The sequence below is a fragment of the Pyricularia pennisetigena genome, chromosome 3, assembly GCF_004337985.1.
Source record: "Pyricularia pennisetigena strain Br36 chromosome 3, whole genome shotgun sequence".
Classification (NCBI taxonomy): Eukaryota; Fungi; Ascomycota; class Sordariomycetes; order Magnaporthales; family Pyriculariaceae; genus Pyricularia; species Pyricularia pennisetigena.
Window position 1 is genome coordinate 3,176,771 of NC_043742.1, and position 71,537 is coordinate 3,248,307.

The 71,537-nt window shown below is 42.6% G+C and overlaps 13 protein-coding genes across 13 annotated transcripts; 8 read left to right on the plus strand and 5 right to left on the minus strand.

Moving 5' to 3' along the window:
• Positions 1-1,061: 1,061 nt before the first annotated feature.
• PpBr36_02658 (uncharacterized protein) lies at positions 1,062-1,748 on the minus strand (the record flags this gene model as incomplete). The annotated part of the gene is made up of 1 exon (XM_029889837.1): positions 1,062-1,748. The coding sequence occupies one exon, from the start codon at positions 1,746-1,748 to the stop codon at positions 1,062-1,064; it is 687 nt and encodes a 228-aa protein (XP_029752941.1).
• A 2,022-nt stretch (positions 1,749-3,770) lies between these two features.
• On the plus strand, positions 3,771-4,033 carry PpBr36_02659 (uncharacterized protein; the record flags this gene model as incomplete). Its single annotated transcript, XM_029889838.1, has 2 exons — positions 3,771-3,920; positions 3,959-4,033. 2 exons carry the CDS (start codon positions 3,771-3,773, stop codon positions 4,031-4,033), a joined length of 225 nt encoding a protein of 74 aa, XP_029752940.1.
• Positions 4,034-5,497: 1,464 nt separating this feature from the next.
• PpBr36_02660 (uncharacterized protein) lies at positions 5,498-6,228 on the plus strand (the record flags this gene model as incomplete). Its single annotated transcript, XM_029889839.1, has 2 exons — positions 5,498-5,818; positions 5,977-6,228. The coding sequence occupies 2 exons, from the start codon at positions 5,498-5,500 to the stop codon at positions 6,226-6,228; spliced, it is 573 nt and encodes a 190-aa protein (XP_029753696.1).
• Positions 6,229-7,881: 1,653 nt separating this feature from the next.
• PpBr36_02661 (uncharacterized protein) lies at positions 7,882-8,169 on the minus strand (the record flags this gene model as incomplete). The annotated part of the gene is made up of 1 exon (XM_029889840.1): positions 7,882-8,169. One exon carries the CDS (start codon positions 8,167-8,169, stop codon positions 7,882-7,884), a length of 288 nt encoding a protein of 95 aa, XP_029753697.1.
• Positions 8,170-9,812: 1,643 nt separating this feature from the next.
• Positions 9,813-14,229, plus strand: PpBr36_02662 (uncharacterized protein; the record flags this gene model as incomplete). The annotated part of the gene is made up of 10 exons (XM_029889841.1): positions 9,813-9,894; positions 10,094-10,883; positions 11,266-11,480; positions 11,578-11,691; positions 11,768-11,873; positions 11,950-12,082; positions 12,363-12,451; positions 12,664-13,227; positions 13,302-13,557; positions 13,678-14,229. The coding sequence occupies 10 exons, from the start codon at positions 9,813-9,815 to the stop codon at positions 14,227-14,229; spliced, it is 2,901 nt and encodes a 966-aa protein (XP_029753698.1).
• A 661-nt stretch (positions 14,230-14,890) lies between these two features.
• Positions 14,891-16,561, plus strand: PpBr36_02663 (uncharacterized protein; the record flags this gene model as incomplete). The annotated part of the gene is made up of 1 exon (XM_029889842.1): positions 14,891-16,561. The coding sequence occupies one exon, from the start codon at positions 14,891-14,893 to the stop codon at positions 16,559-16,561; it is 1,671 nt and encodes a 556-aa protein (XP_029753699.1).
• A 250-nt stretch (positions 16,562-16,811) lies between these two features.
• Positions 16,812-17,675, minus strand: PpBr36_02664 (uncharacterized protein; the record flags this gene model as incomplete). Its single annotated transcript, XM_029889843.1, has 1 exon — positions 16,812-17,675. The coding sequence occupies one exon, from the start codon at positions 17,673-17,675 to the stop codon at positions 16,812-16,814; it is 864 nt and encodes a 287-aa protein (XP_029753693.1).
• Positions 17,676-20,267: 2,592 nt separating this feature from the next.
• PpBr36_02665 (uncharacterized protein) lies at positions 20,268-20,855 on the minus strand (the record flags this gene model as incomplete). Its single annotated transcript, XM_029889844.1, has 1 exon — positions 20,268-20,855. One exon carries the CDS (start codon positions 20,853-20,855, stop codon positions 20,268-20,270), a length of 588 nt encoding a protein of 195 aa, XP_029753694.1.
• Positions 20,856-24,693: 3,838 nt separating this feature from the next.
• Positions 24,694-25,905, plus strand: PpBr36_02667 (uncharacterized protein; the record flags this gene model as incomplete). The annotated part of the gene is made up of 1 exon (XM_029889845.1): positions 24,694-25,905. The coding sequence occupies one exon, from the start codon at positions 24,694-24,696 to the stop codon at positions 25,903-25,905; it is 1,212 nt and encodes a 403-aa protein (XP_029753695.1).
• Positions 25,906-33,555: 7,650 nt separating this feature from the next.
• Positions 33,556-34,599, plus strand: PpBr36_02668 (uncharacterized protein; the record flags this gene model as incomplete). Its single annotated transcript, XM_029889846.1, has 2 exons — positions 33,556-33,652; positions 33,686-34,599. The coding sequence occupies 2 exons, from the start codon at positions 33,556-33,558 to the stop codon at positions 34,597-34,599; spliced, it is 1,011 nt and encodes a 336-aa protein (XP_029753691.1).
• Positions 34,600-36,228: 1,629 nt separating this feature from the next.
• PpBr36_02669 (uncharacterized protein) lies at positions 36,229-37,545 on the plus strand (the record flags this gene model as incomplete). The annotated part of the gene is made up of 3 exons (XM_029889847.1): positions 36,229-37,093; positions 37,179-37,268; positions 37,328-37,545. 3 exons carry the CDS (start codon positions 36,229-36,231, stop codon positions 37,543-37,545), a joined length of 1,173 nt encoding a protein of 390 aa, XP_029753692.1.
• A 2,012-nt stretch (positions 37,546-39,557) lies between these two features.
• Positions 39,558-39,989, plus strand: PpBr36_02670 (uncharacterized protein; the record flags this gene model as incomplete). Its single annotated transcript, XM_029889848.1, has 2 exons — positions 39,558-39,716; positions 39,786-39,989. The coding sequence occupies 2 exons, from the start codon at positions 39,558-39,560 to the stop codon at positions 39,987-39,989; spliced, it is 363 nt and encodes a 120-aa protein (XP_029752863.1).
• A 945-nt stretch (positions 39,990-40,934) lies between these two features.
• On the minus strand, positions 40,935-41,828 carry PpBr36_02671 (uncharacterized protein; the record flags this gene model as incomplete). The annotated part of the gene is made up of 2 exons (XM_029889849.1): positions 40,935-41,360; positions 41,454-41,828. Coding segments are annotated over 2 exons (801 nt in total), but the record flags the coding sequence as incomplete, so codon positions are not given.
• Between the last annotated feature and the right edge of the window lie 29,709 nt (positions 41,829-71,537).

Consider the following 71,537-nt stretch of genomic DNA (forward strand, 5'->3'; position numbering starts at 1 on the left):
AAACCACAACTTTAGGGTGCCCACTTCTGGGTTATGTCCACTAGTGGGTCAACCACTGTACAGCAATTCAGTGCGGCTCAGGGCAGATTCAGGGGCACATCCAAAAAAGGAAATTTTGCGTGTCGAGATTCGTCGCAGATTATATTCTGTATTATTGACAATGTTCATTCCTGGGATGAAGCTGCAATTGTCGCAAAATCTCCTGTCTTGCGCATATGTAACAGATGCCCTTCTAATCAAGGGAGTTCTTTGCGGAAGCAGTTGGCCTAGCAATTGGCCTGTGTAATCTAACTGTAGGAGTTTAACGTGGAAGCTAAAATACGGCAGCGCTGAAAGATTTGAAACTGGCATAAATTCCACCTTATGTGTCGATATCCGCCAACATGTTCTGGTGTCTTGCCACTTCTGCTTGCTTTGGTCAATTGCCTCACACCTTGAATGAGAGAAAACGAGAAAATCATCGGGAATCAGAATCTATCTCAATAAGCTCGGCCGGCGATATGAATGACCTTGCCGCTGTAACCCTGTCTCCATGTCTACAGTGACATATACTGCTTACATGCGCTTTCGTTAAGCAGCTATCTTTTTTGTCCTTTTGTCGCTATTTACTTTGCGCCAGGATCGCTGACGGCCCCGAGAATATGGTCGGACGGTATCGCGCCACAGCAGCTAGGCTCGGGCTGGGTGCTAAACAGGCCCGGACGAATTAAGCCTCACCTTGGTTGTGAACAAAGATCCAATTGTTCACATGTTGAACACCAAGTGGCAAGAAGTAAGCTTGTTTTATTTTTGTGTGATTTATCAATGGTAAAAAACTTTATCCGACAAGCAAGGCCTTATGATCATACAATATCTGGGTAGCGAATCTGGGGAGCAGTGGCTGCAAAATGCCCTCACTTTGACACCACTCTCTCCTTCTCCTGATCTTGAATTCGTGCTCCAGATCCTTTCGTTGGACGTAAACAATTCTAATGATTTTGCGTTAATAACCAGCTAGGTCACAAGGTAGTAAAAGTTTTTCAACATGACTAGGTCGCTGGGAGCAGTTCAAAAGGGCTTTGCTAGTCTAATTGATATCTTCTAGATGCAATGCTATCGAGCTCCTCCATGAGCTGCTTTTGGATGAAATTCTGACGCTTAGAGATACTCTCAGCTCTATAAAACGCAGTGAGCCACAACAAGCAGCTCAGCGAAGTTGCAAAGCATAGCAACATGACTGCAAAGCTGCCGTTGCGCATGAAAATAGGCCGCTGCTTCCTGCCACTCGGCTGTTGTTGCCAGTGGCAGCTTGCACCGCTAGACGCGGATTTCTCTGGCCGATCGGTCTGTGTCTGTCTCCTCCGTGAGGAGTGATTTCCGCCTGCCGTCCAGCCCACACCGTGCTCATCATACGCCTTCCGGCGGACGGGGTCCGAGAGGATCGCATTGGCGGCCAAGATGAGGCGATACCGTTCGACCCTCGTCTCTTTGGGGATGCCATGGTATGTGCCGTGGACCCAGCGATCGGGGTGGTAGACCATGACCAACTCGTAGAACCGCCGCTTGCTGTACGCGCCGTTCCTGGGTTGCTCGAGCACCTCGTACGGACTGCAGTCGGGACGGGAGGGCCATCGTGTGAGGATGTGATGTGCATGCGGCCAGCGATCATGCTTCTGACGGATGCCTCCCGGGGTGTCAATAGAAAGAGATATGTGTTTGTTTTTGACAATGGTACAGGCTCGGCTCCTCGTCTGGTTGAGTGGCGGCATGATGGCTTGGCAGTTAGCTGAAATAGGAGTGACCACTTTTACAGGCGTAACAATTTCACGATTTCTGAGGATGACAAGGGATAAGGCGGGGTTGCAAATCCAGAAAGCGACGAGAGAAGTGTGAACAAATATTCGTCAAATTCTGTCTCTGTTTGCTTGTGCAGTAAGTATGCTTTGAGCGCATTTACCCCGCCGCGGTCGATTAGACTTTAGGCTGGAGGAGGGTTTTTGAGCACCGTGCCCCATCATCATTGGTCAAATACTTGCTCGAACCACCGCAGGTCTGAGATCTACGATTGTTTGCCAGGAAAGTACATCCATATCTGGTTTGATTTTCCTTCACCCCAGGGAAAGTCTGCCATGCACGTCTTTGTCGCCGTTTCAATGTCGAAAAGATAAAAATTTCGCTGGCAGGGATCAAAGCTGCCGAATCAATCCATACATGATGAACCACTCAGCCTCACAACTTTGCAAACAATGTCCTTGACAGGCCAGCACACAACCTCATCGTCATTGTTGACCTTTTCCCTCCGTCTACCCCAGCGCTCGATGATACTCCTTCTTACCTACGACAAATGTTATATACAACTTTTGTCAAGTACCCGACGAGCCTAACAATTTTTCTAAGCGCATCAACCAGTCTTTTCAATGAGTAACTGTTCGGTGCCGCCCGGTTGGTTGCCCCGGTTTCCAGAGCTATGGAAGGTTAGCCGACTGTCGCGCATCAAATTGTGCTCAAATCAACTCACACAGGTTCGCCCAACGCCCCCTTCCCCGGTCCCCGCATCTGACATCCGAAACTTCTTAAATCCGAGTACAAGCAAAACTTTGTTTGCCTGACAGACCATCGCACTGTTGCATAGACGGATCATGGTATGTAAAAGAATTCCTATCGCGCCGACTTGACCGAAAAACGACCTCTTCAGTTTCAGTCTACCACAACATGACCAGGATGCAGTCAAGGTGCATGCATTTATTCACATAAGAAGTCCTGCATGTCAGTGGTCCATCGCTCACATTCCTTTTATATCTCGCCCGACAGTTGCCTCGATAGACTGGGCCACCCCACGGATCCGTAACGCCACGGCACGCGGCTGCAGTACTTGGACAAGAGCTGAGAGGTCGTTTCGGGTAGTGCAAAAGCCGTCATCAACGCGACAAAGGCGACTTGTTATGTTGGTGTGTGCTCAAAGGCTCAATTCATGTCTCGAGGTTTACTGATTATTTTTTGTTCCTGGTTTGTATATGTGTATCCTTTTCGAGTTTTCCGACAGCCTTTCTTCCCAAGAACGCCGTCGAGAATTCAACACTTTTCTGACTTTCCAGGCAACACAGTTCTCTAACTCGCTAAACTTTTTCTGTTATGACATGTGAATTGAAATTCATTGGAGAGCAATGACTACTGAATGACCGTTCCGGCAGCAGACGGGCAACTCTTGTGACAGCCTACCGAACAATCGACACCAGTGCTTTGCGATCGACTGAAAGGCTGTGACGATGTGGAGCCAACAGTCTTCTCGGTAGAGGAGGTTTGATGTCACGGGACAGACTCTCAACTTTGAAACTGGTTGCTCGGCACCGATGCCTTCTGAACCAGAGGTATTGGTTGGGATCAGGTTAAGATAGCATTTGAAGTACTTTCGCCTACAGTGGTATAAAACTCCAGGTTCTCTATGACTTGACGTGAAAGCTATGAGAGAGGTCCTCAGCGAGGTCAAAGGCAAACCCTGACGAGAAGTCAAAGACTGCCTGATCACCAAGCTGGGCACCTCCGGAGCCAGGGCGTTCACACGCCGCTCAACACCTCTTGCAAAGTCCCTGGTGGCCACAAGTCTGGACTATCCAAGAGGCGATCCTGATTTCGGTGACCACAGTCCAGTGCGGCAAGCATTCATTGCCCTGGCAGCCATCGCGCCAAATCATAGACGGGAAAGCATTGTTTGATCAAACCATACCTGCTTCGGGAGACGTTTTATTTACAGCCATTAGCTCTCAAACACGAGCATAAGCTCTGCCATCAGCATGTCGTGCGCTGCTATCCTTTCCTTGAGCAAAGCTACACCTTCCGCCGGAGGCAGGCGTCTCGCTGAGGATAAGATGTTCGGCTTGTACGGACTCCTGGAAGACCCCTCAGCCGAGATCAAGCCCGAATATGGTCTACGCCCGAGCATAGTAGAAAAATCTTTTCGCCGTCAGCTTTACTACCACAGGAAAAGAGCCTTGCAGTGATGACCGTCGCCAAACTTTCGAAGCCCGGAGACGAAGAGGGGCCACGCTGGGAATAGCATCCCCGCTGGAACCATGATGGAAGCATTAGTGCTAAGATGCCTTTTTAGACTGACTGAGTGACGAGACTGGAGGCCGGTTGTGGTCAGAACATGCGTTAGATGCTGTGCCTTCAGGACTTGGACGGTGGATCACGGGAGCCGGTTTCGGAGCAGTGGCGGATCATGGCATGTAGCCCAGATTATGCGACACACGGCTGCAATCTGCTTCCTCAAAAGCCAAGGTTTGTTTTACAAGACTATCACTTCGATGACGCCGTCTATTTCTCATGTCCTCTGGCCCTGCTATCTTGCCATAGAAATTCCGGACTGGCTCTCATTCCATGAGAAAGACTTGCTTTTGTGGCGGTGGGAGCATACTTCGCGATCCACTGCGTCGTTGGACTTCACGTGGATCATGTGGAAACAAAGGATACCGTCATCGTCGGACCCGGTGGTTGCAAAATACTACTTGTCGTCTTGGTCGTACTGCACGAGGTCCATCCTAGGTTTTGGTAGATCGATATCGCCAATGTCAGGGGCGTATTTAGCAGACATAGGAACTATCTCTTCTTGTGACTCGTAAGCATGGCTCGGCACTTGAAGTGGTCATCGGTCCCATGGATCCATGATCCGGGTATTCAAAACAGAAAGTATATTCATGTCACAGCCACGAACAAGTGTCACAGTAGGAATTGCCCATTGAGTACCAATTGTCTAGTCCAGAGAGTTGAATGACTTTGCTGAACAAATGGTTGGTATCTGCTTAGCTGGATGTGGTCTATAGAACCTGATGGTGGTCCAGGTGATAAAGGAGTAGACATGAAAGTTGAAAAGGTCAGGTTTTATCAGCTTGGGTTCACATCATCACAGGAACCAGCTTTGATATGACTACATGGACATAGTTTCTCTTGATACGCCCTTCCCTGACGGCTATCCCCCTTTCAATCAAACAAGCTCATCATTAGTAAAACCAGCAGTCTCTTACACCAGAGAGGCTGCAACACCTCCTGGGCCTGCTGACTAGGTCCTCTATCGACGTACACTAGCACCGTCCCAGAGTTGTTACAGGAGGGAAGGGCTGCCCTTTTATCGGAGCAGGAAGAAGAGACCTAAAGAATCAGAAGCACGGCTGATTCACCTCCCCCGCTCCAAGGGGCGCCCGAGACTGAACCAATCAAAAAAATGCGCTGGCCAGAGACGAGGGGCGTTCTTGATTGTAGACGTCACAGCCTTCATTTTCGTTGTTTGCTTCAACAAAGTGACCCACTTCCTGTGATCTGAAATCAGCTGGCAGAATCCCCTCTTTGCCTTGGATTATTTGAAGGGCGTTGCAGCTGTCTTCCTTTTCCACCAAAAAGTCTTTTCTCAACTCAAACCTCTTCCCAAACTCACCATCTCCAACAGTCCTCCGCATCCACGAACAACCTCCCCATAGACACAGACTCTCATCATCAACAAACCCTCTCAAGACTCTTTAACACAATGGCCTCTTTCAAGAACCTCCTAGTGCTCCTGACTGCCGCCACTCCGGCCATTGCTGGTTTGGGCAAGATTGGCACTACCGCCAACCTCAAGGGTAACCCCCTCGGCGCGGGCAAGGACCTCTGCGAGAACATTGGCTACACTGGCCCTGTCGGTGATGTCTACAAGCGTCCCCTGCTCGAGGACTGCAAGAAGCTTCTCAGCGACGCCGAGAACATGCACGACAACGAGGTCTTTCGCGTAGAGGGTGTCTGCGAGAACAACAAGAAGGACTGGGAGCTCCACTGGAGCTTCCAGACTTGCGGTCTCTTCCTCCGTCCTGTAAGTTTATGACTCTCTGCTCACCTCGTGTTGAATTACCGTCTTGGGTTTTCCCCCCCACCGTTGCCAAGATCTGCTTGCCTTTGACCGGCTTTGATTTCACATCCACCTCAGCTCAATGCCTTCCACTAACCACCACATACCCACTTCATCAACAGGACACCACTGTCGTGTACGAGGACAAGAACCGCATCTACTGGATGGGCAAGCAAGACGTGGTCGAGCTCCTTCGCATGGTCACCACCGGCAACAACATCCGCGAGGGTCGTGTTCAAGCCCAGGGCGATGCCTTCAACTGCCTCGTCACGGATCTCGAGGAGTACCCCGTCGCCAAGCAGTACATGGAGTTCCTCATCGACAACCCTGCCAACTTCGAGTTTCCATTCCGCACTCCTTGCCAAGACATCTAGCTCTGTCAGCAAGTCAAGATAATGAAGATCACTTGGCCGATGGATGGAGCTGGGCCAAGTCAAAGTTCTTTTTTTTTGATCTTCTGGTTTGCGCATGTTCCGGCGGTTATGGCTTCAGTACGAACCAATAACATGGATGGCGTTCAAGGTTTCTTTCATCAAGCTTTTCATCATTAGTTTTCTTTCTAGGGTTTCACTTCTTTATCTTCCGCCCAGCAAAGCACACCAAAGCCACAATAATTGATCGGGCTTCTGAGGTCTCACACCAGATCTTTTGTGTGCAGGCAGGGAATGTTGGGAGAGTTTTTTTTATTTTTTATTCATACGATTAGCATAGGGATCACACAGTAGATAACAATCCCACTTCATTCGAAATTCATTGCTGCCTTGTCACGAGACATACTAGATGCCATCATAAAACACGTGCCCTAACTAATTCTGCAACTGTGGGACTTTTTGGTAGAATGTTGTCGCTGTCATCTGGCTAATTCACAGAGGGACTTCACGCCTGCGATGGTGCCGGCCAGAGCGGGACATTGGTGTCCACGCGCTCGGTTTCAGCATGTGCCCGTGTTCTGGGACCCCTACAGCAATGACAGGCCGGTTTTAGAGGCCATGAATGAGAAAAAGGCCCAACATGCGCTGGATGATGGGGTACGCCGCACAACGCGCCGGACGGTAACATCATGGATAACGGCGACCATCAGCAGTTGCTTCCTGACGCGTACCGGCACCGAGCCAACAACAAGTTTCCCTTTTGCCGACAGGAGAGCCAAACTCGTGTTTGGCCTTTCATCTGCACGGTGTTCGTGCTACCTCTAGTATCTTGAATCATACCATCCAACACCAAAGAAGCAGTCTCTCGAAACAAACCGACTCGGGTAAAAGCATAATCCATGACGCTCCCACATGAAGAATTGTCGAGGATGAATCACAATATGCAAAATTCTGATTTCGGAATGCGACCTTGACGGGTTATTTTTCCAGCCTAAGCTGCCTTCAAATATCCACTGCATAATCCTTCCTCGCTCGCCTTCATGTCTCCTAGCACCCAGGCAGGCTGGTCGGAAAATATCTTGTGAATTTTCAGTATCAAGAATACTGTCTTAATCTGCATGTTGCTCTCAAAAGTCGCCAACACTGAAATCTTTTAAACAGTTTGGTTTGGACAGAACTCTGGTCAACTCTCAATGGCTCGTCGTTCACAGCACAGCGCTTCCATGTCTGTCATACCGCTCTTGCGTAGGCAGGTCAGGCTGAGTGACGTGGCAAAAAAATAACCCCAGCCGAGAGCTGTAGGTAAAAAGCAGTACATTTTCGCCGAGTGCCATTGGCCGCTTCTATCTGGGTGACCCCAGCTAGCAGGGGCTACCAGGTACCCTATGCACATAGTTCGGGCGAGAAACAAAAAAACAACAAAAAAAAAAAAAAAAAAAAAGCCAAATTACTAGAAACATGAACGTATTGACCAATGAATATGATGTATGCAACCCTGGCCGCTACCAGCTTTGCCAACTAGAAAGAAAGAAAAGAAAAGAGAAAACAAGAACAAGGCCCCAGCCCTTTCAAACTGAAACAAGTGGCGAGAAAAGGCTGCACGATTCGAACCGCAACCTTGCAATCGGGCAACCAAGCGGCGGCATACATGGCCGCTCATACCGAGTTGACATGTCCATTCCTGACCACCACCCACTTCGAGTCGTTGGTTATTTTGCAGTCGGCCGCAAATTTCACCATGGCGTGTACGATCCTTGTCTCGCTGTCCGCATCCGCTTCGCCTTCGCTAACTTTTTCCCACTTGCCATCCTTAGGCATGAAATAACTATACGGGCATTTCGCCTTGACGACAGCACCGGGCCCAGTGGCCGCCTCGGTTGCGTAGACGGTCGGGAGAAGGGCTGTAGCGGCGCTGATGGCCATGAAAATGTTTTTGATCTGCATGTTGAATCGATTATTTGTAGAGTGGGTGGGGGGAGCTATGAATTGAGCAAATTGGTGAACGATGGCGAGAACAAAAAAAAAAGTAAAAAAAAAAAAAAAAAAAAAAAAAAAAAATTTAAAAGTTGAAATAAAATAATAAAGAGCTAAAAGGACGAAGTGAAGATTTCGGATAGACAAGTCGCGGGATCTGTGGTGGCAGATGTGTTGCATCTCAACCAAATAACCGAGTGAAAGTCGAGCGCAATATTTATAAGAAAATTCTTTTTGAAGCTACCCGCACAGGCTGTGATAGACTGATAGTACGCATGAAATTAAGTAATCTGCTATTTTTGCAAGTTATCAAATATTAATAGAGTTTTCGTTTGCTTGGTGAAACGCAGATCTTCACATAGCCAACTTGCTATTTTAATTCCCTGTTCCAAATTGATTGTAAAGATGGGTATTTTACAGTTGCGGTAGTTTCTACTCATATTTACCCAAACTGTTCCTGCTTTCCCATTACGCCTCGTACACACGCGCATTGCCCATCGATTTGGCGCCGTCCTCGCGCTCAAATGCCTCAGGAATAATACTAGAGGTGTGAATAAAGCAGGCGGAATGAAGAATCATCTCCAAAAGAACCGCTCCGAGAAATGTTTTGATAGTAGCTATGATAGTGGCGACGACAAAATAATCGAGCCAGCTATGCAAGAGGCTGTATCGTGACAGTCTTGGAAGCTGGTTGAGTTGGGGGGCAATTTGCCTAAACAAAATCTTGTCATCTGATTGTTCACATGTCAAGGCATTTTCTTGGCGTGTCTGGTGTAATGCCTCCATGGGTCCAACTAGCGGTTTAACCTGCACAGAAGGCGGGGATCCCCTTCTGTCATGGGATGCGCAAAAGAGAAACAATAAACGGAATCTATGTTGTGATTGTGTTGATCACCGAACTGTCGAAACATGTTTGTGGGAGAGCAAGGGTCATCAGCATGCATAACAAGGCGGAATTAGGGCAAGATTTTGAGAATGGGGGGGCAGGTCAGAAAAAAAAAAAAAAAAAAAAAAAAAAAAGCGGGCGTGAACAACTGTCAGGCGGCAGTAATTACAAGGTACAGCCAGCTGAAGTGACTTTGCATCCCTGTGAGCCCGAACCGTAAATGGAATTCCTTGTACAATCTTAATTTTAATGGGAGCCAACGATCGCGCCGATCAAGCTGCCAAAGAAAGCGAGATTAAACCATCCTTTTCCCACGCGAGTCGCGGACCACACTGCTCGATGGCTTTTTATTTTCTGCATGCCAACAGAAACAAACACGAGCAGAGGACAACCCGAAATACCGAGTAGGCGAACCTCCAAACATTGGACGAGCCTGTCCCCCGCTCGCGTTAACTCGTTTTCTTTTTTTTTTTTTCTTTCTTTTTTTTTCCGTCCTCTGCTCGCGCCGTTGCGCCGCAAGAGTGCTCCGCGCCGCCGTGGGAGGGGCTGGAAAGTAAGAGAAAAAGCTTATCAAGAGAGTTTAGTTGTGGACAGGTAGCCTGGCGAGCCATAAAATAAGCCTTTGTCACAATCATTCCTAAAAATTGAGAAAACAAAGACGCCATCGTCAAAGAAATAGCTTTCACGGCCACCATCGTCAAGTTAACAAATTATGAGATTCATCACAATGTCGCCTATCAAGAATTACTACACACTGGGCGTAGTCTTGTTCGCAGCTACTGGGACCTTTTTGTTTGTGCGTGGCATTCGTAGGAGAAAAATGACCTTCTCTATATCGAGCCCAAAAAAAAAAAAATTGGTCAAACTTGGTTGACATTGGTAACCTGTTTAGGGATTCGACACAGGCATTGCTACCACCAGTCAGTCTCCACCCGGCACAACCTGATGCTAAGATATGCAACTGAATGAAACTGCCTTTGTTTTTTTTTTTAAAAAAAAAAACAACAGCAATCGCCCACGAAAGCTGGAAAGACTACATGAAACACCCCAACAATGGCCTCACGGGAGCCGTCGTTGGTGTCTACATCTCGGGAGAAGCGGTGGGTTCGCTGCTGCAGATCGCCCTGGGCGACCGTCTCGGGCGCCTCCGTTTCATGTCGCTGATGTGTGTCATGGTGACCATCGGAACCGTCATCCAAACCGCGTCGGTCAGCATAGCCATGTTCCTTGCGGGGCGAGCCGTGGCCGGCATGGCGGTGGGGTTAGTTTCCATGCGACGAACATCGTCACAACCCGACGTAACCTCGGAAATAAAGCTTGACCGAGCCAACCAGTCTAGAGGCCAATCACTGATCTCGCTCATAAACAGTGGCATGGTCTCGACGGTCCCGATATACCTCTCCGAAATCTCCCCGCCGCACCACCGCGGCCTCATCGGGGGCACCGCAGGCTGCGGCATCTCGGCGGGGACAATGGCCTCAAACTGGGTGGGGTTTGGCGGCTCGTATGCCCCATACGGCGAAATGCAGTGGCGGCTGCCGCTGGGGGTCCAGATCCCCTGGGGTCTAGTCATGATGTGCGGCCTCCACACCTTCATGCCCCAGTCGCCGAGGGAACTGATTCGAAAGGGTAGAGTCGACGAGGCGAGGGCCGAGTTTAGCAAGATCAGGCGGGATCTAGGCGAGGACGAGTTTATGCACGAGTTTGCGCTGATGCGGGGGCAGATCGAGTTCGAGATGGAGAGGGAGATCAAGAGCTATGGGGAGATCTTTCGCCTGTTCAGACATCGTGCGCTTGTGTGAGTTTTTGGTTCATGCTGGGCTTATGGTTGGTGATTAAGCATAGAGTGAGGCTCGGTGGGCTGACGCCATTGGCAGGTGTATCGCTGCCCAGACAATGACAAGCCTGACGGGGGTCAATGTCATTCAGGTAAGAGTCGGCTCTTTCATTGCGAGTCCTGTCTGTACTCTGTACATGCTGACTGATACTTGGTTGGGTCCTAGTACTTTCAAAGTCGGTTTTTACCCTTCACCTTTCTCCAATTACGCAGTTCTGACAGTCACAATCAGCCATATTATACCGTTCGTTGGGCATGGACCAGAAGATGATTCTTCTCTTGGCTGCCGTATACGGGTCGATTGCTTTCATCTCGAATTGCATCACCACCAAGTATCTGACAGACGCATGGGGTCGTCGCAAGTTAGTCAGCCTATAGTCCCTCCTCCGGCCAACGAGCAGACACTGATAAGGCACAGGATGATTCTCTGGGGTCTCTTTGGTGTCATGATCGTCGAGATCTATGCCGCCGTCATGCAGCGCCAGTTCCAGAACACGGATAACAAGGTCGGCAAGGGCTTCGCGGTGCTAGGAATCTACCTTTTTGTGGTGATATTCTGTGAGCAGTCCATCTCCGATTTATACTTGTGCTGGCAAAATGCATACCTTTTTTTTTTTCCAATCTGTCTACTGATATCTGCTTTGTCGCAACAAAGACGGCATGCTCAACAGCACTACATGGCTCTACGGCGCCGAAGTGCTGCCGATGGCCCTGAGAAACAAGGTGATGGGCCTGGCCGCCTTCTCCCACTTTGTAGTCAACGTTGCTGGTATGGTTCAGCAATCAAGTTGCCCTTTTGCTCGTCTAATCACTCACAAGTCTCTCTCTCCATTCCCTCCGAACAGTCACGCAAGCCGGCCCGACCGCGTTTGCCAACATCGGCGAAAACTACTATTACGTGTTTGTTGGGTGCACATTCTTCTTCCTCGTGGTTGGGTACTTTTATTTCCCGTAAGCTTTCTTTATTTTGTCGCACTGGAACTGTCGTTGGCTGTTGTCCGCGCTGACGAACTCGGCATCCCTGCAGCGAGACGAAACAAAAGTCCCTCGAGGAGATTGCGGCAGCCTTTGGAGACAAATTCATTGACTTGGCCGAGGTCGGTGTTCTCCAGCAGGAAAAGATGGCTTCTGTTCAGACTGGAAGTGGGCAAGATGTGGAAGTTGGATTAGACAGACCAGAAAGATGATTTTACAATGAGATGCTAAGAGGCACACAAGAAAAGACTGATGGAGATAGGGTAGGCACCGATGAAAAGGCGAGAAAAACTCTGATTCAAGCGCAAAGATAGAGGCAGAAATTTTTGGGGGATTGGCCCAGCGTAGTAAATACCACGCAAATAAAATGGATCATGTCCATGGACGCAAACATGCACACCCATTTGAGTGGATTTGGTGAGCTGAGTCTGACGCTAACGCCAAACGCTCACTCTCCATCAGCAGGGCCTGGTAATTTGGTGGTCGATTCAAGCATCTGGGCCGATGGACCCTTGGCGGGCGGCAAAACCACACTCGACCAGGAATATTGGCTGGTGCCTGGCAGGCAGCCAACAATTTCCCACTTGTCTCGGGCATTAGTGAGCACCCTGCATCTCGCGTACCGGCCAAGAACTCGGAGCAACCCAGCAGCCCCCGCTCGATCCGTTTTCAAGGACGCGAGGAAATGCTTATTTAAACATTCGATTTTCCCTCTGCCGGACTACCCTGCACATTGCATCACGGAACCATGCGCTAAACCGATCAGCATCCGCGCCAGGATCAGCACGCCCGCCATGATCTCGCACGTTGTCGCCACCCTTCTCGGCCTAGCCGTTACCGCGCAAGCATGGCTGCCCGCCGATCCCGCGCGCGCGCCGCTCGTCGCCCGCGACGGCACAACCCTCTTCAACAGCACCGCGGATGCAGCCGAGGCAAGACGACACCCCAGGCGCTGGCTGCCCGGCGGCAGCGACAAGATCCGCGGTGTCAACCTCGGGTCGCTGTTCGTCGCCGAGCCGTGGATGATGGCCGACACGTGGGAGCGCAAGCTCGGCTGCCCGCGGGATTCTTCCGAGTTCGACTGCGTGCTGCAGAGGGGCCAGGGCGCCGCAGACGAGAAGTTCCAGCAGCACTGGGTGGACTGGATCACGCAGTCCGACTTTGATGAAATGGTCTCATACGGGATCAACACGGTTCGCATACCCGTTGGCTACTGGATCATGGAAAGCATTGTGTACAAGGACTCGGAGTACTTTCCCAGGGGAGGGCTGGATCACCTCAAGCGCATCTGCGGGTACGCTAGCGATCGGGGGATGTACATCATCATTGAGTAAGCCATCCCCATCATTTGTCATGTTGAACCTAGACTATTTGTTTTGCTGAGAATCCACTGGCGTGATCAAGTATGCACGGCGCACCCGGAGCACAAAAGGCAAAGGACGCTTTTACGGGCCAGCTGGCGCCCACGCCAGGCTTCTATCAGGACTACCAGTTCAAGCGCGGCATTGATTTCCTGGCTTGGCTGCGCGAGACAATTTACAGAAACAACGAGTTCAGGAACGTTGGTATGCTCGAGGTCGTCAACGAACCACTGCGGCAGTTTGAGGATGGCGGAAAGACAGATTACATGCGGAGGGAGTTTTATCCCAAGGCGTATCAGGTTTGTCTTGTTCCCAGAATCCCCGCCATCTTGGATTGTTCCCAAGCCCACCAAAAAAAAAAAAAAAAAAAAAAAAAAAAAAAAAAACTGACAAGCTCTTTCTTTTTCTTCATAACACAGGCAATTCGCAACAAAGAATCCAGCCTCGGCATCACCCCCAACAACTACCTCCACATCCAATTTATGAACAAGCTCTGGGACAGCGGCGACCCGCAGCAGTACCTGACCGACAACTACTTTGCCGCCTACGACGACCACCGCTACCTCAAGTACGCCCTGGGCGCAAGCCAGCAGGACCACGACTCGTATCTCCGGGCGAGCTGCAGCGACGACCGGAGCGGCGACGCCGCGCACGGCTGGGACTGGCCCGTCGTGGTCGGCGAGTGGTCCCTCTCGGCGCCCTTCATCAGCGGCCAGGACAGCTACGCGCTCGAGTGGAGCGACGGCTGGCACCCGGACAAGCAAAAGGCCTTTTACTCGCGGTGGTTCCGCGCGCAGGTGCTAAGCTACGAGAAGCACACGATGGGATGGGTCTTTTGGAGCTGGAAGACGGAGCTGCAGAACGGCGGCGTCAAGGACTACAGGTGGGGCTACAAGGATGCCGTCGCTGCCGGTGTGATCCCGAGAGACTTGAACAGCATTGCAAACTCGGGGGCGTGCGACGGGTTCTGAGCTGTGTTTTTGTCATAAGAGGCAGCGATATGTTTATGACAGAAGTGTAGGTTCCACCGAGATTGGCGGCCGGTTCAGACTCCAGATTACCCTAGGCGCCAAGCTAAAGCCAAGGCCGATTCCAGAATCCTTGTGAGACGTGTACATGATTTCGTCTACTTGCGCAGATAATATAATGGCTTTTTAATCTACCCACAATCTTTGCGCAATACATTTATTTTTCCCAGATTTGCCTTTCCAGGCGAGTTTAGAGTTACTGTACCTCTTTCACGATACAGATCTCTTACGTCCTCTATTTTTCACGAACCGTTGAAAAAAAGAAAAAAAAAAAAGAAAAAGAAAAAGAAAACAAGGTTGATAGACAGACAAGCTACTTACGCCTGGCGCTGGAACGCTCGAGATCCAGAGCCATGGGCGTGTCGGAGGCCTAGCATTTCCCCATTTGCTCAATTCTAAAGGAATGAGCTGATATGCAGCTTACGACATGGGTGTTAAAGGATTCAGTGGCCCAGCCCTCTTCCAGCTTTCTGATGACGTCACGGCCCAGAGGCCGCCTGTTTGTTTTGTGACTGTCCCGCCTCTCTCATCACCGTTGTTTATATCTCTCTCCATCTCACACATCAGTCGCAATCAAAGCGCCCCTCCATGCCCCAACATCACCATGCCGCAAGCCCGACCGCCAACTATGCGCGAAAAATATCCAGCTCTCGCGTTCATCATGCGCCATATTGATGATGTTCCCGACATAACCTTCACTCGATACCTACAAGACGCCGTCCAGCAGGCCTCCGAAACAGCGCTCTGCCTCGCCGTCGCAGGGCAGGTGGGCGCCGCAACGGCCATTGTATCGGCTCTGCGGGAGCACTGCTCCGCCGACGTGCTCTTCTCCCCCGCGTTGGAAACGACGTACCCTTTCCTGAGTCCCTGCATGTTTTTCGCCTGGGAGGCCACGTCTTCCTGGCCCGAGTGGATCCCTGCTTCTGATCGGACCGAGGAAAAACTGGCAGAGATGGAACAGAAAGCCAAAAAGCACTGGCTGCAGTTTTTCACCGAGAGATGGAGCGCCGACGCCGAGACCGCCGACAAAGCCAGGACCATGGCCGCCACCACGATCAACCGGGCGTTTCCTCAGGATGCGACCGAGGAATCTGACAGGATCTTGCTGATTGCGCGCTGGGTCACCGAGGGGAGGTACGGGTATGCGGCGGACCCGAACGGACCGCTCGATGCCCGCTACATGGACGTGGCGATGCGCTGGAGGAGCGGAGTGCACCCGACGTCTTTTATGCAGCTGTACCGATCTGCCGGGCTGGCCATCGCGCTGGACGTATATCTTTCCACGGCAGGGACTGAGGAAAAGGCCGAAGAGGTGTTTCGAGAAATTGCGGAGAGGTTCACGTTTTTTGAGCAGGCCGAGATGCTCGCTTGCTCGAGGGCCGCCTGGAAAAGGCTGCTGGCGAAGGAAAATGGAGATCAACCCCTGCTCCGAGCACTAGAAATCGATAGCGGCGACTTGAGAAGCGCGGCAGACAGGGCTGTGCACATTGTGGAAAAGCGGCTGCGTGAAGGGGCGGTGAAGTCCTTTGACGGAACGACAAAGACGATGGAGGAGTTGGCAAAGCGGATAAGCAACAACACGATGAAAAACTGTCCATGGGATCAACTTTGCGTTTTTGATCCAGAGCAGAGAAAGCCCGACAACGAAGGGGGATTGCTCCGGCCACCGACCGCCAAGGCTTCTGAGTTGGAAACGAGGCTCGACACTGAGCTTCCCCAAGACTACAAGGAGCTGTTGGCCGCGACAAACGGCATGGAGCCTATCTGGAACGGTGGGCCCCTGTTGGACATTCTAGCCAGGGCCGAGGAGGTGGACTGGATGGACATCGAGCACCTATCCAACTTGCAAGCGTGCATGGTCCGGGATGATGATCCTCCCCCACACAGCGGGAATGAGCTGAAATGGCCAAGCTTACCGCCAAAGGCCATTTCCTTATCACCAGCCGGTAGTCCTGCGCACCTGCTGCTTCTGGACAGAAAGACAACCGCTGCGTGTAAGCAAGGTTTCTTTGAGCAGTTTGAGCAGCGCACCGCGGAGCAGAAGAAAGAGCTGGAGCGAGTCGTATGTGAGACGTACGGCTCCATGGAGGAGTTTCGGGCTGTCGAGAAAGGGCTGATCCTGTGGCGGGATTACGAGCTCGATATGGTGGCATACAACGGGGTGAGGGGTTTGTTGGAGGTCTTGGCTGTGGAGAGTATGAGAAAGTACCGGCCTTGGTTGAGGATATATGAGCCGCGAAGGCGAATGGTTTCGGATGGCGAGGGCTGGGATTAAATCGGCAGGGCAATGATTTCACAGGGATCGAAACATCTGTGTGTTTACTATTCGCTTTATAAACAACAAACGCTATTCTAGTGCCATCCTTTCCAAGCAATCGCTACTTTTGTAATCCTGTGTGCAGCCAATGTAAAGAAAGCCTCCAAAACTCCAATTGAAACAACTCCCATTCCCAACCATCCCAGAAGCTGAAGACTCGTGATAACTACCCTTTGCTTTACCTAGTCCCTTTTTTTTTATTTTTTTATTACGACGGCCTGTCCCGCAAATTATATTTAGTGTTGTCGCCTCGTTGCCCAGACTGACCGCCGGTCGCCAGGTTTCTCAGGTCGTCGCCAACCACGAGTCCTTCCTTCTCGTCGTTCAAGCCCATCTGCATCTTACCGCTGCCGCCAGGCCCAGTTGCCACTTTCTTTGCCTCTTTAATCGTCGGTGCTTGTTTCTGGGTCGATTCTGAGACTGGCGCATTCAGGACGGTGGACTTCTTAGTATCATCTTGTCTCATGGTGGCGGGTGGTTCCTCGTCGCGGTGCGTACCGGGCTGGGTGCTCGTCGAGGCCACCGTCGCTGCCCGCTGCTTGGCGGCTTGCGCCGGCGAGTTGATTGGCATGGGCTCTGTGTTCGATTTGGACTTTGCGGCCGCGTCAAGCACGTTCTTGGAGTGAACCGGGGCATCCTTGGTCCCCATGGCCGGGACGCCTGTGGTGCCTTGGCTTGTCTCAATCTTGGCGGTCACGGTCTTTCCCTTTGGGATTTGCTTTCCGTCGAGGGACTCGGGCTGGGGGTCACACCCTCCGCGGCGACGAATGCGAGCACCAGACCCGCCGCACGGATCCAAGGGCTTTCCTGATGGCTTATCGCCAAACGACTTTGTTCTTCGGAGTGGTTTCGGTTCGGCCGTGGTGGCTTTCGCCGCGCTGACCGTATTGGTTCGGAGCAGCTTTGGCGCTGGGGCGGAATTGGCGACCTGGGGAACCACAGGCTTGACGCTTAGGGTGTTTGAGGTCTTTTTGACGCTGGAGGTTGTCTTGGACTTGACTGGCACCGGGGATGACAGGACCCCTGCTTGTGCCAAAAGCACGAGCGAGGCGATGAGTTTGGTGAAAAGCATTCTAATTTTGAATAACAAGTGCTGCTCTGTAGGTTTTTTCTAGATGCAATGACGTGGGCGAAAGGCTTTAGATGATATGTGATGATGGTGATGATGGTGATGATGGTGATGATGGTGATGATGATGATGATGATGATACAGAATACTTGGCTCTCTTCCGGGCGTCTCTGCCATTTTTTATAACATTCGATCATGAGTTCTACAATGCGTATTGCGGACCAGATATCTTTACTACGCTTACTATGTTTTCTGTATTTACTGTATTAACCGACTATCACGACTTTCTTGTCCAGAAGGATGAAACGTTTACAAGTTATCCAGGCGTTGCATGGTTGGCTGAGCAGTCAGCTTACAATCTTGGAGGAACCACGCGCTGGGTTGGCAGGTAAAATGGCAATATTGCCCTGATTACCTGATCATTTATCCCTTGCCTTTGCTCCGCCAGTATTACTGGTCGCTGAGTTAGAGAAGCAAGTCAATCCGAACCTCGGTGGGATTTGACTGATCGGGCCTTGTTACCAGCGAGGGGGTGGGGCAGGGTGAGCAATAAAATGGGTGGATGTTGCTTTGCCTCTTTGCCGAGGGAGGGGTAGGCTAAATTAACCATGTTTGCCAGGGGCGGCGCAGTGAAACCCCTGGCCAACGCAACAGCCACAGTGTTGTTTGTATCCCGTCTTTTCTTGGGTGAATCTTGGGTGAATCTTGGGATGCAATATGCCCTCAGCAGCCGCGAATGCGCATGTATTCTTCACATGGATCTGTTTGGGATTCCGCTCGCAATTTCGCACGCAACGACTGCACTTGCCGAGTACGATATGTTGGCTGCGATCTTGTGTAAAAATTAGCCGCAGTCCCATCCATATTGATTGGATGATGTTAGATGAACCATTGTTTAGGGAAACATCCTGCTGGAACAAATAGTCAGACTCGATTTGATGCTCTGGATCCCTGGGGGGACGTTGTTAGGTGGAAGAAGGAAAATGCGCATTCCTATTTGCTTCTAGCGATGAGTTTTGGCAATCGCTTACTACGTACAGTAAACAAGAGCCACATGGCGAATGTCGATCTTTCGTGGCTCTAGTCTTTGTGCAGCGGAGATCAGACCACATAGCCACCTGCGGGGCATGATGGTGGTACGTTCATGGCAGTGGGGATGGGGATCTTCCTGTGTACAGCCCCCAGCTGCGGCGGGTTGACACGCTAGTTTCTTAGGGCCCTCCGAATGACGTACGGACCTTATTTTGCCAGTTTTCTGGACTAGTTAAGCAAGTGAGGGTTTCAGCCGCATTCATTCGCTGAGCAACTTTGACGCGGCAAGCGGAGATTTTGGTCCGGTATGAAGGACACCGACTAAAGCAGGGTACCAAGCAATATTTCTGATTTGCAGGCTGCGATAACAAAACAAGTAGCATGTTTGAATAACCATGAGCCCAAAACAGCAGCATTTGCTCCCGACGTAGTCTTGTTGTCTTGGCTGGCTTGGTACGTACTTCTAGAACTGCCGCGATCTCCACTTATCGACATGGTTGGTGGTTCCCTGCATGCCCAGGATCCGAAGTGCTCCACGCTGGCCTGTTCCACTTGCAACCCAATTTAGGGGACCGCTTTGTTGAGTCACTTGAGTGTTACGAGGGGCGCTTCTGTAGATATGTTTTGAAATCGATAGTGGCAGAAAAAAATTGAATCGGCGGAGACAGAAAGGTGAGTTTGAAAGCATATCATGGTCAATTAATAAATATGCTCAATTGCCGCGCGCGTGAGGTGTACGGGTCGAAGGGAAATGCTATTCAAGTCGCAAGCAAGCAAGGGCCAAAAGGGACATGATTCGCAAGTATGAGCGCATGGGGATGTGCAGCCAGCGTCATCATCTCGGGTGACTTGATCATATCGCTAGAAGAGGTCAACGGCCGTAATCCGCTAGGAGTTGCCAAAGGGCAATGGCCTATGCAGAGGCTCTCGAGAGGAGCGTCGATTCAGGACGCGGATCCTCGAATCAAAAAGCCCTTCCAGGGACCAGAAGAACGATAAATCGGCGGCCGGATTTACCTGGCACTACTTTATTCTTTCAGTCGCGACCTAGGCTTTGCACGTTTCCTTTCACTCTCAGAGTGCGAATTGAGATTTAGAAAACGAGTACACGTGTACTCCTGATATTTATTACGAAGACATATCCAGTCCATTCCGGGACAAGCCCCTTTCGAGACCAAACATGACTGTTTGTTCTCTCCTGCATCTTCCCCAGTCTCCCGAGCCAGTCTAGGGGCTACCAACGAGAAACAATTCCAACATGTTTGTGTAGGCGTTACATGACAGATACACAATTCATCATTCCAATCATTGTGATTCATCCGACTTCAAAGGGTCACCAACAACCACGCAATGTTCTCAGCATCTTCAGAGGTTCTCGATGAATCTGGACCGCCTGGCTGCAGTAGCAGCCATTGAACCATCTCGACTCGAAGTGTTTTCAACAGGAGCAAGAACACCATCTGACTTGCATTTCATATTGTAACAACAGGCTCCAATGTTCTCCCAACTAGCAAAATAGTCCCGTGCATCAAAACGCTCCGTCTTCTGCAGAGTGGCGCTGCACTAGAGCTTGTCCTCCTCTGGCACCTTGGCAGCAGTGGCACGTGCAGCGGCTTGGTCCTCCAATATCTTTTCTGCCGCCTGGAGTCTTTGAATCCAGAGCGAAACGTCCTTGGGCTTACGGCTATTGCCTTTGGGGACGGCCCTGGGGAACATCTGTGCAAGCTTCTCGCGCAGTTTCGTGTTGGCTCCGGTCGGGATTTGGGCTCGAGCGATCTCCGTCTCAGCTGTCGCATACGTACCGGTAGTTGGCTCGAAGTGGTTGAATTTGACCTCCAAGTGTCCGTAGGACTCCTTGTGGAATTCTGAGAACCACAGTTTCTGTCCGTTGGCGTCTTGAATCTCGGCCCTGACTTGATCTCGCAACTCCCACGAGAGAAGCGTCGCCGTCAAGATCAATCTGTAGATCGTGTCCTCGCTGCTGTACTTGCAAATCTTTGTGTTAATCAGGCGTGTGTATTGCTTCTTCTGGTCCTCGGTTGCGAGACGCAGATCGGTCTTGCTGGCATGAATCCTCAGTACAAGTCTGGCAAGGCGCAGCTCGGCGCGGGCGGCTTGGGAGGAGGGTCTGTAGGACAGTAAAAGGACCATGGTTAGGTGTTGGTAATGGTCATGTGGGCTTTGTTGGCGAGACTGTATGAATGAAGTGATGACTGTTTTTGCTAGAAACGAGTTCATCAAAAAGTATCCAGGTAAGCAAAGTAAGTCTGGAAAGTTTCGTGGCGCGCGCTCTTATCTCACCTTCGCGTCACATTACTTGAGGCCTGGTTCGTGTTGGTTTGGTTGAAATTTGTTATTTTTGTTTGACGCGACTTGGTTTACCACTGAGAGTAAATTGCTTTTCAGAACTGATGTAGGGCTTCATGACACCTCCCACTGAGCTTCTTTCTTTTTTTTTCTCCTTGTTTGGGGATTTTTTTTTCGGCAGTGGAAGTAGTGCAATGAACTGAACATACTTTACTCGGCGCAAGGTGAGATGCACCCAGGAACTTGATATAGCTGGACCGGAGTGCACTACTTATTCCAGTTCTGCTCCACACTACCCTTCGCTACGCTAAGCTCCACTTCCAAAGCTTAACCTGCCTACTTAGATTCGGCTCCAAGCGTACCCATCAGTTGGCTGTAATGCGGAGGAATCGCAATATCAGAGGCTGAAGCTGGAGATGATGGTCACCCACGATGCCGTCTTGCAATGTGAACTTTCCCTACGAGCCAAAAAAGGAATTGAGTTGTCGCCTGAACTCGTTCTATACGTCTTGGTACTTGTACCTGCACTGGCGGCAGACGGAAGGACTCAGCTGCTACAACAATCAACGAACCGTCGCCAAAAGCCCCACCCCTTGTCCCATCCTGATGCCATCGATAACATCAACCTCCAAACACACAAATACCCATTCATTTTGACAAGGTGTGAAGCAAAGCGGCCCCCGTCTTCCACTCGTGTTCCGTGGCGACCGTGCTGATCTTGAAGGACTGCCATGGAGAAACGGTGCTATACCGCACGAGACGTCACCAGGAGCAAAACCCCAACAGGTGGCCTCTGTTGATGCCTTTCCCACACTATATTGCACAAAACTTTACCGCCGCGCTCTACAAAAGCTATCCATCTGGACCAAGCCCTGTTGCAGCTCTGAAGCATGCGGTGCGTTCAATAACTGCAATTTCGGATGGTGTCTTCGTCGGCCGCGGCCAGAGGACGGCGTATCCGACGTTGCCTACAAGCATTATCCCAGATCGTGCAGGGCCAAAAGTCACTAGCAAGGCAGGCGTCGTGGCCTCGGTCCTGCCCGTCGTGTTCCGCGGGTCCAGCAGTATGACGGACCGGTGCGCAAATGGTCTCGACCCGACGACATCATGTTCAAGTATACTAGACTCCTCGAGCTCCTGATCTACAGAAAGAAAAATTCGATTTCCTGTCGATCGAGAACCTCACTGCCGGCATCTTCCAGACAGTCCTTCCCAGAAGCGGTGTCACCGGCAACATCGTGCGATATGCTTACGAGGCTAGGATCATTGTACACTCGTCACCGATCATCATGGTACTGTTTGAAGGTGGTGGACATCTATTTACGAAAAAAGATTTCACCGACAGAGTGGTCAAGGGTGGTAATGAAGGGGCTGTACGTAGTATGGCGTATTGGCGGAGTATCCCTTGAGCGCAGCAAGGACAGGCTTGCATTATCCCAGGGTAGAGTTAACAGACTTTGTATTGTTCTTTTTATTCAGGGCGATGGTGACGCTGCTTGATGTAGTCAATTTCTAATTGGTGTTTGGGGCTTTATATGTAGTCTTCATTCATCAATCTCTCGGTGATGCGCGCAGCTCGTGTACCGTAATAGTATTATTATCCACTTGCCTTGTGGCCATTTATAGACGCAATTATAGTTTTAGAAACCGACTCTAATTCCTGTCAGTCCCCACCGTGCTTCGTTATCCTGCCTGACAATTTATTAATAAATCGACGGTTGGAAGTTTATATAATAAGCACAGAATGCCAAGAGCACAGTTTTCTCACGTCCTACGTCCGCAGTTACTAGGAATGATCTGCTGCGCTAATACCGGTTGAATGCAGAATCTTTTTCCTCGGGGCGGCCCGGATCAACTTTCCTAAATATATCTAGGAAACTTAGTAGGGAGTTCAGCACCTCTGTGCGATACGATTCAGACAACAGTGGACTTTGCCTCCAAATGGCTGAAAATGACTCTCTCCGGCCCCGCCGACACTGTAGGCTGCATAAGGTCTCTTGGCATTGATTTGGCCCGGTTGCTAAGGTCAACACAAGTATGGATCATTTGGAACGAGCTGCGGTTCCAAGGGAACTGCATTTTATAAATCAAAAAGTGTGCCATCATTGATGTTCATGAGGACATATAATAGATCAAAGACCAAAACCTAGAAGCTAGGTCGAATAGTTCATGTTTGATTTTTGCGCAGTCTTTTTGTCCATTCTCTTCATGTTTTACAGCGATTTAATCCCGTACATTTCACAGCCCTGTTGAGTTCCCAATATGCATCTATCAACGATATTTATCTATGCTTATGTTATTGTTAATTCCGCCATGTCGTATTGGGTCCTCCCTCAAAGGACCAAGTTTGTTGAAAAGCGGCGAAATACTTTTACAGCTGAACAACAAAGAACTCTCAATAAAAATATCCTAAAAGCACTTCGCTGCGATGTAAGACGCCCTCAAGCCTGCGGAAATATACATAAACTAACGGCTTGGCAACAAAAATATGTTTAGTTGTTGACCGGGCCGCAATGTAGAGAGGCCGAACATTGCCTCCACCTAAGCCATGTTTGCTTCTCTTCATATGTCGAGTATGAAGGTAAGTTGTAAAATACGTAGTTGAATATTCCACAAGCTAATGGTTTGATAATTCTTTTTTTCATAGATTATAAGAAAGCAGTAGGGGGTGCAAAGTGGGTGGAACCAGCAGACGCACCGTCCGAAGACGAACCAAACCCAATTCATACGGATCCTTGGCGGTGTATAGACAGAAAAATGGGTCCCCAGAGGCCTGGATTAAATTAATTGAATATTTGTTACAGGTCATTCTTATCTTATATCGGGTGGAATAATAATTGGCAGAGGAGGTGAAGAGCTGCGCTCTGTACGTATCGTGTATGTCCTGGTATCTTTACTAGTAACAAAGTCCGTGTGGAGTAAGCCACACTTGAAATTAGATTGGAGTATGGATAAAGTAAATTAAGAGTCTCTTTTAGGGCGGTACGTTGCGTGCACAAAACACCCAACGCCACCGTCGGTGTAGCGCTTGGAACCATATTTTTTAAAATTATTATCTTAGCAATGCTTTAATGATTGGTCGCCGCAAGACGGAGCTCAGCCTAAACCATCCAAGGTCACAGCCAGGCCCAGATCCGCGGCGCAACTAGAGCGACTACAACTAGGCGGCTCAGTCCGAGGCATGTCTCGAGTTTGCTCCGGTGTGGCCCCAACCGTACCCTCAGACATGCAAAGCAATTTCGTATCTTGAGTCGGCTTAAATTCGCTATAAGCTGTTGTTTTATGTTCCTAAAGCATTTGTCCATTTCTCGACAAATTCGGTCCATCCCGACCAGCGCCTGCGGCGGTGCAAAGTTGCTTTTGACCCTGCCTTGATTGTTAGCGTGGACGCCTTGGACGCCCCGTCGGAGATTTCGTCCACTGGCAAATAGCAACGACGCAGATTAGTGTCACGCTAATACTAGGCTGATCATGATGCGACAGAAGTAGATAATGACGACAATTTCACTTGTATGATGCATGCATATTTAAGGATGTGGGTGGGCAGCGCGACGTTAAAAAAAAAAAAAAAAAGAAAAAAAAAAAAGAAAGGGAAGTCTCATGTCTTCTGTTTGCTGAGCTGACGGCACCACAGCGTCACCGACTGGGCTCCCCCCCCTTACTTGTGCCACTCATCAGCACTATGGCACCTCTTCTTCGGTCTCTCCTCCTGCTTGCCTCCATCACCAGACTGGCAGCTGGTGTCGCTATTCCCGACGACACCTACGACACCAGCTGCGCGTCCGATGAAGGGGATGACATCTCCTTCATAACACTCGAGGAGCACTGGCTCGCACCCTCGTTCCAGGAGCTCTACATGGAAAACATTGCCACCGAGCTGCAGGGGATCCGGAGCCGCATCCCCCGCCTGCTCGAGGTCGGCCCGGAACGCATCGCCGCCATGGACGAGGGCAACGTCGCGATCCAGGTCGTGTCACACGTGGCCACCTCGCAAAAGGCAATGCGCCTGGTCGACGACGTCCGCGCCGCCAACGACGCCCTGCATGCGCGCGTCGTCGACCCCAACAACGACGGCCGCTTCCGGGGTTTCTGCGCCCTGCCCATGGCCTTCCCCAACGAGGCGGCCGCGGAGCTGCGCCGCTGTGTCCGGGAGCTAGGCTTCGTCGGCGCGCTCGTCGACGCGCACTTTGTGGGCGACCGCGGGGCGCCCAACGGTGCAACCACCCGCACCGGGTCCGAGAACAGGACCGAGGCGGCAAACGGCGGGGACGGGTACTACTTCTACGACGCCCCCGCCTACGACGTCTTGTGGGCCGCGTTGGCGGAGCTTCAGGTGCCCATCTACCTCCACCCTTGCTACCCTCCGCAGGATGAGATGCTGCGCACGGGCGGCCTCTACGCATCCTCGCTGCCCGGCACGAACGAGTCTTCCATCCTTTCGGACTCGGACGCCGTCCGCCTCGGCACGTCGACCTGGGGCTGGCACTCCAATGCAGGCCTGAGCTTCCTCAAGCTCTTCGCCGCGGGCGTGTTTGACCGCCACCCGACGCTGCAGGTGGTGCTGGGCCACATGGGCGAGTTGGTGCCGTACTATCTGGGCCGGGTGGAATCGCGTCTGCGACGGTCCGGGGAGACATCTACGGGCAGGAACGTGACGGACGTGTACGCCAACAACGTGTACGTGACCTTTGGCGGCTACTTTAGCCTGGCTGCCATGTACACGCTGCTGGAGGTGACGAATGCGACCCGGGTGATGCACAGCGTAGACTATCCCTTTGGTAACAATACCCAGGGCAAAGAATTCATGGAAAGCCTGAGGGAGAGTGGCTTGGTTAATGAGGAGGAGTACAAGGATATTGCCTATCGCAATGCAAAGAGGCTGTTGAAAATCTAGCTACTTGAGCCTAGTTGGATGTATATAGATGAGTCTTGTACAATAAAGTTGGGGATTGGAGGAAGCTCGGTGGCATGTAACGAGCGCTGACAACCCCATGGGCAGGTCTGGGGCTTTGCTTCAAGAAAAATGAGTGCCGTTCTCACACTAACAATTAAAGCTTGGAAACTATTCACAGTGGTACCGTATTGAAAACTAAAAACAAAAGGTGACTTTTTACTATTGGTATTCAACTTTTAATTCCACACATATTGCCTGTTGCAGCTCCACACGACCAGGCTACTATTAAGCTACATACATAATCAAGCTGTGATCGATCGGGCTTGGCCTACTGTAGTTACTGTAGTGGAGAAAAAGTACTTGGCGAACCATAGTTCAACGGTGCTGTGTTGGGCTGCGAAATCCTTCAGTGACGCAATTTTTCGCCAGGCCGCTGTTACCCCAACATGGCCACGTATGGGATTCAGATGGGCTCGTTACCTCCGACCACAGAATTAATTAACCAAAGCACAAACCAAAACCTACGTTCACCTAAGTAATAAGGTTTCTGCACTTTGTAATAACCCTTCTCATATTTGCAATGTTCAACATTCTTCGGCTGTTGTTATGGCATTTTTGTAGATTCAGTTAATCGCTCATTTATACAGGAATCGAAAATGGCATAATCTCGTAATATTGAATTATTTAAATATAGCAAGATAAAACACCGTACACAACAAATACAATTTCAAATAGTTCATAAACAAGTCGCACTTGTGAACTTTATGCAATTACTTTTCTATTTTCGGAGTTTCGTTGTAAAGCAGATTATTTATTGACATAAGTTAATAACAACGAGTAATTTGCCCATGTTAGCCAAGTGACTTTTTCATACAACTCAATTTATTCTAGAACCCTAGGTCCACAAATGTCTACAGATTTCCACTTGATTTTTATATACGCGAATAGAATCATCTAAAAACAAATCACCGTACACTTCAGGAGGTTATCAAAATGTTTAATTTACTATAGGAGACTAATCAAAGATTTATATATAAAGGCTTAATCAATATCTCGTAAAATTGTAATTTTCCAGGAAAAGGAAAAAGCGAGAGAAACACAATAACAGGGGCCGCGGTGGGGCGGTGACAAAAAAAAAATAGGATAAAATAAACATAAGCACCAAAACCAGAAAATAGTAATTAATATTTACAACCCCACTTCTGCTAAAAAATCAAAAGTCAAATTACGCCGACAAAGCTGACTGGGCTATCAATAAATAACCTTGTCGATTTGTTATAAAACAAGCTACCTTTACAACCTTTACAACCTTTACATCTGAACTTTCGTCCACCTAGTCTTTCCTTTGCGATCCTACCTTTAAAAACCGACCTGCACAACCTTATTTTATTTTCAAACCCGTTTCACTTTATCTGAACTTGACAAAATGCGTCTCCAAACTGCGAATCTAGCCATCTTTGCGACCGCTCAGCTTGGCTTGGCCGCCGTGGCAAGTAGCCTCATCAACGGCTCCCCTCCTCGCCAGGTGGCTGGAGGGACATTTAACAACGGCTCCCCTCCTCGCCAGGTGGCTCCACTGACATTTGAAGAATGCTGGGATAAATGCAAACGCAATCTCTTGGCCGAAAATGACATTCATTTTGACGAAAATTTCGCGTTCCATTGTTACTTCGAATGCGAAAATCGGCCGGGCTGCCCTAAAGATTGGAATGATTTCGTAAACAATTTTAAGGACGGTGTACGAAAAACTAGTTGATGGTTTGGTCATCCTGACGCGCACCGTTCGCAAATCCGACTGTGGGGATAAGGTGCCTCATTTATGTTTTATGGCATATCTCAAAGGCGGCGGTGACCTTCTCTCAACCATCGAACGTTTCTGGTCGGCACATTCGTTTTTATTATTCTTTCTTTTCCTTGTTTCTCTCATTTCCATATGTTCTAATCAAGATTGGCGAATTGCCATGCGTGTCTATCGTGCATTCATCGGGTATCGCAAATCTTGCTTAGTTATAAACCGGGTCCATTATGTGCTTATGCATCGAGGATTTCGGATAACGGAGACGCCACTGCGTGGCTGGACTTTTTGTTGACTACAACTGTTTTTGATTCGAAACACGATAACTACATATGGTATTTTTATCACAATAAGCGTTGAACAGTTCATGTTGATTAGTCTGGCAATAGCAGCTTTGGGTGAAAGTCAAGGGGAAATCAAGTGGGCAATCCATGCATCGGACAATGACTCGCTTGTTGCCTAGGCGCTATACCGAAGGCGATGGAGACTTGATATTTACTGTTTTTCTTACGCGGCAGCAAGTGTTTGTCCAGGGAAACTAGAAAGGCGACTGGAATTTTGAACAATGAGACTTTGTCTTCCGATGTCAAAAGGCGACGTTACGAATCCATGAGTTCCCGGCTACTTCTCCGTCTTGAGCTCGCAGGGAGCGAATGCCTAACCTCGTGCATGTCCGTACGCACTTTTAAACAAAATGCTCTCGGGGCCTGTGCACCAATGACAGCTTTTTGAAAATTGACACATGGTTACTTTTTACCCAATGAAAAAGCCAGCACGCCCCGGCCTTTGTTGCTGGGATATCCTTGTCGGCCATTCTTCCCACTCTCACCTAGCCCGACAACGTCGAGGCTTGCAAATGCCATAAAACTCCCAGTTTAGGATGGTTGCTTCCGTCCCGAGAAAGCCCAAAGGAACACTTTCGCTAAAACAGAAGTTGCTGACTGACTACCAGTCGTGCCCCCTTTTGACCGTTGCCAGCCACTGCCTGGCTTGCCAGAAATTTCAGTTAGCTGAGTAAGTGATGTTGAGAGGTTTTTATTTTTTTTTTTTTTTTATTTTTTTTTTTTGGAGCTATAAATATCCATTTAATCATACGACCGGCAACTTATCGGGGATCTTGTTTTCAAAGCTTCCCCCGCTTCAATTTGTAAGCCTTCCTTTCTCCGATAACCGTGGGTGCTGCTAGTCTACCACTCAGCCGTCCGTTATCAATTGCAAGTTCCTGCGACAGTATCTAGTGAAGACTGAATACAGCATTCGTTGAATGCGGTTGACGCTTCAGCAGCCTGGCAACCAGGTTAGCTTTGATTCGGTTGTTCCACCACAGTGTTTAGATGTTTGGATTTACACCATGTACTTACAGATAAATTGGAAAAACCAGGGTTTGCTGTAAAGTCGCAAATTCCATCCTTGGAGATTCCGGTGATTTCACCAACATTACCAAATGTAGTTTTACTGCAGCAAGAATTTGTAACCTTAATGGCATTGCTTTGTGTTTGGCCGGTCGTCTTTGGCGTGCATTTGCAAGTCTGTGCCGGCATATATTCAGTTAGCAAAGTTAAATCCTACCACAAAAGTCTGATCATGGGAAAACAGCAACCTACGCTTGCAGCATAAACAATGGGGACGTTAGCGAATAACGCTAAAAGGGTGATAAGGAACCACTGCATCTTAACAATGAGATGAATTGAGTAGTGAGCAACGCAAATGTTTGTTAGGCGAAAATGTCCACCAGACGTAGAGCAGCGAGCAAATCGGTTTGTCAACGCTCTGGAAATTTGAGCAACTTGACAGTGGTGTTGCCAACCTTTTATAAAATCTCATCAGTATTGTTAAAGGTGTCAAACACAAAAGGGTGATTGTATTACAGGTATGAATATTGAAACACCACGCGTTTTAGCCAAGTGTTTAATACCCATTACTGACGTACTGGCAAGTTAATAATGGTTGACGTGGAGTATATCATGTCTCAAAAATAACTCAAGGGTGATTGTTAGACGACTGTTTGGCATTTCGTATAGTTGCATCACGTTTTATTTTATCCCGTTTAAACTTTGGGTCGGCAGGATAAATAACAGTTCGTGACTCGGTCCGATGCGACGGTCCTTCATATTATCCGGGCCAATTCCTTGTTCCTTTAACCTCTGCTCGGTGCGGCTAGGGCTGACCGCTGTTGCGGCTTATGTCACCCGCCGGACATATGCGTCCGACAAATTTACTAAACTTTGTCTCAAGCCGAAAATTACAAAACCCATTCGGCAATGATTCACGGTTTCTGAATTATATTTGTATGGAAATCATTCAAAGTTAGTATCCAAGAAGAGCAGCCCGTTTTTGCTCTGGGGAGGCTCTGAAACCGCGTACGTAGATCTGCGCATGTTGCAAAAAAGAAATATAATTAAATCCAAATGGGGGCAAAATCCTTGTTTTCCAAGCTAATAATAGCTCTGGAAAGTCCCACTGCAAAACTTTAAGCCTGGGACGTCTTTATTTGGGAAGCTCAGAAGGTCGATCACCACAGCCCAACTCAGTCGCAAGGTATAGCTTGCCTGCCACCTGGAACAGGTTGCACCGGACGAACCGACGGGAAGTAATAAATATTTAGCTCATCTTCACAATTTGCCTCTTTTTTTTTCTTTTTTTTTTTTGGACCGCTCTAGACTAACTGAAATGACCAGGATACAACTTCCTCTTTACACATCCCGCTACTTTTATTAAATTGGGCAGGGGAATCTTTTTGCTCAACCAATATCTGACACGCCTCTGAACAGTCGCCATGCAAATCTAGGGTCAGAAAGTAATTGATTAGCCCATTGGTAGGTGCACACTCACCTCATACTTGGATATGAGCTTGTTTAGAAGCCTACCAATTGTCCTACCAATTGACTGAGGAGGTACCTAGAGAGCCGTAGCATTGGGTCATGATCAAACTCAAACGTCTTGATAAAACAGGTTTATACCTAGATGCCTTGATACACGGCAGCATCCTCAAACAGACGCCCTCATTTCTCCACCTAATCATTCCATTTGAATAAGCAGCTTAGACTTGTCTCTGCTCGTTATCATAAAGATCTTTGCATCATTTGATCTTTGCTTTTGCCTGCCTTGACCCAAAATGTTGGGGCTCGTTTGCGCACATTCTTGACTTGATGTTGATCTTCCCCCTCCTCTTGCCTGGGTGGCATTGTTCGAAAAACGATGATGCTAATGATTTTATAAAATGTACTAATAATTGTGGTTTATGCAAAGTGGATGATGTAATAATTGGATTTATGCAAGGTTCATGATGAAGAAATCCAACTTTCACTTGCACCTCAGCCCAGGTAGCTGGCCTCATTTCAACGTCTGGCTTGAGAATTGCCTAGTCCTGGTCTTGCTAAGAAATCTGTTCCTGGTGCGTGAATATTAGCAGCATAGCGTTGGTCTATTGGAACAAAAATAGAAGCCCAGTAGGAGTTCAGGCTGACAACTATTTGAAATGAAGAAGGCGAAATAGATCAACGTTGACAGGACAAATCGTGACCACAGCCACTGCGAAGGAAGCGGAGGGAGGTTGTGCACATCACCAAAGTGGAAAAAATTACAAGCTTGGCGGGCCGTTGGCAGCTTTTTTTTTTTTTTTTTTTTTTTTTTTTTTTTTTGTTCTTTTGCTAGACCCTTGCCAAAGGGTACTCCGGCTATGGAAAAATAGTCTCCCACTTCCTGCAAACAACCCAGCAATGATTCTTAGTCAAAGACCTAGACATCTAACCAAAGGCAGGCAATTTGAGCTGGATTGCGTCGATGGACCCTGACTATCGTAGACATCTTCGGTTTCCATTTGGTTAACTCCTCCCCTGCATCCCCGCTAAACTCCTTAAAAGCGATATTTTCGGATGTGATGAGCCGTAGGTTCTGAATTTGATGCCGTCGCACTGATGGCTTTTTCTTTACACCACGTTGTAGGTCTCCGACAGCATCTCCAGTTACTGGGCGCAAGCCTGGAGACGAGAGATGCAAGAGCAGTATATTTACTTTGCAGGAAATAATACAGCATCCAAGGATCATACCTCCAGAGATGCTTCGGTGCTGTGCTGCGCCTAGAGAGAATAGATGGCTTGCATTTGAGACGCGCGTTGTTATTAATAGAGAACAGGGACTTGACAGTTCCACTCCGCGAGGTCAAGGAAGAAATATTATATTTTACCTTCCTGCCCACCAGCAGGATTGAAATTTACCAAAGCTAACCCAGGTAACTATCTTACTAAGGCATGCCGAGTCCCGGAAGCCCATGATTTGTCAACGGAACCGCCCAACTCCGTGATCAGACGGCCCCCGGTTTGACACGGCTCTCGTGCTGCAAGTTCAAAATTGGACTAGTTGATTTGCAAATAGTATGGTTCGGCATGGATATAATGATCAAGACTGCCTCCAAAACAGCGTTTATAATGAAGCTGTTGTCCTGTAGACGGCATCAAGGCTTTGCTTTTTGAGCAATACGGGAAACACCTCCTGGTCACGAAACTCCCACTCCGAGCCACGCAGCAAACAGGCAGCCCGAACTAACCCTACTCTCGCGTCAAGTCCCACATCCAGGTTACTGGCAGGTGAGGGTTAGACACAGGTACCACAACCGTTGCCGATTCCATCGGAGTTTACGGGCCCAGTGACCGCTGAAGTCGCCGAGAAAACACACAAGTAAATCTAAAGTTCCCCGACACCTGGTAAAAAGCAAAGGCGATTCTTGACTTGGAGTGGTAACAAAATAGAAGGCGTGATGCCAATCCGCACAGCTTGAAAAGTGCAGGATATGCTCCTCACAAGGAATAAAAATAAAAAATAAAAAAAGAGCAATTCCCTCAAGCAATATCTATACAGGCATAGAATAGTCGTCCCTTGCCCCCGGGGGCCGGGATTTACATTGCCTCGGTGAGGAAAGCTTGTACTAGCAAGTTGGGATTCGAATCATGCAAGATAGGTGACGATCGGGACGGAAATGAATGCGTGCCGAGCTTGTCGAACTTGTGTATTTATTGTTTTCTCGGTTTTCGAACCAGCGGCATGGTCTACTCCAATACAAACACCACTACAGGCTAAACAACGCAATACTGCAATGCCATTAACCTAAGCGCAGAAATAAGGTACAGCGCCTAAACATGTCAAGTTCCTCGTGAATGCACTATTTCACCGAAAGATCGCCGCTGTGATTTTCACGTCATGTTTCATAAGGCATCTAAGGTGGCACGTCTAGAAGTGGCATCTGATCTCGTACAAGGTTTCAAAGCTGGGTCATAACCTTGTTTGGTAACCAACCCCAGAAAATACGGGGGGCGAAAAAGCAAACGGGTGCCCAAAATGCGCTATTTTGGGCTATTCACCTGCCAAGGTACCGTCAACAGTCCAAATCAAGTCCATGGATCCACACTTGGTAGTAGCCTTTTGCACGACCCATTCAACGAACATGCAGCCAAAAAGGCCATGACAAACAATAGAAATATCCCTGTTTTTGCTGGGATGCTCCTGTCATTTAGGATCTTGGTCAAATTGCATTTTTATGTAGATTCGACGACATATAAGGATTCTCTCTTGTTTTTTATCCCGGATTTTCTGCCTGTCCCCCTTTTTTCTCCAGGCAACACAGGACGCTCGTTTCTAAACTCTAACCTTTCCTTTGTTTTTTTTTTCTTTGTTTCTTTCTTTCTCAGATTGCCGTTTTTTTATTTATTATACTTTTTATTTTTTGTTCATCTTTGAACCGAGGGATTACTGCCTTCCTCCATAATTCTACCTTAGTTTATTCATTCAGAAGACAAACCAGGGGCTCAAGGTTAGCCAGGACAAGTGATTACTAATGGAAAACAATTGAAAATCAAAAAATGCATTCCTCAACGTTCTTGTCCACCTTGGCTGTCAGCGCCGCCGGCGCCGCCTCACTATCATCAACACCGAACGGCGCCTGCCCCAAGTCCGGAGGTATTTATCGCCGAGCCGGTTGGTTACCATCAGGCTGGCTACCAAGCTGGTGTCAATTTGGATCCTCCCAGGCGCCTGCTCCCTCTCCCAAGGTCGTCCAGTCGAAAGTACAATACAGACCGCAAACGGCCCGCCCAAAGTGCCCCAGTTGGCACATCAGAGGGTTAGGGGGCCCAGTGGATAATGGCAACAACCACTGCTGCATCCCGGGAAAAGCCGAGAACGCCATCAACTGCTGCCACCGCCCCTGGATCGATAAGCTTCGTGGCACCCCCGAGCTGTCGTGCAGCTCATCCATGTGGGAGACGCCGAAGACGTACAGGGACTTTTACGAATGCAACACCAAACCTGGCAACGCCCAAATGTGCAGAGAAAACAGGATCATCGTTTTCAACAAGGCGGCTCGGAAGCAGAAGCCACAGAAACCCAGTTTTCTGAGACCGTCTCGCCAAGAGAAACAGTCCTCTCTTCCTCCAAAGGTTCCCAAACCGGCCGCTCTGCCCCCAAGAATTCCCAGGCCGTCCTCCCGGGTTATCCAAAGCAATGTCAAAAGGCACGAAGAATCAGGCAGGAACTCCAAGTCCCCGGGCCCGTCCTCTCCCGCTAGATATCAGAACGGCAATGCCCCTGCCGAAGAGGCTTACAGCATCCAAAAGCGAGGGAACCCAAAGGAGACGGATTCCGCGAACCCGCTGCTCGACATGTTCTCACAGCCTACAGAAGAAGACTCTTTTGTAATAAAGGGTCCCGCGAATTTCTACCGCCGGCTAGCGAAAGATCACAGGAAAAAACAAAAACCAAATCTCGACTACAAGCCTCCGGGAAAATCCCCACTGGGCAAGTATCCTTATGGCAACCCTGAGCCTGACGATCTTATTTCCGGAAACCGAGAGCAGGGTCGCAGGAGAGTCACTGGCTCCGCAAACCCGTTGCTCGACGACATGTGAGGAGGGTCGTTCAGGAAGCCGGACACGATAAGACTCATCCATACTTACATGATAAAACAGTGGTCTGTCAAGCCATGGAAGAACCACTAAAAGAAGCCTCGTCACAACCTTACGCCCCCGCCAAAAAAAATCGCTATTGGGTCAAACCCCATGGCAACAGTGGTTCGTGGAGCTGTTAATAGGGGAGGTTATGTCATTTTGGAGGAGATCAGTGTTGCGTAGAATGGTCGCCTTCTTGTTTGTTGCTTTCTCCTTTTGCTTCGGTTAATGCAGGAGGACTTTTGTTTTTGGCCCAAGCCTTTTATTTTTATTTTTTTTTCTTGTTTCTTTCCCCGCTTGCCTCGATCGTTTATTAGTTTTATTTGACCATGGAAACACTGGTATGTGCAGCAAATGAAATAATATTCCATCAACAGGTGAACACTCTTTTGTTCGATCAAATCCGCGCCATTGCGCCAAATGCTCATAAACAATATCCCCGAATCCTGGCAAAAAGGCTCAGAATAGGTATAACATTTCTAGTGACAGAAATAAAAACCAAGTCCCGTCAAGTTTACTGTTTGAAGGACAAATAAAACCAAACCTAGAAATTTAAGTCTTCTGCTTTGTTGCCAAATAGCGTAGGCTAGTAAGCGTTTTATATTATTTTCAGACCTGATCGACCAAATTGCCTCTAATTACCATGCAACTACTTGTCAAATATCGATGTTCAATTTAGTATGTTAACGTACCCTACCTTTTTCTCGGTAACGGGGTGTTCGAAATATACTTACAACGCCATTTTGGATAGTTGCTGCCAAGTCGCGGGGCAACAGAATTGTATCACTCTCCACTATTCGCAGTCAGAATCACCGAAGCCTGAAGCGCGTAATTAAAAACGATTCTGTCCACTACGATTTCCCGGACCTCGGCACGCGTGGGTGTGACGCGTAAAGTAAATAAATCCAGGGAAATTCCGCCGCCGGTTTAGCGGCATTACCTGTTTCGGTCAGGGGGGTTTGGTTGCATCGGCGGGCCGGAGAGATTGCCTTTAATGCTGTGCCTAATGAAGAGCACGTGCGGAGAATTGTCCATCATGCCGCATCCGCCGGGTTCGCGGCATCACCAATCCGATGGATTTCATATAGTTGCGCACGCCGCCCCACGACGCCGACAATGTCGACGACAGATACGATGATACGAAAGATGAACCAGTCACACGGGCTCTCAAGACACATGTTCTACGAGGCTAGCTACTTCTGGCAAGAAATATAACGCGATTGTAGAGATGTTTTGGTTTAAGAAAAGTGGCAGTTTAAACTTTCTTCGATTGATGTTTATCGAATCTCGCTTATCGGGCCCATCGCCACTGCACCGAGAGGTAAATCAAGGCAATTTCGGTAAAGTCGCCCCACATGCTGCGTACTGCGTACAGACAGGCACTGTAACCCTTCATTTTGCTCATAGCCGAGGTTACGGGGTGATAATGTAGTATTGAGGTGCTCACGATGAGCCCTTGGCCGGCTCCAGAATCCACCCATTAATCGCTAACTACCCCCCCGCCCCGGGGCGGCACCTCTTGTAGACCCGGGAGGTTCGCATCCCAGCATTCATCGCCAACTTTCGGGGACAAATCTCAGGTGAAGACGCATGATGAGGCTTTCCAATCTTTTGGCCGTCTTGCTTGCGGGCGCCGGGGCATCGGCACTGACTTTGCCCCAGGCCCGCAGCTCTGGCCCGGCCGCCGAGTCGCAGCAGCCGCAGCCGCGATCTGTCCCGGCTGGCTTCGCCACGACGAACGGCACCCGCTTCACGATCGACGGGGAAACGCAGTACCTGGTCGGCACCAACGCGTACTGGCTTCCGTTCCTCACCAACAGTGCCGACGTGGACCTCGCCCTGGATCAGATCGCAGCGTCGGGCATCAAGATCCTGCGCATCTGGGGCTTCAACGACGTGACGACCATCCCGACGGACCCCAACACGGTCTGGTTCCAGTACCTCTCGGCCTCGGGGTCCATCATCAACGACGGCCCCAACGGCCTGCAGCGGCTCGACTACATCGTCGCCGGCGCCGAGAAGCGCGGCCTCAAGCTCATCGTCCCCTTTGTCAACAACTGGAAGGACTACGGCGGCGTGCCCGCGTACGAGGCCGTCTTCGGCAGAGGATCCTCGACGTGGTTCAAGCACGAGCCGGCCCAGGCGCAGTACCAGGCCTACATCAAGGCCGTCGTGTCCCGCTACGCCTCGTCGCCCGCCATCTTTGCCTGGCAGCTGGCCAACGAGCCCCGGTGCTTCCTGTGCAGCACCGACGACATCTTCAACTGGGCCACCAAGACGTCGGAGCTGGTCAAGTCGCTTGATCCGAACCACCTCGTCTCTCTCGGCGACGAGGGCCAGGGGTTGACCGGGGACGTCTGGACGCCGTACTGGCTCGTCTGGGGCACCGACTTTTGGCGCAATCTACAGATCAAGACGATTGACTTTGGGACTTTTCACATGTATCCCACGACATGTAGGCGAAGCGCTCCTTGACACTTGGTCCGATTTACCTCGGTTTGAAAAAAAAAAAAAAAAAAAAAAAAACTAACTTGGAATAGGGAACGCCCCGTTGAGCTTTGCGTACAACTGGATCAAGTCGCACGGATCCAAGTGCGTCGACGCCGGAAAGCCCTGCTACATGGAAGAATGTAAGCCATCCGATATCCCACGTCCTCTCTACTCTGCACATTTGCTAACGAACTCACAGATGGAGTACCCTCTGACAAGGGGCATTGTTCCGTCGAGAGCCAGTGGCAAAAATGGGCGCTTGAGACCAAGGGCATTGCCGGCGACGGGTTTTGGCAGCTCGGCACCCGGCTCAGCACCGGCCTAACGCATGACGACAGCTTCACCATCTACCACGATACCGACGAGTGGACGTGCCTCGTCACTGATCATGTTGCTCGCGTGAAGAGTGCCGCTTAGGCGTGCACGACTGGAAGATGTAATTCTGAATGAATAATGCTTGCTTTTTTTTTTTTTTTTTTTTTTTTTTTTTTTTTTTTTTTTTTTCGAGGCTGAATGTTGGAATGTTGGTGAAAGAATAGCCACAACATCAGACGCCACTAATGCGAACCACGTGTATTTTCACGGACTGTAAGCCGACCATGTTGCATGAAGTATACGGTGTCAGTGTGCTGTCTCTGTCGACTGCGAATGTGGCGGCGTCGCTGATCATATTATAGCCCAAGCCTTAGTAGCATATGTGAGTTTTCAATCATCAGGCAATGGCCCACGCCAATGGCGTGCAGTTGCTAGAACCTATTACGCGTTCGCTCTTGTAGGCAATACACTAACAAACGCTGTAAGTTTCACAGCCTGTGCTTTTTTATATTGCATATTAGCATAGTGGGTCTGCTAGGTAAGGTGCTCTGTCCCCGCAGTCGAAGCTATGAAATTATGTTGGTGGGAAGCACAGTGACACATCACGCTCCGAAGTTGCAGCTTGGCCACAAGTCCAAATTTGGGGATCATGAGTCGTCAGTCCCCAAATCTCCTAATAGCCATACCCACAGATGGGATTAAGAGCAGGCCAAGCTCTGGTTGGATATCTATCTGGAGGCATTAATCAGGGAGCGCACCGAAGGGTGCCTGACCATTTCGCCGTTATATATGTTCAGTTTCAAGGTTTTACTCCATCATTGCAATACCAGACAAGACTTAACAAAGTGTAGTTGGTACAATTAGACGAAGAAAGGCAATGCAAGGCTTTTTTTTCTTTTTTTTTTTTTTTTTTTTTTTTTTTTTTTTGGGTGGACGAGACATGAACCGTGTGCGGAGGGGGCTGCAAGGTCAGAATGGCCTCGAAGTCTGAGTTGCCACCATTCATCAGAGAACTTTGTTTGCCAGACGGGTCAAGACGAGTAAATTGAAAAGTGTGGAGAATTGATTCGGGGGTTAAATACGAAAAGTCCAGCGCCTGGGTCTGTGAGGCAGCTTGGGGTACGAATGAAATTGATTAACGTTCAAGTCCAAACTTCACCCAAAAGTAGAAACAAAATAAAAGACGCCTCTGGGTACGCCGAACTCACATTCCTGGTTCCGGTCCTGCCCGGCATCTCTTATAGCCTCAGGCCCTCAACAGGCATGGATCTGCCCTAGCCTAGCATTGAACGGCACTGACTGGCAATTGACTGAGCGGAGTAATCTCAAATGTCTTGCCATAAATTGATGCTATTAATGGAAACAAAACTACTATTTCAAAAGCCGACATGTACACTTTTTTTCGCTTTAATTTAATAATTATGCCCCGGAATTTCAAATTAGATTAGAGATGTTTAAATTCAGTCTGTAGACAGCATTTTCAGCTAGCCCCTGAATAGCCCTGGGGCTATGCCTTGTGGGTATGTATAATGAAGGGTTCACACTTATAATGTTAATCTTTATTATAATTCCAACGCCTGAACCTTCCAGTCGGTTAGTCCTAGTATTGTTCATTCCAAAATAGCTCTTTTTTGGGGAATTTTGGGAACTTCCATTTGAGACTTTTGATTCAGTACACCATGATGTGCGTGGGTGTACCGCTGAGCAAGCCGGTTAACGGGGCTCCGACGAGACATTTCCCAAAGGCCGGCACTGCTGAATTCTTTGCTTTATCTGTGTATGGCTCGAGTCTTTGGGCATGAATATGACATGAATAATTGGTTCATAATAGATTTGCCACATTTAGGACGTTGATTAATCCTTGCCGTCCTGTGGCAAAATAAGATCACTCCAAAATGCAGGTCAGCCTGTCCTTGAATGAAATTTTATCAGAGATCTTGCATAAAATCAAAAGCGAATCATCTCCAAGTTCAAGGTATATAAGCTACTTTGACCCCCGGATTTATTATTCCGCCCCATTTCAAATTTCTTCACCTTTCGCAACAATCCAACTCATTACTCTCATTCTGCCTCTCGCACCCTTACTCTGCTTTCTTGCCCTGAAATTTAACAAAATGCACGCTTTCATTTTCTTCCTTTCAGCTCCAGTTGCTGTACTTGGCGCCGCCACTTTGAGTGCTGGCAAGGCGATGACCGGCCAGCTGTGCTGCACCAGCAGTGCAGTTCCAGACATGAGTAAAACATGCGACTCACTGAAGTTGAACACTTATGCGGTAAGTGACGCCCTCCTACCGTTTTCGTCGAGAACGGCATAGGGAACGAAGAACTGATGGCTTCTACAGTGTGAATCTATTTGGGGCAATGCGCAAAAGGCCAAGGACGGCGATCCCGACAAGAAGAATGGCTGCGATAACGGTATTTTGCAAGGACAGTTTCCCACCGGACGCTACGTCAAAGCGTTCGTTCCGTACTCTACAGACAAGTATCCTCTTGGGCCAGCTGCTTCTGGAGATTATCTTCTTGGATTTCTCGGTTGTGCAGAATAACTTTAAAAAAGTTGAGACAAACTGGGGGAAAGCGGGTTCGAATTGAAAGGTGTCGACAATGGTGTTTGCTAATCGGGATGAACGTATTGACCTAGTTGCGGTGTGGCCCAAAAATTAATGTACTGATGCGTCTCAAGACGATGCAAACACATCGCCAACTATAACGGGAGGGAGGAGGGCTGAGACCTGGCTGCAATAGAACCTAGCTTTTATTGAAGGACAACGATGGCTAGAGCCTAGTAATGATACTCTATATTCTCTTCATTGGTAATCCTAAATGGCGGCTTGTTGGGGACGAGGGCTGTCTACCATTGTGTGCTTGTTTAGGGGTTCAAGGAGTCGGATGCCGTATTCAAGTAGGCCAGGTCGGGCGGGGTAGGACCGTAGGAACCGTCGTCTCGAAATCCGAAGTACAAGATACTCTCCCGAGTCCCTTGTCCGCGATCGTGGGTCGGGCTTTCAAAGGCAAGGCTTGACTTTTCAAGCAGTCCCTGATGCAGCTCTCATTAGGGATGGTCCTGTGATATCAAGAGCATCTGGAAAAGACGAAAAATTGAGAAAAGGGAACATAGCAGAGTAGTTGCAGAGTTAGATAAGTTGAAGGAAACGTCAGATGGCCGATTAAATAAAGGCCTTGTGTGATTGACTATCGGTGCTCTTTTTCTTCAACATGTGGCCCAAAACTGATCCAAGGAATTTGCAGACCCTTAAAGGCTTGGTGCTCCATCTGCCCCCCCGCCTTAATGGGAGGTCCGGAAGAGCTTTACATGCGTCACGATGTCCCTCAATTTTGAAATAGCAGACGAGAGGGGGATTGTTTGGCATAGAACAGAATGTCAGCCAGCCAATCTTACACACGCAATGATCACTATACTGTTGTTACAATAGGGTAGGGAGATGATGTGGGTAGACACCAAAATACAAGAATCACAGCGCCTTCGTCCATTAGAGATCCTCAGATATCTCCTTTCCAGTCATAAAAGAAATGCTCCTCGCGAGTATTACCTTGAAGACCTCCATCTCCTCCTCATCCCTCGGGCCATAAATCATGAGGTAAGTGTCAGCGACGCCAAACATGTTTTTAAACCAGGATGTTTTGGGGACCGACAGCCTGTGGCGTTCCCCCCACTTCTTTTGGATAATCTGGCGTGCGTCGGCTGGGGATAGGTAAAGGTGGACGGAGAGGTCGGTGTGCATGTGCCCTATCTCGCCGTGGGCCAGCCGCGCGGTTGCCGGAACCGGCGAATCTGGGCTTTGCAGCAGGTTTGGGGACACAAAGAGCGCATCGTGGTGGCGTTCGTACAAGGACTTTTTCATCTCCAAAAGCTCCGGGTATTGATCAACAACGTTGTTGAACAGGTTTTGCATATGCTTGGCGGTGGATGTTAGTTTATTTACATTTGACAACAGGTAGGCTAATTTATCCTTTTTGATCGAAAAAAAATGAAGGCATTTTGCATTTACCACTCTCATATGCTCGGGAGCATACTGTGACAGCTGGCGATGAGGTGCTATACCCCCCAATGTAGCGCGCTCTCCGCGACGGACAGAGAGCTGTTTGACGATATCCGCGGCTCCACTTTCCGGGTAGTCGTCGACGGATGTTGCTTTGAACTTGCTCATAGCAAATGGCCTAATAAACAGTGTGACGATGGCCCAACCTTTCAAATTGTACGGGAGACCTCCCGGTCCCAGAGCGAGAAAGTTCTGGTAATCTCGATAACACCAGCCTAGGAGCGATGCTAGCAGACCGGCACCGATTGTGCCCGTAACGATCCGATTCGAAGGGGATTGTATGCTTGCAATCAGAGACATGGCGCGGCCTTCAGTGGATAGATGCTGTCAGTTTTGATGATGATTTTAGTTGTATAGCCCTATATGTGTCAAATGCGACAGCTTTCGCAGTCACAAAATTTTACAAGAGAGGTATGAGGGATGAAACTTGTAGAGTTGATGGATTGGGGATGATTAGCGGAGGGCGTGACAATCATCTAGGTTAAGGAGGAGTTTCCTATCTAGTTAGGGCGTTACGCAGTACGGTAGTGCATAACTTGGTGGAGATTGGTTGCCGAACAATGTACCGCCTTAGTCAGACTAGACCCCCCTACTTCGCAACGGGGACCGAGCGCTCCATATACCTTTTAGCCACATGCCTTTCCACCAAGTACATTGGCCGAAAAGATCGCGCTCGTTCTAGTCTGAGGATAATTTGTCGATTTTCGCCGCTCATGGCAGGTATTTATACTAAATTCACACTGTGCGTACGCTGCATACGCAAAAATAATAGTATAACAACTGTATGCAATTGAATATTCGAATAAATAAATAAATAGAAATGGTAAAAATATGGGGTAACTTGCGTTGTAATATGTGCATTTTTTACGGTTTTTTGACCTAAGACCTGCTATTATGGCTTTTTTGGTTGTATAAATATTTAAATTTTAAACGTATTTTTTAATTTTTGATATATGTTATGGATTCGTGCCTAAGGCACGTATTGTGAACATGGCTAGCGCAGGGCTAATTCTATTAGCTACCCTGCATCCTATAACCTCCAGCACAGGCTAATTTCATTTGTCACCCTGCATCGAATAAATAAATAAATAACAAATAAAACGTATACGCGTTTATGCACACAAAGCCTTATATATCACGTCTTTGTTCATAGTCTAAATAACAAAACAAATACGTTATATATAATCTGGCTAAGTGGTATAATGCTCGTACCATAATCTGTATTATGTATGCGTTGTTGAAGTGCGTGAGTTCGAATCCCGTTATAGTCGCAGATTTTCTATGCATGCATAAGCACAATAGGCCGTTAGGCTCAATGGGCCGTTAGCTAGTCTCAGGGCTCGTCCCTAAAGCCCAGAGCTCCGCAATTGATCCACTTCGTTCGCTTCGCTCCACTTCGTGGCTCAATTGCGGTTTTGCAATAAACCTGTGGGTTTATCCAAAGAACGCTCTGGTTCAGGTTTAAGGACAATTTGTCGATTTTCGCCGTTTATGGCGGTATTTTTGGCCTTTTTTCGACCGACACTCCTTTATTATTCCACAATTACGCAAAATATTAAAAAAAAATATCGTTAAAGATAGCGTTTAGTATTGCTATTAGCAGCGATTTGATTTATTCTTTTATCTTTTATTATGGCCGAATTCGATACCACCTGCCCTTAATCCGTTCATGGCGGTACTGTTTTTTCGATTTCTTTTTCGATTTTCGACTTTTTTTAATATTATTTTTAATTTTTTGACCAAATTTTATACTTTTTGCACGTGGAGGGTGGTATTTATGTATATATCGTTATTGGGAATTTTGGTGCATTTACCAGATTATATAAGCAGTTAACTAAGCGGATAGGCAAAATATATACTTTTTTATATATAATTTACAATCGAAACTCGTTTATATTTTTACCAATTTTAACGATAATAAAACCAAAACTTGAAAAATTCCACTACGTATATAAACAAACGTCCAGGTCTTATCCTACCTATAATATCGGCTTTCAAAAGCTTTTAATAAAAAAACATGTTAAATGTGTATTTTATGAATTCTTTTGTTTTATTTGATTAATTTTATATTATTTTTGTTTTGCAGCCAGATCCTGTGGTTTTTGCACTTGGGGGCTGACATATATATATTTAATATAATGCTACATTTTGGTACGTGTATTTAATTTTATAAACCGTTAAATATGCGGATAGGTAAAAAGTATCCAATTTTATATATATTTCACAATCGAAATGCTTGTACATTTTTACCAATTTTGATAGAAATAAAACCAAAGTTTGAAGAAGTGGATAATGTATATAAATAAACGTTAACGTAAAACCCGATTTACGATACCGGCCTTTTTTATTTTTTTACATAAAAAAATGCTAAATTTATAATATTCTAATATTTATTGCTTTATTTAATTTAATAAAATTTATAAAAAAAAGTAAAATAAAATTCTTCAATAAATTAATAAAACCATGCCTAAATCAAACTTTCTTTTAATTTTACCAACATTTGCGTAAATTATTCAAGTTTTTAACAAAATGTTAGTTAATATACAAATATTAATAATACTTTTGTTTGAATCGATAATTGCATGCACTTTGCAGTATTAGGTGTGCTAGGATATAAATACTGTAACTGAAATCAAAATTAATATTTCATACTATTAATCAAAATAGAAATTAAATATAATGAAAAATTACACATTTTACTTAATATTTTAATATCTTTTCAAATACAGTGGTTATAAAAACGCGACCGGCATTTATGTAATCAGCAAACTCCAATAAGTCTAACGCAAATTACTATATATTCTTATAGTTTTTATTTATTTTTCTATACGAATATTATTTGCATATTATGGGTACACTATTTTCTTTTACCATTATAATGCGAATATATTGTATATACCCGCTACAAACGGCAGAATACCACAAATTATCCTTATATTAATAAAATAATCATAATTGATATCGTAATATTAAATATATTATTAATAATACCGTTATAAACGGCGAAATGCGACAAGATATCCTCAGACTAGAACGAGCGCGATTTTTTCGGCCAATGTAATTGGTCGAAAAGCCATGTGGCTGAAAGGTACATGGAGCGCTCGGTCCCCACTGCGAAGCAGGGGGGTCTAGTCTGAGCACTGAGACTAGCTTATAGCGGTATTTTCGGCATTTTTGCGACCGACACTCCGCTATAAAAAAATAAATAAAAATCGTAAAAATAAATGGTTTGCACGTTGAGGATAGCATGTAATACCGTTATGAATTACGATTTAGTTTATATTTTTATATATACAATTGGGCGAATTTGCTAGGCCCTGCCTTAATCCGCTTATGGCGTTACTATTTTTTCGATTTTATTTGGATTTTCTATTTTTTAATATTATTTTTATTTTTTAACCAAATGTTAGACTTTTTTCACGTGGGGGATGATAAACGTACAAATAACGATAAAAGGAATTTTGGCGTATATACCTGATTATGCAAGCCGTTAAATAAACGAATAGGTAAGGTATATATAGTTTTGTGTATAATTTACAATCGAAACGCTTTCATATTTTTACCAATTTATACGATAATAACAGCAAAGGCTGGAAGATCAGATAACGTAGTTATATTAACGCCCACGTGCAATCGGCTTTCCAATATCAGCTTTTACAGTATTTTTATTAAAAGAAATGGTAAAATTGTACAGTTTTTATATTTTTTGTTTTATTTAATAAAATAGAACTGGTACAAACACGTTCTTTAATATTTATATAAAACATTTTAATATAAATATCATATTGCAGTTTTTTTCTTTTTTACGTATAATTGGGCGAATAATTAAATTCTTCATTGAATTATTTGTTAAAATAAAAATATTAATAAAATATTTATTCCAACCGATAATCGCGAATATTTTCCACCGCCACGTTAACAAAAAAGCCCTTCTTATAATTGTATAATTTACTTTTATAAAGTATTACTGCTTAAAATAATAAATTTAATAAAAAAACATATATTTAAAATTAGAAAATATTATTAATATTTAAATATTTATATAACTAGAAAAGCTATACTAACGGTTTATGCGTCAACAAAGCGTATAAAGATCATTTATTACAACGCAGGTTACCCCATATTTTTACGATATTTATTTATTTATTTATTTAAATATTTAATTATATATAATGGTTATACTATTCTTATTGCGTATACTGTGCATGCACAATGCGAATATAGTATAACTACCCGCCATAAACGGGGAACATCGACAGATTGTCCTTAGACTAGAACGAGCGCGATCTTTTCGGCCAATGCAATTGGTCGAAAAACCATATGGTTAAAAGGTATATGGAACGTTCGGTCCCTATTGCGAAGCAGGGGGGTCTAATCTAAGCACTGAAACTAGCTAACGGCTAGTTTTAGGGCTTATCCCTAAAGCCCAAAGCTCCACAATTGATCCACTCCGTTCGTTTCGCTCCATTTCGTGGCTTGATTGCGGTTTTGCAATGTACCTGTGGGTCCATCCAAAAACCGCTTTGGTTTAGGTTTAAGGACAATTTATCGATTTTCGCCGTTTATAGCGGTATTTTTAGCATTTTTGCGACCGACATTCCCGCATTATTCCACAACCACGCAAAATATTAGTCTCAATGCTTAAACTAAACCCCCCTACTTCGTAATGGGGACCGAACGCTCCATATACCTTTTAGCTATATGGTTTTTCGACCAATTACATTTGCCGAAAAAATCGCGTTCGTTTTAGTTTGAAAACATTTTATCGCATTTCGCCGTTTATAATTGTACCACCAACAAAACACCCAATACTGCGATATCGCCAACCATTATTCCCCCCGATATATAAAGAAATAAAAAAATTCCATTATTATATTATATATTTACGTATATTAACCTTTATTTAATATACTATTAAATTAGTTAGAACCCGGATCCAATAATAGAAAATATATTTCCAATAATATTAATACATATACCCGAAAAAATATTTTTATCCGTTTAATTTGCAACCTAATATTTGACGTCCGATTTAACCCTATTATTTCCATCGATATCGCAATTATTTTCGTTTTTATCGTTATTTTAATTATTATCGCCCAATCCTATATTCGAAAATAAATGGGAATTTAAACCTTTTTTAATTAATTTAAAACAATTACCGAAGGAATCCGCATCCGAAGCGGAAATAAACCCCGAAACCAAATTTATTCGCGATATTACCAGATTGTGGCGTAACCGTTACCGATACATTAATTTTACACAATTTATCCACGTTTAAATAATAATCGTAAATTTTTACGAAATTACCCGACCTATTTTATCGCGAATATTTTTTTTTAAGAAAACATTACGAAATTTTTCAATCTGAAAACGTTTACGCGTTAATAGGGTCGAATACCGTTTTAATAATAAATTTCCTGCGTTTATTAAAACCGATTTTTTGCGTAAGGAATTGCAGTAATTAATATAATATTTACGTTTTTTTAACCGGTTCAAATTTACAAATTTCCAATTTTCGGGAATGAAAGATTATTCCGCCAAAAACGTGAATGATATAAATTGGTTTAAATAATCATTCGATACGTCCACCCAGGAAATCCCGTCCAAAACGCCAACATTATATAAATTTATACTTTTGTTATTATTATATTCCCGGGGCCACCGCCCGATTTATTTATCGTTACAAATTTCGGACGTGGTATATTTGGAATTAAATATTTTTTTAAAAATTCCAAACCCCCAAACGTTGAAGGATTAACGCGTTATATTAATATTAGCGATTTTAACCCACGGATATTCCCCCCAAAAAACCAATTTTTTGCTCCGCGTATTCGCATTATATTTCATAAATAATGGAATTTTATAACGTATTATAAATACGTTATCCGGGTTTGGAATATATTTATTTTATAAAACTATTTAACGGTAAACCCAATAATTTGTCGCCGTTACCCGAATACGTTATTAGCAATATTTGTATTTATATTTAACTTTTACCGCGAACAGTAACAATAATTTTTATATTTATATATTTATATATATATATATATATATATATATATATATATATATATATATATATATATATATATATATACATATATAATAATATATAAATAAATTTAAAAAAAATTATTCGTAACCTAATATAATTTTTTGTATATAATAATTTTAATTTTTTGGATAAAGTATAGGATTTTGAATATGGAAAACGTAACCGAACGCAAAATTCAACATCGTATTTCCTTATATTAACGCCAAGATTTAAACGATATACGCAATCCCAATAGTACGCCACCGTACCTTTCCGCCAAAAATGGTTACAAACGCCCGCTTTTTTACGATATCCGGACACCTATTGCGAAAGCGCCAAATATTATATAATGCACCAAATCTGTGGTTTTTATTCCCCAACCGCCTATATACGCCGGGAATCATCCCATAATACCCTATTTTCGCACGAATTATACTAATTTCCTACTTCATCCAACCCCCGCTATTACCGAAAACGAAAGGGAATACGCAGGAATTATCCAAATCCACGAAATCTCTTTTAAACGTTTTTTAAACCTATTACCCGATTATTTCGACTATTTTTCCGTCCTGTTCCTCGTTTATAGGGATGAAAAACAACGTTATATATCCGTGCTATTTAGGGAATTTATATCGAATTATCCCACTTTTTTGACAAAAAAAATAAATATTACCCGTACCAACGTTTTTCCATATCGAATTTAAATTCTTAAACCAATTATGACAGTATTACGCTTTTATTATATTTGTACACATAATAGGGTTGGGGAAATATAACCAATTTTAAAAAAATAAAAAGGAGTTTTACCACGTTTTACGGCTTTTATAAAATGCATTCCGGTCCCGCATTTTATATATTATAATTCCTGTTTTAATTTAAAACAAATTATTGGATAAGGGTTAAATTTTTAAAAACGCTTTGGAAGAGGTTTTTACCGATATATTATATAATATATATATTTCCATAATAAGCCGTATTTACGATAATTGTCGCTGGCTACATCAACGGTTTACTAGGTATTGGATTATGGGATATAAAACCCAAAATTAGTATCGTTTTCCGCACGTAACGCCGTTATTTGCAAATAATTAATTTTTGATTAATAATAATAAACGCGTTCTATTAGAGAGATTACGACGTATTAAAAACTATAATACCGCAATTGGTCCTATTTTTTTACGGTTGCAAAATAAAAAATTATAATTTTAAAATATTATATTTAGCCTGGTTATTACAACTAAAAATTAGAAATTAACCGTTGCGGACCGGGGTGTTAAAATTAACGTTCGTAAAATTTACCACGGCCGTGAGTGGATTTAAATCGGTAAGCCTAACAATTAAATATATTAATAAAAGTTTCGTTATAAATATTAAAAACAACCGCAATTCCACGCACAATTTGCGAAAAATATTCCTTAATTGTGCAACGATAGGGCTAATCGCAATTACGGTGCGCAAAATATTGGAAAACATCGCCCGTATACGCATCATTAGCAAATATTATATAATATTAACCAATTAAAATATAATTTATTATACGTGTTTGTTATTCCCAAATGGTTGGGGAAGCGAAAAGGCCGAAGTATTACCCAATTTCGATTTCGACGGCCCTTATTTATTATATTTGGGTTTAAGAGAGTTAATGGGCGATAAATTGGAGGTATTTAATTAAAAAATCGTACGCCCCAATAACGTGCTATTTTAGGCGAATATTGAAAAAACAGGGGCAAATCCAAAAAAAGTATATAACCGGATAAACGGTTTAAATATTAATGGTGTAATTAATACCGAAAAAGATTTGCTGGACGGAGTATACGAAAAGTCCGACGAAAAAAGCGTATAAAATTTAAAGTGATAAAAGGTAAATTACGCAAATTTAAGCGGGTAAAACCGAAAGTCATTCCATTAGAAAAAGGAGTTAATGAACGAATAACGGTAGCCTTACCCGCGAAAATCGGAGGTAAAATAACGTCCGCAAAACTAGTAAATATAAATAAATAAATACCAATCGTAAATTTGGCCTAAAATAAAAAACGAAATATAATTTCCACCAAAATCCTCCGTATAAATAACCCATTTCCTATCCATTTCCTTTACCCAAATAAACCATATCTTTTCTTTACCGCCAATTATAAATCCAATCAAAAGGTTCCTAGTAATAACCGTTGTAATAATACCTCATTAATTATAAATAATAAATCCATTAAACCGGATCCTAATAGTGATAATTATTACAATATTATATATGTAAAACCCCCAATTTCCTTACACTAAGCCCCAAAAAAAGTAAAACAAAAAAACCCAAACCAATTAAAAAAGACGAAAACGTTTAACAGCGTTAAACGTTTTTTTTAAAAATGGGTTTGTCAGCGCCACGCCTTTTTTTCCGAACTAGGGTCGCGGTAAACAATCCAAAACCGAATCCTCTTTTTTTAATTTTTTTCTGAAGTGGGTATATAGGGTTTTTTTAACGAATGGAATGTAAATTTCTCGTAATGAAGGCTAAAATCGATGAATGAAAAAAACGGAATAACCACCGTTAAAGGGTCGGCGTTATTATTACCAAAAATGCCTTTTTTAAACGGTTTATTAATTTCCCGGCTTTTAATAACCCAGCAGCCAAAATCCCTTATTAAGGCCCCGATAACCCGCGCGGTCGCGGTTTAGTCGTAAAATCCATCGCTGTTTTTAATCCATTTGATCAATTTAACCATAAACCCCTGATCCATAATACTAAAATCGAAATAAGGTAAATATATACGATTAATATAATTAGTCAACGTATTACGGCCACCATTTTGCTCCTAATATTAGTAATTAATATAAACTGGATTTAACGTTAACATAAAAATTAACGTTTTTTCGACCAAATCCTATTGGTTAAATTGTTTAAGAATATTGAATATAAGCATTAAAACCACGCGAAAATAGAATTTCCCCATGCGGCGCGTCCTGTTAAAATAAAAAACATTAAAATGCTGGGGGGCTTTTGCTATCCAAACGAAGCAGTTAAAAAACCAGGAAAGTATAATTGCTATTACTTTATACGCCAGGAATTATTTAACAATTGGAAATTGGATATTTTTGGGGAAATGTATACGTGTAATATATTTAAATAATATTTACTATATATTAGCAGCGGCCGGAACAGTAGAAAAAGGGGCATTAACCTTCCGGAATATACGAAATATTACCCAATCGAGAAAGGTACCTCGCATTTCGAAACTGCGCCAAATAACAGGTTTTTTATAACCCAATCCAATTAAACGAGCATAAGTTTGCAATTATATATTGGCGTTCTATATTAATAAAATAATAATACCAGTGCAATAATTGGGGTGCAAATTAAGGCCAGCTGTTAAAGGGTAAGCCAACGGCCTAGGGACCGTTAAATATCATTATTAGTATTATTATTAACATTGGGGGGGGGGGGGGGGAAAGGGAAGGAAAAAATGTATGTCCGGGTCGTGGTAATATCCTTCCCTTTATATATTATCCCTAACCCGCTTTTATATCTTATTACGTAATACCTGCTTTAAGTACGAATCCATAATATAACCCGTCTTCGCCCGTCCTTTATCAGGTGTGGTCCCCATTTGGAGGTATAGGGATAATATAATGGGCGCGTACCTTTTTCCTGGTTTTTATCCCGTTGTCGTCGCGGTTCCGATGTAATATATTTTGGGCGTCGGTACTTATTATAACCCACCCGTCCATTATCTTGGACGGTATAAATCCGTGGTCGGGTTTTACCCGTTTATTTTTAACCGCGGTTATATCGCGGGTTTTTTATTCTGTTTTCCGTTTACGGGCGGTTATCGCGGTTTATTTTCCTTTTATTTTGGGCGGTATAAGTCCGTGGTCGGGTTTTACTTTCCTGCTTTTAATTATAATTATATTACAGTTTTTTTATCGTCTTCAACGTCTACGGGAGGTTATCGTGGTTTATTTTCCTTCCGTTTTGGGCGGTATAGGTCCGTGGTCGGGTTTTACCCTCCTCTTTTTAGTTATAGTTATATCGCGGTTTTTTTTTTCGTACTTACCGTTCGCGCGTAATTATTGTAATTTATTTTCCTTTTATTTTGGGCGGTATAGGTCCGTAATCTGGTTTTACCCTCCTGTTTTTAATTATAATTATGTCGCGGCTTTTGTATTGTATTTACCGTTTACGGGTAATTGTCGCGCTTTACCTTCCTTGTATTTTGGGCGCTATAAATTTATTTGTTTATTAGTACAATTCATTTCCCGTAATAGTTGCGGTTTTTATTTTTCGTATTTTTCCCGCGTTATCGTCCTGGTCCTTTTCATTTTCCAATTTCTTTTCGACCAAAATTATTTTTATATTTTTATTTTTTTTCGTCCCTGTTTCTTTTGTTTCTTACCATTTTATCGATTTTTTCCCGTGTTTTTATCGCCCCGTCTTCCGTTCGTATTACCTTTATTTCGTCCATCCTTTTTTTGGTTCGTTCCTATTTATCGCTCGTATTATTATTTATCGCTACCAGCCCGCCGTTATTATATCCCGGGCTTTTATTTTTTTAATCGCGTCGCAAATGGCGCCTGGACAAACTAATACCGGTGGTGGAAATGGCCGGCCTCCCCACCGCGGTGGATAATTGTTTTCGTCGTATAACGACGATAATCGCCCATTTATAAATCGTATCAATTAAATGCCGATTAGGTAATATTATTAATTTATATTTGCAACGTCCTCGTCGCGTTGTCGGTACCGCAAAATTCCAGGGTAATTTAAATAACGACGAATATACCGTTCCGGAAAATGTATTTATTTTTTACGTTTTTAGCGTAAAGGCGTCCAAAATTAATGGGGTTTGGAAATATGGTCCTACCCCCGACGGTATTGGTTACCAGCGATATTACGACATCAAAAAATCGTATTATTATTATAACGAGGCCGCCTACGCCTTTAACCCCGTTTTTCGCCGCCGTTTACGAAAATTAAAAACCACGACCTATAATAATTATTATATTTTTTACCCTTTAATTAAGGGCATTATCGTAAATGGTCAAAAAATCTTTGGTAAAAATGCTATTTTATTTCGAATTTTTTTTACCGCGCATATTATTTGGGTCCGCGCCTATTAGGACGTATAAACAAAAAAACCAATTGCGCGGCCGCGACGACCTTTACTAAAACTATTGTTTTTATTATTATATCAAATATTCCCTCCCGTAACGGTGGTAATTGTAACCGTTAATTGGTATAAATTTTCGCACGCGGTTTTATTTATTTGGAGGTGCGTTTCGTTCCTTTAATATATAATTATTTCGATAATGTTATTAATTTTCAAAGTTTTTAGGAACGTGGTACGTCACGTTATAAAAACAATTTGCAAAAAACGCGCCGAAATAATAATATCTTTGCTATTTTAATTACCGTCCTAACCCCGTCCCCCGTTGTTTTTACATACCAATGTCGTCCCGCGTATTCCCCGCGTTTTTTCGCTTTTATTACTATTACGTTTCGTCGTCGTTTCGAAGCTTTTTTTTGGCGTTACCCAATCGTCCCCCGTTCCGTTCGTGTTTCGACCCGGTATATATTTGGTTTTTTGCGTCCTCGCGCCCTTATTTCGTCGCGTTTTCGTGTTTTTGGCCGCAATGTACGCCAAAACCCGTTTTTTTGGAAAATCCCGTCGTAAACCTTTTTTAATTAAAAATATCATACGTCGTCGTACCGCCCTATTGCGGGAAATTAACCAATTTATGAAATAAAAAAAGTTTTTAATTTCCGAAAACGACGCGGAAAATGATAAAATAAAGGAGTGTGAACATGGCTAGCGCAGGGCTAATTGTATTAGCTACCCTGCATTATTTTATAACGGCTAGCACGGGCTAATTTTATTAGTCACCCTGCATCAAATAAATAAATAAATAACAAATAAAACGTATACGCGTTCATACACACAAAGCTTTATATATCACGTCTTTGTTCATAGTTTCAACAACAAAACAAATACGTCATATTTAATCTAGCTTAGTGGTGTAATGCACGTACCATAATCTATATCATATATACGTTGTTGAAGTGCGTGGGTTCGAATCCCGTTGTGGTCGCAGATTTTCTGTGCATGCATAAGCACAATAGGCCGTTAGGCTCAATAGGTCGGCAGGTCAGTCACATGAATAAGGCCAAATCATGTGACGTGACCCCGCATTCCGGACATCCGGATCAAAGATCTGCACCTACGGATTCGAACACGTAATTCACAACTTAGCCTTAGATTCATCACCTTTATACCTTCATCGATTCAACGATTCAACGAATCGATTGTGCAACAACAATATATCATCTCTATTACCCGCTAGCAGACGGTTATCTGCCATGTCAACGTTCCATTAGCCTTATACGTGATCCACTTTTCCCCGCGTTCAAGATTAAGCTTATTCTATCTCGTAACCTCCTCACAAGGAGGAGGACGTTAAAATAAAAAAAGGAAATAAAAAAGGAGGAAACCTGGATAATAAATCGGAAACGTATAATTCGGCTTTTAATTAATATTTCATCGTCGCATAAAATTATCTTTTCATAGTATATACGTTAATTTAATTTAGGGATTAATTGGGTGGGATATAGCCACGTTATTTTAAAAACGGGCGCGGTTTACGTAATCGTCGGTTTATTTTCACTGTTTTTCACCCCGGGAAAAAGTTCAATTCTGCGTAGTTTTTTTACCGTATAATTGGCTAAATTAATATTTATTCTGGGTATACCGCGTTGTTTTTTTACCGGGGAATCATCGGTTTTTTTTATTAATTATAATTAGTCTTTAATGCGGTTAAATATTTAATTGCTGGCGTCTTTTCAATATTAGCTTGTTATTCGTTTGGGCTGGCCCCTATTTTATTTCGAATTTATCCAATACCCGTATATTTTCCACCGTTACCAGGTCCTCCCACGTGGGTTCGTTGTATTTTTTCCATTTTACCAAAATTTGCGTTTGCGCCTTTTTACCACTGCGTTTTTCGCGGCCAGAATTTCCTTTATTGCCCGTTTTTCCGCGGTTTCGTTATCCAAACTTAATAGGATTAATAACGGGCCGGGTTTAATGTCGGTACGTATTTGGGACGGTAATAAATTGTCCGCGGCTTTTTCGATTTATTCCACGTAAAAAATGGGGTGGATCCTTTTCGGGACGTTTAACATAACCGTTTATAGTGTAAAGATCGCTATAATTATATATTCATTCGTTATAAAGTTAAACTTTTTATTCGGGCGGTTAATTTTAACGTTTCGTAGGTTGAAAAGAATTCTGTCCCCTATTTCAAAACGTTCCGCCGGTTTCCGTATTTTATTCGCGTTGTTTTTTGGCGTTATTATATACAAATTATAGCGGCGTGGGCCACGTTTATACCGTTTTTAAAATATTGTAAAAACAAATTTGCGCGGTTTTGGGGCGTGGAACCCGGTTTCCCATGTATTTATATTACCGGGACCGCGTTTATTTCGTAATTTAATAATAATTTGTTAAAATTAATTCCCGTGGTTAACGAAGTTTTATTATTTAGCGTTAATTTAGCGGCGGGTAAATATCCGGGTTAGTTTATTTGGTTAAATACCACGAAAAATTTCCAATAATATTGCATTTCCTAATTAATACGTTCCGTACCCCCATCCGTTTTTGGGTGGTAGGACGTCGATAATAATTGTAAAGCTTTTATTTATCGGTATAATTCCGACCAAAAACCTTTGATTTAATTTAGCCCCCGGTCTGATATAATTGCGTTAAAAAAGCTTCTAAACCGCCACCAAATAAAAACGAATTTCGCGGCGCAAGTTTCGGTTTTTATCGAATCCACCGCTTTTAATTAAATATGTTTGGAAAATTTATTAATCATAACCATTATATAACGCGGCGCATCCGCATCGTTATTTGGGAATTCCGTTATAAAATCGATGGAAATTTATTTCCAAAACTTATCCGGTATTAGTAGGGGTTATAATAATTTTTATTTGCGTCGTTTCGATGGTTTTATCCTGCGGTAAATGTTATAATTGCGTACAAATCGTCGGATGTATTCGGTTATCCCGCCCCAATAACAATTTCGGGCCAGGATCGTAAATCTCTTATTTCTACCGCAATAACCAATTATTTAGGATTCGTAAATCCGTAATAAAATTGCCGTGGTTAGGGGTTCCCAATTGGGTAATTAAAAACGGTTTTTATATAATAGCGTACCGGAGGCGTTTATTAAGTAATCCGTTATTTATACTATTGTTTCGGTTTCGGGTAAGGACTGTTTTATATTTTATTAAACCGCGTTACGTTTATAGGCGTATACCGGGTTTTTTTCCATTACCTTACTTTATAATCCTGTTATATAAGGTTATTGGAAAATAAATTTTTTTCCGGGACCGCCGGCAATATATTTTGTGGTAATGTTTAAAAAATACCGATTATAATTATACCGGGTATTAGGCGTAATATTATCGTTCTCCTTTTTTTTAATTTCGTCCCACTTTCGTTTCGATAGCGCGTCGGGGACTATGGCGTATTTTTTTAATCGGTATTTTAAAATATAATTAAATTTGGATAAAATTTTAACCCACCGCATTTATCGTTCCGATATTACCGTCGGTTTTATAAAAAATTCGAATACTTTATAATCCGTAAAAATAGTAAAAGGAAAACGGATATTGCGTAATTTCGTTTCCCATATTTGCAAATAATGGACGACCGCGAGTAACTCCGTATTGTAAATAATATAATTGCGTTAGGCCGTTGTTAGTTTAACGGAGTAAAATATTACCGGTTTTTATAACCCGTTTTTCCTTTTTTATATTAATACCCCCCCAATAATTGCGCCGGAATAATCCGTTTTTATTTTCGTTTCCGCTTTATTATTTTATTGGGCCAATACCGGCGTTTGTAAAATATTTATTTAAATATGTTAAAAACGGCGTTTTTTTGGTATCCATTTGAAAGGTATTTTCTCCCTAATAAACCGAAATAGGGGTGCCGTTAAACCCGAATATCCGTTTATAAAAGGACGGTAAAAATTGGCGAATTTTAGGAAACCGCGCAGTTTTCGTAATTTTATCGGGGTTTCCTATTCCCGTATCGCGCGTAATTTTTCCGGATCGGTTTTTACGCTTATATTAGCGTATTCATTAAAGCCAAAATATTTAACGGAAATAATTGCGAACGCGTTTTTGTCGAAATCCAAATCTAAGCCCATTTTTTTTAAGTTTCCCAAAATATGGGTAATTTTCCGTTCATAATCCGTTTTAATACCGGACGTATAGATTAAAATATCGTCCAAATATATTAATGTATAATCGCCTAATATATTCCCGAAAACGCCGTTAATATATCCTTGGAACGTAGCCAGGGCGCCCGTTAATTCGAACGGGTATACTATTTATCTAAATAATCCGAATTTTGTGCGAAAAACTGCAAAATATTTATCCTTTCCGGCCACGGTTAATTTATAAAAAATTGCGCGCACGCTTATTTTAATAAATTATTTCGCCCCGGATAAAAAACGGAATACATTTTTAATTAATAGTAAAAAATACCAGTCCTATTTTATAATAACGTTCAATATTTTATAATCGAAGTATAAACGCCATCCTCCAAAAATTTTTCATTTTATTAGGACCGGGGCCGCGGCTAACGACGTGTTTATTCGGATCCATCCTTTATCCATTATATCAATTATTTATCGCCGTAATTCCAGCAGTTAATCGCACGGTATATAATATAACCGGCCCTATAATAATGGCAGGGATTTACCGTTATTCTTTTTTTGGATCCGGATATAATAGTCTAATTTGCCTTTATACGGGGGTAAAACCGAAATTTTACCGTTGTTAAATAAATTTTCGAAATTTTTTAATTCTTCGGGTAACGTCGCCGGGGGTTTTATATCGCTTTTTTTTTACCGCCGATAGGGTTAGGACGCGTGTTACATATCGTAACGAAATAAAAGCGAATTCCATTTATTGGTTCGTATTCTTTTTAATTTTTCGGGCCGCTACTAGGAATACGTTGGTTATAACCACCGTAAATTTCCTCTTTTTCGGGCGTAAAAACAGTTTTTGCACGAATAACCTTTTAACGGACCTTATTTTTAACCCTTTTTAATTTGGGTTAAATACCATTTTTCGGTGGGTTATCCAAAAAAATCCCAGGAATAGGTTTTGCGTTAATCCCGGGATTATATAAAAAAATATCGGCGCAAAACAACCGTCGATATCCACGTCGCAATTACACATTTCCCGTATATCGGTTCGTATTCGTCCCGTTACCGTACCCAACCGGCGGGCTTATAATAAAAGGATTTTTATTATTCCTAATTTTTCGGTATAATTTTTATTTATTACCGCGTAATCCTCGCACCCCGAATCCATTTATATAATAATAAATTTCGTTAAATTGGTGAAAACCGGGATAAAAAATGGTCGCCCATTTATTACAATTGATATTTTTTAACTGTTTTTTCCGATTAATATTTATTAGCGTGTTATGGGGAGTTCGGGGCCCGTCGCGTCGGCCTTTTTTTGGGTTAAAATTATAGCCTAAAATTTATTTTTTCCTTTTTCGGGGTCGTTCGGCGTTGGGCATATAACCGGCGCGAATTGGCAATTTTGGGCGTAGTAAAAGGCGGATCCGTAATGAAAACAGGCCCCTGTTTTACGGCATCGTTGGAACTTTTAAACGGATATTTATAAAACCCGATTTTCTTTTTATTTCCATTTGATCGGCGCCTTTTTCGTCTTTTACCAACGTTATAACGGTTTCGGTCAATTTTTATCGTGAATACGCTTATTATTATTAAATTTTTTGGACCTGTCTATAAAGAATTTGGAAGGGGGGCGTTCCGTTTTTAATTAAAACGTTTATTTAAATCGATAATTTCCAAATCCTGGGCGATATAACGGTGTATTACGATAAATCCGTGGTAAAAGTCGGAAACGATACCCTTTCCTACCGACGCCTTTTCTATCCGATTGGCCACCCGGAAACGCAAATAATTGGCCCGTATTTCGTTTAACTATTTAAAACCCCCGGCCATAATAAAAAAACGTTCGAATTTGGTAAGGAAATGTGCGAATACTTCGCCGTATCGTATTTGGAATTGTGAACATGGCTAGCGCAGGGCTAATTATATTAGCTACCCTGCATTATTTTATAACGGCTAGCACGTGCTAATTTTATTAGTCACCCTGCATCGAACAACTCAACAAATAACAAATAAAACGTATATGCGTTTATACACACAAAGCTTTATATATTACGTCTTTGTTCATAGTTTCAACAACAAAACAAATACGTCATATATAATTTAGCTTAGTGGTATAATGCACGTACCATAATCTGTATTATATATACGTTGTTAAAGTGCGTGGGTTCGAATCCCGTTGTGGTCGCAGATTTTCTGTGCATGCATAAGCACAATAGGCCGTTGGGCTCAATAGGTCGGCAGGTCAGTCACATGAATAAGGCCAAATCATGTGACGTGACCCCGCATTCCGGACATCGGGATCGAAAATCTGCACCTACGGATTCGAACACGTAATTTATAACTTAGCCTTAGATTTATCACCTTTATAACCTTTATCGATTCAACGATTCAACGAATCGATTGTGCAACAACAATATATCATCTCTATTACCCGCTAGCAGACGGTTATCTGCCATTTTAACTTTCCATTAACCTTATACGTGATCCACCTTTCCCCGCGTTTAAGATTAAGCTTATTCTATCTCGTAACCTCCTCACACCTTTTTCAAAACACCTTACCTATCGACAGTTTAAATACCGATAACAAAATGGGTTTCAAATATAAAAAAATCAAGGGCAAATATTTTTGGTCTAACGGGGATATGCCTAATGCTCCTTCTGGTCGCCATTAGCTACCCAATTAACAGGCTGGTAAATTATATATACGTTATCCCTATTTTTGTCATTATTATTTTAATCCTACCCTTATTTTTGTAACTATTATTATAATCCTGTCCTAATTTTCATAAGTGCTATTACACTTTTTTACTTTTTATTAAACTAACTTCTTTTTCGGTTTAAATACCCACATTCCACTAAAACTGGAGCAATCAGCTTTTAAAAATTGGCTATTAACCAATAAAATGGGCATAGGAAAAACGATTATCTATTTTACGGCAGTTTATATATAGTACATCCGTTTCCAACACGACCAATTTATCCAAAATACCGACGGATATTTTCCTACTTTAATCTTCGTCCCGGCCAACCTTATTTCTCAAACATTTTAAAAAAATAATAACCAATTTCCCAACCCTCGACGTTAAATATTATTAAAACTTAACCGAAATACAGGCTACTAATACCCCGCGAACGGTTGCTATTTTTACCCAGGCGCAATTTTAAAATACCTTAACCAAATTCGCCGCCCGCAAATTTAATCCAAAATCTGCGGGTGCGGTTACTTTTACCTTTTTTCGATATTTTTAATCCGAAAAATTAAGCAATTAAACGAAATCCATAACGCGGAAAGAATATTTAACCTATAATATTTAAATACAATTATCGATTCCAATTTCTAATAACGCCCCCTCGACGTCGATAATTTCGACAATAATTGCAACATTAAAAATAATACCCAATAAATATTTTTTGTAACAATTATTAAAATTTCGTTATATTGACATATTTATTTGAATTAAATTATTTTATAAGGAACCGTTAACGCAAAAACGGTCGCAAAACCGATTTTTTCACGGGCGAAAACACCAAAAATATCGTCCGTTTGGTTATATATTTATTATTTGGTACCTTTTTTCAACGTAAAATTTGAAACGAAATTTAATTTTTCCGTTACCGCGAATCGATAATATACCGCGCATTTCCCCTTATTTTTTGCTTTAATCTTGGTATAACCACTACCATGCCGATTATTAACAAAATTAGGGACATTATTTTCTTAATACCCTGGTTTAGGACAAAAGTGCAATCCTTTTCGCCCGATTCAAAAATTTATTTTAGGAGAATATATTCACGGCCGATTATATTTGGGAAAATACTGGTTATTTCGTCATTTTCAATATCGATAAAAGCACCAAAACCTCCCTTCAAAAATTCGAATCGATAGGTTGGAAATAATAGCTATTTTACCCTCGAGTATCAAATTTTATAAGTCCTACCACTATACTATACGAACAATCGTCAATAATTTTTAAATATACGGGCGTATTTACGGTACGCAGGGGTATAAATACCGGGCTCACTTTACCTAACGGTACAGTTATTTATCCCCGTAAACGTGTTCCGCCCTATAATATTATTATTAAAAAATTCCAATTTGGCCATCGTTTCGAAAACGTTACAACGAATATATTACGACCAGACAAGATGGGTCGGTACCAATAAGGCCAGGCGGGGTCACAACCCTCCTAACGACACTCGACCAAAGAAAATACCGACTGACAGGAAACAGAATTCCATAAAAAATCACGTAACCCCACGTAACCGCCAAAAAAACGATATAATTGATATATCATATATTAATTATAGCAAAACAAATAATATGCGGGCTATAGGATATATTACACATATTATACCCAGGACAACGGACTATTTAAAAACACGTTTATAATTATATAAATAAAACTTAGCTTAAGATTATTTAGCAGTAATCAATTTACTACCTACCCATTAATCCATCATAATTTTACCCCAATTATTAAAAACCCCCGTTACCCAATTAAAACGCTCAATTGCTTTAACCTACTGTACTCTACCCTAAAAACAGGTTATTCGATACTTTAATCGTAATATTTTAATTACTTTTATTCAATATTTTGCTGTAAAATATATCGAATAATATCGCCGAAACAATATTTTCCAACAAAACCACCCCTTAAACCCCTTTTACCATTAACGCTCCGGCCAACATTAACGCATTGCGCCAAATGGTCGCGACGCTCCAAACAAAAAATCGATAATTCCAGGAACGAATAACCGAATAAATTAATCGAACGAATAGGAATTATATTAAATATTTTTTACTATTATTTTATAATGGTACCCCAGGTACCCTGTAAGGATTTTTTACGGGAACCCGGGCCTATTCTCACTTTAACGAAAGCAATTTCGATAATAACGCAAAAAAGGTTATTTACGCAACTTCGCTATTAAAAGGCGATACGTTTACCTAATTCGAACCAATCCTAGGAAATTATTTGGACCACGATAAAAAAAGAACCGTACAATTGAAATTAACCGCATTTTCGACGATTACGAACATTTCGAAAAATGTTTTAGGGGAATATTCGGTAACCCAAACGAGGAACGGACGGTTAAACGTAAATTGGTACGCCTTACCCAAACCAAATCGGTATTTAAATATACCAATAAATTTCGACAAATTACCGTTAAATTATTATAGGGCCCCGAAACCCGAATGGCACGTTTCTATACGGGATTTGAAAAAAAATTAAAAACGAATTTGTTAAAAAAAAGCGACCTGACACTTTAACCGAATACGTAAAGCTAACAGTTAAAATCGATAACCGATTTTATAAACGAAAACTGGAACGACGCGAAAAACGCAGCGTATAGGGACCAATTTTGCAATAAATTAATACGGGACGCAAATACCAATACCCCAAACCGTTTCGCCAATATAATATTTCCTACGCAATATATAACGGACCCATGGACCTTAACGCGACCCAATATACAAAACCTCGTAAAAATCCCAAAAATGGTACATATTTTAAATACGATAAACCAGGATATATAACCAAATTTAGTCCCCAAAACATTCCGGATTTACACCCCGACTCCAAAAAACCACGAAAATTAAATACCACCACCCACTAACAAATATAACCGGATTAACACAGTTTAATAAATTGGACCGCATATTATAACGATAATTATATAATCCACAATAGCGCAAAAATGGACGCAGGATAATACCCATAAAAATTTAAAAGCATTCGGACCTTAATAATAGGAAACCACGTACCTATTAAAACCAAACCACCGGTACAATTACGCAAACAAAGCGCCAAATTACCCGAATTTACGGAATTAAACATTTTAAAAAAATTAAAACCAAAACCATTGGGATAAACCCACCATATCCGGATGATTTAACAAGCCCCCACGGACGAATCCAATAACGAATTAAAAAACGAATTTAGCGAAAAAAACCTATATTTTCAAACGTATATAATATAACAAAGGAAAATAACCCCTATATATATGAAGAGAAATTTATCGACTTATACCAAAACGACCAATTAGTGCAATTTCCCGGAATATTATTTCGAATACAAATACAAAACCCCATAGGATTAATTAATCCAACCTTTGGAAACCACCCAATTTTGGGTACCAAATATCCCAAATATATAAAAGTTTTTTAAGCAAAATATTTTCGAAATAATTACGGATTATATTTTAGCAGGAAAATAATCCACGATTTTTTTCCACGACGACGCAAAACAATAAATATCCATGAAATATGTACCACCATTAAATTACCCAATTGGGAAATAAAAAAAAATTTAATACCGAACCAGCGGTAATTGTTACCCTTTATAACGATTATTTTATAATATGTTATAACCATTAACGATTCCTATAATACGAATGCACCCGAAACATTTGCAAAATACATATATTAACCAAAATATAAATATAATACGAAATCAAATTACGATAACTAGGACCCGTACCCATAATTAAAATCGTGTGGAACCCCAACGTTAAAAACAACGAAATACCTAGAAACGCACGAAAAACGCCTGCACCAACAGGGTACCGATTTAATTACTTTAAAATTAAAAACAATTATACGCCCCGAAATAAAAAAAATAAGGACCCACGACGCGAGTCCAGCAAACCAAAAAACTAAAATAACCAAACGGTACAGGGCACCAAACGGTAGCAACAAAAACGGAATAAAAAACTTTAAACGCCACGTAAACCACGAAAATAATACACAAATATATATTCCTAAATATACGATTTAATAGAAAGCCCATACGAACGCTTTTTAATAACGGAATATAAAGCGATTACATTTTTCCAAAAATTGTAAAAAAACGATAAATATTTTAGCAATAAAAAAAAACCATATCGACTGCAAACCGTAAAAGGAAAAGCAGTTTTATACGGGAACGGTACCATCGAAATAAAAACCGTACATTTTTGGATGGAAAACTATAAACGAAAAAACAAATCACTTTGGATATTACGGAAATAGGGAATAAAAATATGATTTTAGGATTTCCCTGGTTTAAAAGGAGCAAACCCCGGATAACTTGGATTATAGGCCAACTTTAATGGGAAAAGCACCTAATTATTAAACGACTTTGAACATAATAAGGTTTATGCAAAAAATATAGGGCACGGAAGGATTAAATAAAACAAATGGCGTATTTATAGGAAGGACGACCAACCCCGGAACCAATATCGGAAAGAAAACGATTATTCACAGGCTAAAACCGATTAAATTATATAATATAAATTACGAAAGAACAAAACAAAAACGGCAAAGTTCCAAAAAAATGCCAAAATTATGTACAACTATTTAGTTAAAAACTCGAAACAGGATTACCCGAACACAGTCCGTTCAACCACGAAATATTATTAAAAAAGGGAACCCAACCAAAATTTTATAAAATATACGGTTTAAATCCGACATAAATGGAAATTTTAAACGAATATTTCGCAAAACTCTTTAAAAAAAGCTATATTAAACCATCGACATTACCAGCAGGATACCCAATCCTTTTCGTACCAAAAAAAAACGGAAAATTATAATTATACGTGGATTACAAACAATTAAACGAGATTATAATAAAAAATTGCTACCCGTTCCCATTAATAGGAGAATTTCGAAATATATTTTACCAAATACAATGGTTTACGATATTAAATTTTAAAAAAATATATAATTTAATCCGTATAAAGGAAAACGAAAAATGGAAAACATCATTTCGCACCAAACGAAAATATTACGAATACCTGGTAATACCTTTCGGTTTCACTAACGCCCCCGTAATTTTTTGAATTATAATTAACCACGTTTTGAGGGAATATTTAAACATTTTTATGGTTGTTTACCTGGACGATATCCTTATTTTTTCCAAAACGTTGGAAAAACACAAAAAATACGTTTACACAATTTTACAAAAGCTATAAAACGCTAAATTTTTAATTAAACCCAAAAAATGCATTTTTTACAGCAAACGAATTAATTTCCTAAAATACATTATCGCCCTTGGAAAAATTAGGATGGAAAAATCAAAAATCCAAACAATAAACAAATGGCCCTAACCACAAAACGTAAAAAACGTTGGGGTATTTTTTGGATTCGTGAACCTTTACGAATAATTTATTAAAAGTTACGGCGCGATCGCCACCCCATTAACAAATATAAGTAAAAAAAGCCGTAAAGTTCCAATAAACGGAACGAATACAGCAATTTTCGAACAATTACGAAATATAATAGCATAAAAACCGATCTTTAAAATACCAAACCCAACGAAACCTTTCGAAATCAAAACCGACGTATCGGATTATACAATCGGAGGACAATTTAACCAACGAAACGAAAAAAACGCTTGCATTTTTGCGCCTTTTTTTTACATAAATTACATAAACCAAAACTCAATTACCAAATTTACGATAAAAAATTTATAACTATTATGCAAATGTTTAAAAAATGGAAACTACAAATATCCGGAATTAAATACGAGATATTAATTTACACGGACCACAAAAATTTAACCTATTTTAGTAGCAGCAAAATGTTGAGCAAACGACAAATTAAATGGGCAAAATTCCTATTAAAATTCCATTTTAAAATTATTTACCGAAAAAAAAACAAAAAATGGCAGGGCCGACGCTTTTAACAAAAAACTGAATTATAAAAACATAATGCCCGAAGAAATACGGAAAATTTTTACGGTAAACGACAACGGAAACCTTTTACCAATTCACCAAAATTTTATAACGATTAATACGGTAACCATACCAAAAAAAATACGGAAAATCCACAAAAATAAAACCCACGGACACCAAAGAATTTCTAAGACATGGAAACGGTTAAAACAGCACCACAATTTTAAAAAAATACGACAAAAAATACGAAAAACCATTAAAAATTGCGAATTTTGCGCAAAAAGCAAGTCCGCCAAACACAAACCTTACGGGCTCCTACAATTTTTACCAACCCCTTATAAGGCCTGGTAAACCATTATAATGGAGCTTATCGTTAAATTACCACCTTCCGAAAAACCATTTACTAAGATTAAATACGATAATATATTAATTATAATGGATAAATTTACTAAATACGCCTATTTCCTATTCTAAAAAAAAGTAGCAACGCTGAAAGAATCGCTTACACATTTTTACCAATAATTGTTAACAATTACGGATTTCCAAAAAGCATTATTACGGATGTAAATAAATTTTTTACATTAAAAGTCTGGAAATTTTTAATGGAATAGCTAGGAATTAACCACAAATTATTTACAACATTCCACCCACAAACAAACGAATAAATAAAACGAACAAACCAAATATTAAAATAATATTTAAAATGCTATATAAACCATAAATAGGATAATTGGGTACGGTTATTACCTACTGCACAATTCGTATATAACAGCTTAAAAAATAAAAATACTAAAACAACCCCGTTTTATACCAATTACGGATTTAACCCTACGGTATATGGAAAACCAAAAACCATAATTACGGCCCCACGAACCGATAAACAAGCAAACGAATTACGAAAATTCCACTAAAAACTTCAACAGGAATTGGAATTCGTACGAAGAAAAATAATTAAATATGCCAACTAATATCGGATAAAAAAACCATTTTTCCAGGAAAAAAATAACGTTTATTTTATTCGACGCAATATTAAAACATAACCATTAAACAACAAATTTAATTTTGAAAAATTTAAACCTTTTAAAATCGATAAAAAGATTAGCGAAACCAATTACAAATTATTATTATTAGGAATTATAAAAATTTACCCAACGTTCCACGTATTATTATTGGAACCAGCACCACCCGGCACCCATATATAAAAAATAATCGAAATCGACGCAAAGAAAACGTACGACGTCGAACGGATATTGGACCACAAACGCAACCACGGTAAAACAAAATGCTTTATTAAATAGGAAAATTATAAACACGAAAAAAACATTCAAAAACCCTTTAACCACCTCCAAAACTACCAGGAACCATTCCGCCAATACTATTAAAAACTGGATTTGCGAACAAATGAACCAAAAAAAGGTCGATTTAAAAAAATACCATTTACCATTCCCAAAAGCCAAAAATCGACCAAAATCCGAAATTATACCACCAAACGAACTTATAAAAAAATAATTAATATATATTAGAAATTAAAATATAAGAATAAAACAGTTTACCCACCGAATATTACGTAAAAACATTTATTTTATCCAATAAAAAAGGATTTAAAGGATTTATAGGGAAAAACGAATCCCAAACAAAATTGGAATCCGGAAAAAGCGATTCCAAGGACATTTTAGGAAAAATTTCGGCCGATCGCCGCCGTTCCTCCTATTTTACCTCCTCACGCTCGATTCGATCCAATTCCCCCAAATTATCGATACCACGATAAACCGCTTTTATTATTTTTTTAAACCACATTTTTTCTTATTTACGCAATCGAAAAACTTTTTCCTCCACCGCCTCCAATTTAAATTTAAATTTTAAATACTGGGCCGCGATTTTATATAATTGCTTTCGGGAAATACCCATAATATCGCATCGCGAACGACCCAAACGAATATATTCGATACAACGAAAAATATCCCGAGGCGATACAATGTATTTCGCGATCTTTTACAATTCGTAAATAAAATAAAAAAACATTTCGACTGCCGAAAAAAAAAGCAGAAAAAACAAATCGTTGCGACGAGCGGTGGACGTACGACCACTAATTTTAATTACGCGATTGGATATGGCGTAAAAAAGTTAGTAAAAAAAATATGGAAATAAAAACAAAAATTAGGGGAATATAAACTATTTCAAAGCCAAAAGTAGTTGGCCAAGGAAAAGGAAACCTAATATTACGACCAAATAAAACGGGTCGGTATTAATAAAACTAGGCGGGGTTACACCCCTCCTAACGACATTCGACCAAAACAAACACCGACCGATAGGAAACAAAATTATATAAAAAATTACGTAACCCCACGTAACCGCCAAAAAAACGATATAATTAATATATTACATATTAATTATAATAGAATAAATAATATACGGGTTATGGGATATATTTCACATATTATACTCAGGAGAACGGACTTTTTAAGGACACGTTTATTATTATATAAATAAAATTTGATTTAGGATTACTTAGGAGCAATTAATTTACCACCTACCCAGGAATCGATTATAATTTCACCCCAGTTATTAAGAACCCCCGTTACCCAGTCAAGACGCTCAGTTGCTTCAACCCACTGTACTTTACCCTAAGAACAGGTTATTCGATACCTTGCTCGTAACAGAATACTTAAACAATTTTTAAAAATATTATTACCGCATTCGTGGCCGAAAATACCGACGATATTGGTCCCGCTCCATCATAAATTCCCATTTATACGGATACCGCAATTGGTAACCGACAAACCTCGGTTTTTTTTAATAAAGGTTTTATCCGCCTGCTGCAATTTTCGGTAATGATTTACCTTTTTAAATTAATAATCCACGCCGAGGACGATACCCGGGATATTAATTCGGCGGAAATGGGTAAAATGCTGGCGTTAAAAAAGTGGATTTCAAAGCCGAATACCGCAACGTCCGACAAAATTTTAAAAAAAACTTATAAAAAGGAGAAACCCGCTTTAAATCGGTAATTGTGGACGTTTTAATTTAATATAACGGCGACGGTCCTTTTAATTGGGTTTATTCGAAAATCTGCACTAACTTTAAAACGCTACCTCCGTCGGGCAAAATTAAAATAATCCATTTTATATTAAACGAATCGCCATTTATTACCCGCGTGGGCGAAGTCTGCATAAAGGAAAAAGAAAGTTGACGCGTCCTGGTTATAACGCCCAATCTTTAAATTTAAGCCTAAATTGGCTATATGGTAACCACTGTTATAGTCGCTTTTTTTCCCCATAATTATTGTAGCAATTATCACAATTTTTAATGTTTTTGGATTGTAACAAATTTTACAATAAATGTTTTTTTTTCATTTTTGTAACAACTATTACAATTTTTAATATATTTGCTAACTTTTTTTAATTTTATTGCTTTTATTTTGGAAAAAACCAATTTCGGTGTATTTATTATCCGATGAAGCCTGTCCTAAGCCGAACGCGATAAAACCGTCTCCGACTTTACCAATGCCAGTTGCAATTTTAACGTTTATGTCCTTAACATTACTATTTCCAACGTTGGCCTTAATTTGCAGCCCAATTGCTGTATTGGTATTACTATCCCTTCAATATGGAGCGTTAATATACAATTGCAAATTTGTGGGCGTTTAATTCCGTTGGGTTAAAATAAACCTGTTATTTGGCGCATTTTCGAAATGCGAAATACCTTTTTCGACTGGGTAAAAAATCGTATATTCCGGAAACTTAATACCCTTTTTTTTACTATTCGGGCCGTTGCTAATATATTGTAAATATAATTCAAATACATTACGCGTATACGCTTCCCCAAGATTATCCAATTTCAAATTGTTAAACAATTCCTGGCGTATAAGGTAATAGTAATCATATTTTCCCAACCATTTAACTATTTCGTTTAAATAGCAAAACCCCCCCAGCATTTTAATATTTTTTATTTTAAAAAAACGCGCCGTATGGGCGAGTTCTACTTTCGTTTAACTTTAATATTCGTGTTAAATATCCTTAAACAATTTAACAAACAGGATTTGGTCGAAAAAACGTCAACTTTTATTTTAACGTTAGGTCCAGTTTATATTAATTTCCAATACCCGGATTAAAATATTGGCCGTAATACCTTTACTTATTATATTAATCGTACATTTTTACCATATTTTGATTTTAGCATTATAAATTAAAAGTTTATAATTAAATTAATAAAATAGATCAAAAACAGCGATAAACTTTACGACGAACCCGTGACCGCGCGGGTTATCGGGGCTTTAATAAAAAATTTTAACTTTTGGGTTATTAAACACCGGGAAACCAATAAACCGTTTAAAAAAGGTATTTTTGGTAACAATAACGCCGACCTTTTGGCGGTCGTTATTCCGTTTTTTTTATTTATCGATTTTAACCTCGATTACGATAAATTTACAGTCAATTCGTTAAAAAAACCCTATATACCTATTTTGGAAAAAAATGACGAAAAAAACAATTCGGTCCCTGGATTGTTTACCGCGACCCCAGCTCGGAAAAAAAGGCGTAACGCTAACAAACCCAGTCCTAAAAAAACATTCAACGCTACCTAGCGTTTTCGTCTCTTTTAATCGGTTTGGGTTTCTTTATTTTGCTTTTTTTAAGGTTTAAATCTAGGATATTAGGGGTTTTATATATATAATATTATAATAATTATTACTATTTGGATCCGGGTTAATGGATTTATTATTCGTAATAATGGGGTTCTATAATAACGGTTATTATCAGGATTTCTTTGCTGGATTTATAATTGGGGGTGGATAAATAATATGGTTTATTTGGTAAAAGAAATTGATAAAAAACGGGTTATTTAAACGGAGGATTTTGGAGGAAATTATACCTTGTTTTTTGTTTTAGGCCAAACTTACGATTAGCATTTATTTATTTGTATTTATTGGTTTTGCGGACGCCGTTATATTTCCGTTATTCGGGGGTAAAATTACCGTTATTCGTTTATTAATCTCTTTTTATAATGAAATAATTTTCGCTTTTACCCGCTTAAATTTGCGTAATTTACCTTTTATCACTTTAAATTCTATACGCTTTTTTCGTCGGATTTTTCGTATCCTCCGTCCAGCAAATTTCCTTTGGTATTAATTATACCATTAATATATAACCCGTCTATCCGCTTATATCCGCTTATATCCGCCTTTTAAACTTGCCCCTATCTTTCCAATATCCGCTTAAAATAATACGCTACTGGGGCGTACGATTCTTTAATTAAATACCTCCAATTTATCGCCCATTAACTTTTTCAAACCCAAGTATAATAAATCGGGACCGTCGAAATCGAACCTGGGTAATATTTCGGCCTTTTCGTTTCCCCAACTATTTTGCAATAGCAAATACGTATAATAAATTATATTGTGGTTGGTTAATACTGTATAATATTTGCTATTAACGCGTATACGGGCGATATTTTCCAATATTTTGCGCACCGTAATTGCAATTGGCCCCATCGCTGCACAATTTAGGAATGTTTTTTTGCATATTGTACGTGGAATTGCGATTATTTTGAATATTTATGGCGAAACCCCTATTAATATATTTAATTGTTAAAATTACCGGTTTAAATTCACGCCCGGCCGTGGTATATTTTACGAACGCTAATCTTAAAATCCGGTTCGCAACGGTTTATTTATAACCTTCGGTCGTAATGACCAAATTAAATATAGCATTTTAAAACCATAATTTTTTGCTTGATAACCGTAAAAAAATAGGACCGGTTGCGGTATTATAATTCTTAATACGCCGTAATTGTTTTGGTGGAACGCGTTTATTATCATTTATGAAAAATTAATTATTTGCAAACAACGGCGTTACGTGCGGAAGGCGATATTAACTTTAGGTTTTATATCCTCTGATCCAATACCCTTTAAACCGTTAAAATAAGCGGCGAATATATTATCGTAAGTATAATTTACCACGGAAATATATACGTTGTATAATATATCGGTAAACGCGTATTTTAAAGCGCTTTTAAAAATACAATCATTTTCCAATAATCCGTTTTAAATTAATATAACAATTATAATATATAAAATGCGGGACCGGAAGATATTTTACAAAAACCGTAAAAAGTGGTAAAACTCCTTTTTATTTTTT